The sequence below is a fragment of the Trachurus japonicus genome, chromosome 18, assembly GCF_045865225.1.
Source record: "Trachurus japonicus isolate A0001 chromosome 18, Traja_1.0".
NCBI classification, from domain to species: domain Eukaryota; kingdom Metazoa; phylum Chordata; class Actinopteri; order Carangiformes; family Carangidae; genus Trachurus; species Trachurus japonicus.
In genome coordinates this window covers 10,465,627-10,524,801 of record NC_140924.1, presented here as the reverse complement: position 1 = coordinate 10,524,801, position 59,175 = coordinate 10,465,627, and the positions used below count along the sequence as shown (strand labels likewise).

The 59,175-nt window shown below is 41.2% G+C and overlaps 2 protein-coding genes and 1 long non-coding RNA gene across 3 annotated transcripts; all 3 read left to right on the top strand.

The window, feature by feature from the left end:
• Window positions 1–8,917: 8,917 nt before the first annotated feature.
• On the top strand, window positions 8,918–12,077 carry LOC146968715 (uncharacterized). The gene is made up of 7 exons (XR_015038214.1): window positions 8,918–9,214; window positions 9,294–9,579; window positions 9,965–10,369; window positions 10,688–10,792; window positions 10,985–11,178; window positions 11,325–11,489; window positions 11,672–12,077. It is a non-coding gene; the product is annotated as an uncharacterized LOC146968715 (long non-coding RNA).
• Window positions 12,078–22,348: 10,271 nt separating this feature from the next.
• LOC146968714 (uncharacterized) lies at window positions 22,349–25,117 on the top strand. The gene is made up of 3 exons (XM_085760414.1): window positions 22,349–22,386; window positions 23,770–24,161; window positions 24,429–25,117. Exons 1-3 carry the CDS (start codon window positions 22,349–22,351, stop codon window positions 25,115–25,117), a joined length of 1,119 nt encoding a protein of 372 aa, XP_085616540.1.
• A 16,124-nt stretch (window positions 25,118–41,241) lies between these two features.
• On the top strand, window positions 41,242–41,978 carry LOC146968713 (uncharacterized). The gene has a single exon (XM_085760412.1). The coding sequence runs from the start codon at window positions 41,259–41,261 to the stop codon at window positions 41,976–41,978; it is 720 nt and encodes a 239-aa protein (XP_085616538.1). The 5' UTR covers window positions 41,242–41,258.
• Window positions 41,979–59,175: the final 17,197 nt, after the last annotated feature.

The window sequence follows — 59,175 nt, the reverse complement described above, 5'->3', positions numbered from 1 at the left end:
AATACTTAATGGTTGGGTTTGGAGTTTTGTGTCCAAAAATAAACGTTAGACTTAAACAAATGAAATCTTTGTCTTCATCATCACCTGTGGGCTTCTAGTCCTGTGTGGTGGTGGCTGTGTCTGCAGCGCCCCCTCCCCCTGCCTGTATTTTGGTCTTTTGCTTTGTTTTGTTGTGCACGTGGACGTTTCTGGGTGGAGAGCGAGAGAGTCTGTGTTTTCTCTCCAGCCAATGACGGAGCTCAGGTGAAGCTACGTGCAGCAGAGTAGGAGAGTTGCTAGCCGCACTAGCTGTCTCTGATGCTGCTCTCTCTCTCTCTCAGCAGCAGCAGTCAGGACCGCAAAGAAAAAGAAATACAGTCTGAGTGAAGCGCTGGGGCCGCGGACCGATTCCCGACCGTCACCGACAAAGCCTCAGGGGGTGTGGCGGTGTTATATGCTCGTATTATATGCTAGAAATAAGGTCCAGATTGTAAAAAACAGCAATTATCCTTTAAGAACTTTCATTTTTGGTTGAGTGTGGCGGCGCCTGCCAACGGAGGAAACTTTTTTACCAAAGGTAAAGTGAACAGAGCTCAGTCTGAGTCTGATTATTGAGAGAATAACATTAATGCTATCAATGTTATTAATGTTATTTATGTTTGTGTGGAGAATGTTTCTTCTAACCGGCTCCATGTTGGTCTTCAGTCTGATCAGTTCTGTGTCTTCACTTTCTGGTAAGTTGTTCTTGATCATTTATTAAAGCAGAAGTGAGTGATCCGGTCGTTTTCGCTAATGCTGCGTTCCAGGCAGGCTTTTGAAATCGGAAATTACATCTTCAAGTCACAACTTACGACTTTGTAGCGTTCCAGGCAACCCACTCGTGTTTTTCCGACCTGTTTTACCGGTGAAAGTCACTATAACGGCCACTCGTAACTTCCGACCGGTGAACTCGTACCAGATCGAACTGGTACAACTTCACGGTCGGAAAAATACGAGTTTCCTTGAACGCACCATAACAGTCCTCGTCCCTACGTCACCACATTCACGGCGTCCCTTGGCTGCACACACAGCCCTGCATGCCGTTCTCTCTCCTCATTGGATAAAAACTGTAGGATACGATAAATGTTTTCTCCTCGGCTCAGAGCAGAGCAGAGGGACTGAGAGACCCGTGTTTCGGTCCAAACACTCTATGTAAGTGATTGCTGTCGGAAGATATAACTATTTAAGACTTATATTAACACAAATATATCACTCACTTCTGCTTTAAGGGTGAAATGGTTAGATTTTGTACAGGAGCGGGGGACGTCCTAACACAGACATTTCAAGAGGTTACACGGGGTCCCTCTCAAAATGCCTCTGGCCAGTTATTCACACAACTAATGGAAGTAGTGAATAGTGTAGTAGTAGTGTAGTGAATTCCTATACTTTTCTTTCCTTCGATTAGGCCTACTGCTTGTCGTCCCTCGACGTCCCTCTGACCTGTGATGTTCCTACAAACGTCTCATCTGATGCTGTGCAGTGGAACAAAGACGACCTTGAAGATCCGTCGGTCAGGGAGCATGTGGAGCGTCACCTGAGCAACAACACCCTCTCTCTGATGATCAACAGCGTGAATCCAAACGACACAGGATTTTACAAGTGTTGTATCAACAGCTCTTGCACTGAGCCCATCAAGACTGTCTACCTGGATGTCTCAGGTGAGTCTTGGTGCAGCTACTTCCTGGTTGTTGATGTGATGATTGAACCACAGACTCTGCTCTGATGTTCACTGATCACAGACCTGACAGCTGATCCCTGATCTCTGATCATCTGCTTCTGCTCCACAGGAGTTGAGAAGGAGACAGGAGGACCTGGTGAAGGAAACACCATAGAACTGCAGGAATTGAAAGTCTTATTGCTTCTGCTTTTGCTGCTGGTTTTGTTTATTGGTTTTATTAAAAATAAAAAAAAGTAAGGGACAGGCAGAGCAGAAGTCAAACCAACCTCCTGCTGACGATGTAAATGAAACTCTGTGTCAGTCAACATACACGAGTCAGAATGAAGGGGAGGTCTGGGTCCTCCCTTCTTCAGTCTCTGGTGAAGAGAGCGACTAAAAACCACCTCAAACATCTGAGCTGTGGCTCCAGGCGTTTCTATTATTTTGTCCACTCCATGTATCCCAGTGGAAGTAGGCTCAGTAACAGAAACACCTCTCTGTACTGTATTATAAATCCACATATCAGTGGTTTCTATGTAGCTCTCACCTGAGAACCAGCTGTAGTACCAGTAGTAGTAGTTTGTTTATTCGATCTTGTGCACAAATTGTTTACAGTCGAGCATCAATCACAATCAGTCAACCTTATATAATACAATTCTTAGTTCGACTAGTTCAAAAATAGATAGAAAAAGTGTTGGCTGAAGCCATCCAGCTTATAAATGCCTACCCTTTAATTCAATTCAGTAACTGAAAGAAGCAAGTATCCAATAATTAACAAATGAAGCCAAAAAAGTAAATTATCCTTGGCTTAGTATCTGTGTAGTTTTAATTTTTACTAAGTCAGCAAACCTTAATACTCTCAATTTGATAAACAGATTATTGGTGTGGTGGTTGTATCCTGCATGGTTTACTATCCTTATGGCCCTTTTTTGCACAATGTAAATAGGTTGGAAGTTGGTTTTGTAGGTGTTTCCCCAGATCAGTATGACCGGTATGGTAATATGAGCATGTTATATAGTGTTTTTTGAGTCAACATACGTCTTGTTTTATACCTATTCTCCTTGCCAGTTTCAACCTCACGTTATTTATTTGGGGTTTCCAACTTAGATTTTGGTCAATAACGCCTTAAAAGTAGCAGGTATCACCATCAACCAACCTGTCAACAAACTAACGTGAACAGATAAACTTTAAACTTTTCAGTGCTGATTGATTGGCTACGACTCAGTGATTGTAACCAATCAGGAGCAGGCGACTACTTTGTATCCATTAAATTAATGAAATACAAGACAAAGTCAGTGTGAAGGTCTAAGAGGAAGTTGTTATGATGCTGTGTAAACTCAGTGTCTGCACTTTAAATGTTACATTGTGGTGTTTACTTGACACTTGGTTTAACTATGTACTGTGGTCATTGTTGACTTGTTTTGTCTTATATAAGTCTTGCTGGCAAGCGACTGTGTTCTTTTTATGAAAGATTAATTTCCTGCCTTGGCGGGACAATAAAGTTTTTCTAATTCTAATGTCTCTCTCTCTCTCTCTGCACAATTCAGAAAGCAATATGTGTGTTTTTAAATGAAAAGGTTTATCTATTTGTGTTATTATAAATTTAAGTATATTATAAACATTTACTTGTGTGATTGTTTTCCTTCCATCCTTTTCTCTAAATTGTAAACACAAAACCCAGTTTTCAAACTACATTCACAAAACCTCTGACTCTTCCTGCAAAACCAAACTGTTGTCTAAAAACAGATCAAACTGAGCTCAAAACCGAACACTGTTGTCAGATCAGACCCCGAGTCATTCAAAATGAAAAACACCACTGAACAGAAAAAAACACAACACAGTCCTCAACGCAGGCGTCCCCGGTTCGAATCCCGTGTCGGGCAGACCTTTCCTGCATGTCATTCCCCCCCTCTCTGCCTCCCCCTTTCCTGTCTATCTATACTGTGTGCTATCAAATAAAGGCAAAAACGCCAAAAAAAAACACACGTCATACTCTGTCTCTGCCTCTCTGATTGTTTCTATCCATAGTGAAACTTCAACAACCAGATGAAAGACACACACATCTCATCAGGGAAGGTGCTGAGTCAATTATGGTATCATGAGAAAAAGGATGAATGACTTGCAGCACTGCAGGACTTCTTGCAAAATAAATAATTGACATTTTGAGCTGAATATGCTCTTCGTCAGACAACAAAGTGGTGTGAGAGGCCATCTTACTGTAAAACATGACAGATAGTGTTAGTTCTGATAAATGGTCAGCAGGGGGCGCTCTACACCTGCAGCTCACTCACTCTATTCATGCACCTGGAAAGTACCTGCAACGTTTCCTCTTGTTCTTGTTGTGAATGGACAGTGTTAAGTCTTGGTGACTCCTTTTGGGTTTCTGACATTATAAAGAAATTGAGGGTCCATTCATATTAAATTGGAATACCATTTTCTCTGGAGTTTTGGGATTAAACGAGCTGCACTGCAAAAACTCAAAATCTTACCAAGAATATTTGTCTTATTTTAAGTAAAAATGTCATTTGTAGTCAAGACAAATCTCATTATACTTAAAACAAGACTCATCACATTAAAAAGGAGCTTGTTTTTAGACACTTTTTCCTTCTTTCAAGCATATTTTCACTTGAAATATGTAGAGAAATCTGATAGTGGAGCAAGTTTTTCTTTCTTATTACAAGCACAAAAAACTTGTTCTCACTGGCAGATTTTTCTGCAGATTTCAAGTGAAAATTTGTTTGAAACAAGTAAAAATTATCTTAAAACAAGTTAATCTTTAGGTGATGGGTCTTATTTAAATGGAAAGAGATTAGTTTAGACTAGAAATGAGACATTGTGACAAGAAATAAGACAAATATTCTTGGAAAGATTTTGAGTTTTGCTTCAGTCAAATTGAAAACACAGCAGTGGCTCTGACGCAATTTATGCATGGTGAGTCCATCTCCTTTGTTAATGTTACAGTGCAGTAAGTAATGAGTTGTGTATAGTTGTAATGGAAATCAATTATGAATGAAAGGTGGCCTAACCTGCTTGTTTAAAATGTCAAGATGCCAAAAATAAAGCGACTGATCTGACTTGATGTAAAGCCACTGGATGGACAGTTGATCTTTCTCCCTTTATAAAACACACAGCTCTGACCGGAAGTGACGGTCTGGTGGGCGTCCCTTCGGTTGCCGACGTGACGTGACCAATCGGGAAGAGAGCCAGCGGGAAACAAACAGCTCGGGTCTCCTGGCTGCCAGGAACAACAAAGAAATTGAGTAAAATGTCTGAGGTGGAGTTTCTGAGAGGATTTGTTACCGAGAGACTCGCCGCCGCCTCCCAGGAAATCTTAGCGGCCGTGGACAGAGTCGTAGCCGGATACGAGGCGGAGGCTTCGGGCTTCAGACAGGAGATCGAGCGGCAGAGGAACCTGCTGGATGTTCTCCTGCAGCCTCGAGTCGTCCTCAACAAAACCGGTTGGTGATTCAGTTTTACATCATTTCACCTCAAAGTTGTGGTTTGTAGAGAAAGAGGACACGTTGTACTACATTTATCTTGGTAAAATGAGCCGCTGTTTGCGCCCGATCTAGAGTAAATACGGTAGGCTCAGTCCTTGAGCAAAGTGAAGGTCCTAAAAGATACATAAAGCCTATGTGATTTTGCTGATATTTGTTATTTACGAAAATTGAGCGTTTTCCTCGTGTTTAATCAGGTGCAAGTTTTATTTTACTGATTGTTTCTCAGACGAATCGTCTGATAATTACTTCATATGTTAGTTCATCATTGTCTTTGCAAATTCTCCCTGTTAAACTGCCTCTGTATATAGTATAATATAGTAGCCTATAATGGGAATGAATGACTCAGTGAAATGTCTGGTTAGAGGAAAACATGCAACTTTGACATTCTCTGACTTGGCATTTGAACACATTCATTTACAAATTCAGGGATATCTATCTGTGTCAAATTGGTGCAAGCCTTTTACCACAAACTTAGTCACTGCTAACTAACGATATGGCTTAAAGGCTGTATCAGCGATCCTGTGCAAAAACACAATTTTTCACTTACAGGAGATCTTTCCTCACAAACGATTAACAGCTGGTCTCATTAGTGAGCAGAAAGAAACTCCGGTCACTGTAGGCCACCTAGTGGCCATGTGGGCTCACAGGAAGATATACAAACTGTGCCAACCTACCCGTCCCCCCCCAAACCACAACAAACGTGTTCCAACCAATCAGAGGGCAGGAGTGGGTTCTGCGCCAGTTACGTGCTCGTGCACGACAAGCGGATACTGAGCAGACGAACAAAATTGACAGTCAACAGGTGCGTTCACACCGGGTTAGTTGGTCGATTATCCTCAAACAATGGCAGAAGCTAAAGCAAAGAAGAGACGCACGGACGAGTACATGACAAGAAAGAGAGACCGGGATCGCAATTATGCCAAAACCCGAATAAACATCGGCAAGGCACACCGACGGTGGAGAGAATTGAAGGAGCTGCAAGGTTTCGACTCTGACACCGAGGTCGCCTTGTTTCTTCTGGACAGGTGAGTAGAGCTAGTGCTAACTCAGTTGGATGTGAATAGTAAATTGTCATTCCGAGAAAAATTGAGGGAAGTTCGTCTAACGTTATAGTTTTGTAAGGGTATTTTTCAGAAGTAATCAATGTCGGTCAAAATGCAACGGTAGAGAGATAACGTTAGCCGTTAGCGAGTTAGCGACCCGGCGGCTGGCAAGCTAACGCTAGTGAGTTTGCTAATTCTGTCAGTTGTACCGGTATTCATGTAAATACAAATTTCACGGTCGAAGAATGTATAATCGCATGATAACCCGAAGGTCTCACAACTGGGGGACCTGGAAAAATATTTAGCAATACAGTACTAGAAATGCTAATTCTGAAGCAATGTTAAGCCCTGTTTAATGTAGGAGGTTATTGTGAAAATCAGAGACATTTCCGTTCGTTTGCACCCCTCGTTTAGACGCAAACGGAGAATTCGCCTCTGAAAACGATTATTTATAAGATTAAAAAACGGGAGTTTTAAACAGCTGGCAGCTAACGTTACAGCTAACAGTAGCAACAAAGCTAACATCAGGACGTCATTTTGTAAAAAAGACCCGTTGTTGGACACGACATGAAACAACTCCAGTTAGCTCAATCATGTTGTAAGTTAACTATCCGCTGGAAAAAAAAGTTTTTTCATTGACCGTTTAACTGTTATGGAGTTGCTGAGCCGTTAGCCGTTAGCAGTTGACGTTAGCCGTTTGCAGCTAACCGCTAACAGCCAATGAACGATAACCATGACTAATTACTAAAACGTGCACACAGAAATAATAACGTTTGTTCAGTAATTGGTTGTATAGACTTTACAGACATCAAAGTAGTCTTGACGGTAATAGTGACGTGAAACATGTGATACTGTATAGCTAAACTCCGGTCAGGAGGTTTTTGTACGTTAAACAACAAGGACTGTCGGGATTCTGATTGGCTAACGTGGGCCTGAGCTTCTCGTTACGTTGACACCTACATGTTTGACATGCTCTTGGGGACATGTACACAGGGGTTAATGTAAACGAAAACGAGGGCTCATAGTGGCAGGTAGTGACAAAGGTTGCAGAAATGTATTTATTTCATTATATTTATGCTATATTGGACCAGAGGCCTAGAACAGCAGGTTGTGATTTTGTTTGCTTGGTTTTCTTTGTAGATTTGTTTGTTTTTCATCATAATTATCTTTGTGCCTCAGCTATCAGAAAGACATGCCTACCTCAACTCCATTCAGAGGAAGACTGTCCCCCCCTCAACTGTCAAGTATCGATTCCCAGTCTGGAGGGTGAGGCTATCCCTGTCATTGTATTTTTTTTTTGTTTGTTCAAAGTGTAAATGTGTAAAATTTCATATTGAAGTGACCAATTTTCTTTTCTTCTTTTTTTTGGTTAGTGGTAGAGATGATTTTGCGATCGAAGGAGTTGAAGACCTGGAAAGGACCTTGACTGCGGTGGAAGAAGGCAGGTGTGTGTACCAGTATTCATTGATCAATTAATAAGCTTATTTTCTGACTGCAATTGTATTGTAGCCTACATTGTTGTCTACCTCTTTTGGCCTCATGTAATCTGTTATGTTTTAGCCTACCAGTATATTGTACTTAAATTCATCAGACAGTGTTACTGTATTTGCTCAATGACTGTGTTATTCAATTAATTTTATTTCTATTTTCTCAAGCCATGAAGCTGGGGGACTTGACAGTAGAACTTTGTCTGCATTTGGACATTTGGAAGCCAGGTATGCACAATATAATGTTGTGGAATATATCAAAGTACACAAATATGCACCGAGCGGATGATTGTTGACTGCGGATGTTGTCGGACAACAATCAGTCAATCCTGGGGTCCGTTTCACAAAGCTCTCTCTCTCTCTCTCTCTTATTTTTTTTCGTAGTAGATCAATCCACTTCTGGATTATTTCCAGGTGATTGATGACTACACGCACATCCCCGTCACGTTATAATGGAGACAAACTTGAACATATCAAACACAACATCATCATGAATCATGTTATCTTTGTTCCATTGATGAGGGCTTTTCATCTCCCCGTAACTCAGGGTCAAGTTACTCAGAGTTGAATGCTGCCATGTGAAAACTGTTATCACCTGCTCTGAAACCCAAAACTCTGAGTTTCCTATCTCAGAGTAGATCAACTCAGAGTTCAGGATTAGACTCAGAGTTTGTTGAACCTGCTTTGTGAAACGGACCCCTGGTTACAAGCTGTACCATGTAATGACAGATGTTCACAGGACACAAATCCTGCACAGCCTGACATCATTGTTTTTTCCCAGCATGACATCCATAGATCTCAATGAGAACCAGGTCACTGCTGCCACAGTCAACGTGGATGCCTTCAATGACCTTAGAAATGCCTCGTAAGTAATTGTTAGTTGTTGTTATGTATTGTGTTGTGTGACCTTTCGCTATCAAAGGCATATCACAGATGACTTCTTTCCACTTTGTCATGTAGCATAGAGTGGGAGGACTCAGACCCTACTTACTATCCAGACAATGAAGACTCATTTCTGGACGAGGACGAATCAGATGACAGTGATGACAGTGCTGACAGTGACTACAAGCCACGTATTTGTTTAAGGTACACAAGAAGCAATATTTCAGGCATCACTTCAGTATTTCTTTAATTTGCCGTTGCACATTATGCTTTCTCTTATGTTTTTTTGTGAGTAGGACTGGTGCTGCCCTGGAGTCGAACATAAACATGGACGGTCTCCCAGAGAGAAGCTTGGAAGACACCCTGTATGACTGTGATGGCATGGAGGAAGTGGAGGAGGAAGAGTCCTCAGATGTTCCACAAATAAGTGCAGTTGTTTGTGAAGATGTAATTGGAGTCCCAGCTTCAATAATCTACCACAGCAGCTTACAACAACTCGTCCAGCACTTACAACTACCAGTGTATGCATGCACAAAGACAAATCACCACACCAATCGTCTTTGTGGTGCACCTAAGCCATTTGAGGTGGTCATCCAAGCGAAGGGCACAGCTGCGGTAGTTGAATGGGTATGTTTATGATGTTTGTGGATATATTTACTTGGGTATAGATGTGAAAGTCACTCAATAGTGATATTTTGTGTTTCAGATATGTTCACGTGGTCACACTGTGTGGAGGTGGTCCTCCCAGCCTACATTAAAATATGGGATGCATGCCGGAGACTTCCTTCTGTCAACAAATATTTTGTTGTCAGGAAACAATTACACCAAAGTGGCCTTACTATTCAAATTTATGAACATGAAAATCGTGAACAGGACAACTTTTCACCGTATTCAGGACCACTACTGCGTTGACTCCATCAAAGAGTTCTGGGAGACACACAGGGAGAAAATTATCAGCAAGCTTCAGTCAGAGCCAAGTGTTGTGGGCCTGGGTAAGTCCTGCTTTGAAATAACAATCAATAATAATATCAATAATGATAACAGTTAATTCCTCATTTTCAGAGTTCTTTGTAGCTGCACGGTCAACTAGAACTTAACTTGCATAAGTGCTGGTACATGTTGCTAGGATAGAGTAGACGAGTGTCAGGGAAACGGCTGTATTATGCTCTGGCCAAGCTGACAATCACATCACACACAAATGCTGGATCACACGTATGGTTACAAGGTAAATGAGCATCGCATATTCTTTTGTGGGGTTTTTTGTACACAGGTTAGGAGAGGCATAGGCTATTAGATCAAACCAAACCTCACCAGACAAGCAAGAACCTAGGCCCCCGATCCACTTCCTTACATTGTGCCTTTTCAATATTTCAACAGGCGATGGTCGAATGGATAGCCCAGGATTTTGTGCCCAGTACTGCACCTACTCTATAATGGAAAATCAAACCAAACAGATCATAGCCATTGAAAATATTGACAAGAGGGAGACCAACCGAAACTCAGTGGTTATGGAGAAGGAGGGATTTATCAGAGCTTGTGATCGTCTTTGCCAGGAGGTCACACTAACCGAGGTCTGCACTGATGCCAGTACTCAGATTTCAGCACTTTTCAGTAAGTAGTAATGATCACCTTTTACAATGACTTGAATAAGGGTAAGTGTGAGTGTCTTACAATCATTCCTACATTACAGATCCAAAGACAGGCAGGTTCAAGGATAAGGGCATCCACCACTCCCTTGATGTGTGGCATGGCTCAAAAAACCTCTCCAGGAGACTGACAACGGTGAGATGGTCCTTTCTCTTTCCTGCGATGTTTTAGGATGCTGTCAGTCTCAAGATTTATACAGCCTTGATGATGAAATCATCTTGGTGTCATGATGGATGATCCACTACCATTGTCAGACCATGTAGCCTAAGTCCACTAGCCCAGCTGCTCCTTTCTCATATTTGTGTTATATCTTATAGTTCTTCTAGCCTGAGGAATGGAAAGCAGTAATTATTTAGTTATAGTGTATATATAGTTGTATCTCAGCTTTACTCGTGTTTCCCAAAAGCGCCTGCCAAATGACTGCAAGCCAATTGGTCATGTTTTTCTTTACAGTTAGCCCAGCAGAAGGGCTGTTCCATAATCAATCAGTGGTCAAGGGACATTTGCAATCACTTCTGGCATTGCTGCAGGACTGCTGAAAATTATGATGAATTCTTTGTAAGTACAACAACTGGCTAAATGGTTTATATAAACTTGGCAAACAAGTAGCATGTGAATGGAGGTTTATGTGAATGTAAATGTAGCCAAAAACTTGACTGTCTGTCACAATGCCATGTAATATTTTCTGACATGTACTGCACAGCTTGTTCAGATGCCACATAAGTAGTTCTGCCTTTATTTATATTTCAGGATATGTGGGTTGGCCTGCTCCACCATGTCACTGGGGTCCACTCATGGGCACTTGGCAGCTGCCACCATGGTCCACTCGATGACCAAAGGGACAAAGAGTGGATTGAGTCCAATTCAGTTGCCCACCAGAGACTGAGGGAGCTGGTTCTGGATGCCCGATGGCTCAAGGACATTACAAAGTACTTGCGTTTCAGGTATATAAGCTGTTGTGTTTATGATGTTAAAAATATGTACCAAAAGTAACAAGACTGGTCCGCACTGCATACTTAGGTTTTGTTGTCTAATTGCGTCCTTGTATCCAACTTGGAAACATTTCTCAACTTCATTTTTCTTTTCCCAGATCGACAGGTGACCTTGAGTCGTTTCACAATCATATATTAATGTATGCCAGCAAGCGGTTCAGTTTTACTCATGCTGTGTACAGTGCACGGATCCATCTGGCCGCCCTTGACTACAACCATCATGTTCAAAGGGCGCCCAGGACAAAAAAGGACGGCTCTCTCCAGTAAGTATACTATGCATGTTGACGGCTCACAAAGGGAATTGCAGCAAGTGATTATTAGCTGGTGCAACACCCGAGAGGTCTTGGCTTAGTGTCATTTCAAATCTGTGCTTTATGACTTCATGGATCTCTTTCAAAGATTAGTATGTCCTTCTACCCCTCCAACCCCGCCTTCCTTATTACAGATTCACCAAGCTCTACAACAAAAGATCTCGCAGATGGCGGCTGTACACCCTGAAGACTCACAAGACGTATGATTACATCCCTGAGCTTCAAGGCCACATCCTGCTGAAGAAGCTGACAGCCGTTGGCGGGGTGCCCCTCACGAGAAAGAACAGGCCTGGAGACACAAGATCACTTGGACCCCTCTCTGGTGTGCCGGCACCCTCAACTGAAGAGCTTTTGAGGACTGAGCGCAGCAGAGGAGTAGGTGAGGCTTCACTTATCTTGGCCGTTTCAACCATTTTATAATATGTATTTATTTGTACCTGTTACATAAGCCACCACACACTGTCATTTGCTTGTGGTTAGAGCAACCAAAGTGGGTAACCATGATTTTAAAAGTTGTTGTTGTTGTTGTTGTTTTCACAGGTCACCCAGGGCCACAAGAGTGAGAGAGTGATCCTGCTCTTGCCTTCCACACCAGTAGCACTCAGCAGTCTTGTCACATTACATTAGGCTACCCTAGTGGGTACCCCCAGGGATGGGGCTACCCTCGTGGGTAGCTTCATCCCTGTAGGTGTTTTTCTTTCTTTTCTTTTATCCCTGCATAAAACAACAAGGTTCATTGTGTTAATGTACCCCCCACAAGTGAAGTTCATAAGCATTTATACTACCTTCAATATTTTTAAACAGTATTGTGCACTTTATGTTAATTTTCTACTTGTGAGGCTCATTGTATCCCTTCTGCAGTATTAGTGCCAAAAACGTCCACTAGGGGTCACTTTTTCCTCTTAATTTGACCATAACTTTAACTGTATTGCAGCACATGGCATGATTTTTGCTGACAAACCTTATTTTTACACACAATTTGAAAATATGATTTTGAAATTTTCAAAAGGTCAATATTACACTGTCTGCAAATTTACTACCCTTTAGCGGTATTAGTGGCTGTTTTTGGCAACTAACTTTGACTGCTGTAAAAATATATCAGAAATATTTTTTTTCAATTTTTTTGCATAAACTTGTTAATCAACTTCAGTCTTGATCAAAACTACTAAATATTTTTTTTTAATCAAAATTTTAACCCTTTGAATGCCAATTAAAAAAATGAAGTCACTGATATGGGAAAAAATACACACAAATTGAGCTATTTTCAATATAAAAAGTGATTGGACAAAGAATTATCACAGTCTTGGACATGTCTTAGATTAGTAACATCAATGACTTTTATGCATATTTAGTTTTCGTGCAGCAACAGATTTTTTGATCAAGACTGAAGTTGATTAACAGATTTAGGCAAAAAAAATTGAAAAAAATATTTATCTAATCTATTTTTACAGCAGTCAAAGTTAGTTGCCAAAAACAGCCACCAATACCGCTAAAGGAAGTTTTTTTTTAACACTGTATGTATACCCATAAGGAAACTGTAGCAGAAACTTGTTAGGTATTATGCATTGTTAGATGCAATGCATTATCCACTGTGCAGTGTGTACCTCCCGTTTTTTAGGTGACGGTGGCACCTGTGTTCACAATATGAGCACTTTCTGTGAAGTTCATAAGCATAAATACTATTTTTATTATTTGAATAATCACTGCAAGCTGTCCTGCTATAAACTACAAAAAATAAATAAATGTGTATTGCTTGCAACAGCTCCTCTTTGCATCTATGTAATTGATGACTTGAGAAAATGCTGGGTAGGGTAGCTATTCCTACAGTAACTAGTACTGGAATGTTGTAGAGCCTGGGATGTAGCACATTAACTCACTTGGTTTAAAAGAAAGACACTTTTTACTTTGCTCTTGCAGGATTTGCAGTTTGTGATTGAACACTTACACATGTGCCATTTAAAGAAGTGAAGATTCAAATGGAACTGGGAAAAATTATGTTTATGAATACAATACAATAATGTAACAGGAAAAAGTAGAACTATTTTTTTAAAACTATTTACAAATATACAAATATTTACTACAGGCGACTTGGTATATATCCGGTATACTGGCCGTGAGGGTCAGGATACCCGTCCCTGACTCTCCAAACACAGCAGCTGGGGATGACAATTCTGTGCCCCTGGCCAAGGGCCCCATATTGCCACACCACATACTGCCTGTAGGCTGCATATCGGAACTGCCGGTTGCTCTCTCCGGGATCTGGAAGATCCTGTGTGGCCCGGATGTCATTCCAGATCCTCCTGGACAGTCTCAGCACCCCCTCATCTAAAATGTAAAGTTCCATGTGGGGAAGGTGCGCAATGCAAGAATTTGGAGGCTGCCCGCAGCACTTCCTCTCCAAATCCGTCGGCATCTCCCGGCAATTTTGACAGACGCACCATGGCAGCACAGTTGACACTGGAGGGGTTGGTGGAGGTGTGGCCATCAGTAGGTCGAACATTGTGGATGGGTCCCTGGCCAGACAGCGCTGGAGCAGCAGGCGACAGTCCTGCAGACTGAGGCACTGAATTCTCTCCTAAAATAAGTTTACAGTAGTTAGTACTGCCTTTGTAAGTCACACAGAATGTAGGACTGAGCTAGAATAGTGCTGCTATTCACATTGGTGATGTGGACTGGACAGGTTTGGTGAATTTTTATTGAGGTAACAGGAAGTGTAACAACTTGGGTTAGGTAACATACTTGCTCTGTTGCAACTCTTTGAGCTCGCAGCATCCATGTCCGCTCCAGGTCTTCATTTTCAAGTGGTAGAGAAGCAGCTGCACCACGTCCCTGCCGTCTTCCTCGGCCTCTGCCTCTCCCTCCATTTCCATTACTGTCAAGAATAAACAGTAGACAGCATTATGTCTATCTATATATTCTCTATCTATCTATCTGTCTGTCTGTCTGTCTATTCATGTTCACATCTATGTGAACATGAATATACACACACTATATATAAGTAATGTCACAGATAAAGAGTGCTGTTGTACTGTATATCAGCACGGGTGTGATTCGGTCGCAGATCAGTCTGATATAACGTTACAGTACAACAGCACGACCTCGAGTGTGATATTGCATTTTTATATGTATTCATATTCACACATATAGTAGGCTGTGTGTGTGTGTTTGAGTGTGTGAGTGATAGAACAGAACAGATAAATAGTACAGCACGGTATGTACATTATATTGAGAGAATAATGTAAACAAACAACGGAAATACGGTAACCGAGACGCTCACGACAGGTGGGGAATCCTTCGTGCAGCCACAGAGAGCAGACTGACAGGCTGCTTGCGTGGAAGCCGCAGTTAGTCAAACAACGGTCGAGTAACGGCTACAATGTTATAACGGGGGAAACAGTAACTTATTTGACTTCTCGTTACTGAAAAAAGTAGCGCCGTTAGTGACGCCGTTTGTATATTAGTCCATGGCATACTGGTTATGGTAAACCTTAGCTACTAATCATTTTATAAGTATATATTTTATAAGTGTTGGAGGAAACCAACAGAAGAGCGAGTTGTCAGCTGCCAGTTGTTGTCAACTGATTTGTCAGCTGTCCGTTATTGTCATTTGTCAGTCCGTTGTTGTCAGCTGTCATAAGCTGTCAGTTTTCAGTTGTCAGCTAGGTAGCCTACCGTTAGCTTTTACGGACTGTGATAGCATTTTTTTTTTTTTTTAGATTCATGAACATACAATGAATGGACTTACCCAGCTGAGTGAGCCATAATTTCCCTCGGAGGTTCCGCAAGAAATGCGCGTTCACGTTTCAAACTGGTGAAGGAGGGTCGAGAGAGGGCTCTGTTCTGTTTTGAGAACGTTTCAACTGTAAACAAAGGTGACGTCATATCGCTGATACAGCCTTTAACGACAAGTTCTACAAAAGAGTAACAATTATATTGTAGTAGTCATAAGGGCCACTGCTGCACCATGGGTTGTGGTGTACGCGGAAAATATGATATCCAAACAAATGTTAATTTTCAACAAAAACCTGGTTTATTTGACCAGAAAAGCGAGCGAATAAAGAATAAAGAAAATTCCTCTGAGCCTCTCACACTCCGGTAAAAACCCATTTTCCCACCCAGGTGCATGCTGCCTGGTCCCTTACTGTAAGCCTGGTGCCCCTAACATGCCAAAATGAAACAAAAACACAAATTATAGCTGCTGCGCAGCGATGGGTCGGGTCCGGGCTACTTTTGGGCAAATTTAGGCAATTCTGAGCAACAAACAGGAGAATAGGAAGACAGGACAGTTGACCTTATAATGTTCAATTTGCATTAGTTGAGGATTGAAACCACAACCTCGGGAACCAAAGACCGTTGTCTATCGCACTGAGCTACTTGACAAGTGGCATTCAACAGTGGCTTCACAAATTGAGTAAGCCATTCACTGTCGTGTAGGCAGATTTGAAACCACAGTAAAAAGAAAAATCAGTTTTTGAGGTAAAATAATGATATGTATTTGTCAAACATCTACTATGAGTCTAAGATGTTAAGAGCTTTCGCACATGGTCCAGTCCAAGCTATTTGGATCATCATCGTCATCATCTCCCTTGCTGGGTCTCGAACTCACAATCTCTGACACCAAGAACCAGCTCCTAACTCGCTGAGCTAATTGGCTGGTAGTGAGACCTGCTGTGTAGCTTCATTTATCCACTCAGGTGAGTCAGTGCCCGGGCAGCTGTTGTCAAGGCAGATTTCAAAAAGTATCTAAACAAAAATCTGTTAATACATAAATTGCATTTAGACAGCAAAACAGCTTGAGGACATGTGACATCTTGATCTGTCATCATCATCCTTGTTGGGTCTCGAACTTACAATCTCTGACACCAAGAACCAGCTCCTAACTCGCTGAGCTAATTAGCTTGTAGTGAGACCTGCTGTGTAGCTTCATTTATCCACTCAGGTGAGCCAGTGCCCGGGCAGCTGTTGTGATGAAATGGTCAAAATGTCAATAATTCAGTCATCTAAACAAAAATCTGATAATACATAAATTGCATCTTGACAGCATGGAAATGTTGGTGATTTGTTTTTAATGATACGTGTTTTGCTTCATAAGAGAAAATATGATGTTTATAAATTCCACTCTCACATTGGCTGCAGTTGTTTCCATGAGAGCAGAATTCAAAATGTTCTAGAAAATTCAGTTTTTGAATTAAAATTCTGATATTTGCTAAACTTCATCAACCATGACTCCAGAATATTCTCATTTTTTTTCAGGAAGTTTGAAAATGTATTTAGCAAGAATTTGATGGTATGTTTACAGTACCGTTTACAGTCAAACGTTTTCATGCACTGTAGGCTCAATTTCAAAAATCCGAGAAACAAGTTTTGTGGAGGACGGTCTGGAGATGCTCTGTAGCAAGTTTGGTGACAATTGAGCAAAAATTGTGGGAGGAGATACATTTTAAAAGTTTTACAGTTATTGAAAAAAACAGAGTGATGGACTTCATAATTTGTAATGAGTTTAAGTGGACAAAAGTTTCAGCAGTATTGAGGCGACATTGTGGTGAAGTTTCAACACTGTAGCATCTACCATTGGTTTGGTAGGAATTTTTAAAGTTTTTAAATTTAAACGCTTATTGTGCCCCCCCTAGGAGGGGGGGGCACATGTCCTTGGAGTTGAGTGCATCTGGCATGGGACTGAACCTTTGTGCAAAGTTTGGTGAGTTTTCGCCCATGGGAAGTATGACTTCCTTGGAAGAAGAAGAAAGAAAGAAAGAAGAAGAAGAAGAAGAAGAAGAATTCCTAGGAATACAATAGTGTCCCGGCAGCTTAGCTGCCCGGACCCTAATAATACACAATAAAACACCTATATTAAAAAATAATAATAAACAGAATACTAACAGAAATCTAATCATAATGAAATCAAATAATTTGATTCAGAATAATCAAATCTAAATATTAACTAAAATAAATATTGTTTTATATATAATACCAAATTAGTTTTAGGACCTTGTTGCTCGGTAGTAGGCTGTTCCCTCTGACCAGGCACAAACTTACTGTCAGATATTAAAGTATACAGATTTCCTAAAGAAACAAACCAGTGCAACGCTTGGATTGCAGCACTCTGATGGGAAAACTGGACACGGACGGCAAACTGTATAGAGCCTGCAGCATCCATTTCGTTACCAGAAAGTAAAAAACACTGCTAATAATGTAACGGCATAATTCAGTAATAACTTATGACGCGCCGCATCAGGGCCGAGCTGCCTGCTTAGACTGTGCTAGCCTGCACTAACGTTAGCATAACAACCGTTAACTGACAAGACAGCTATTACTGAGCATTGCACACAAGCTTTGTCTCTATTATCTAATTAACGGTGACCAGGCTTCTTATATTTCCAGGATTGTCATTTGTACAAGTTACCGTAACACTGTTGCTAACTGGCGCTAGCTAATGATGAGATACCCGGAGGTAGTAAATGAGCTAACCGGACTGAAAATCCAGCTGTTCAAAAATAATTGGTGCAAGCTAGTGATAGTGTTAACTTGACAATCCCTGACAGACCTGAAGATCTGGTCACCGTGTTATTATTTGTCAGACTCAAGAAGTACTGGCTAGTCATTTCGTATCGTACATCCACGGGCTAGCTAACTAGCACTGTCACTGTAACCAGATGTTTTAACCGTTGAAACGGTCTATAGCCTGTTTTATACAAACATCAGCACAGTGGTGATTACTCTGTCCATGAGGAGGTAGTAGAAGTATAAGTTCTGTTACCTTGATGAAATTTTACTTGAGTAAAAGTAAAAGTACTAATGTAAAAATCCACTCAAGTAAAAGTAAAAAGTAGTTCCGAGACTTCCGGCCAATCAGAGGCTCATAGCAGGAGCAAAATTTCTTCAGCTCAGACTAGAGTCCACCATAGACTGTAAAAAGAATGGACGTAGCACCCGTGACGTCACCCATTGGTTTGGGGGAGTCTGTTTTTTTTTCTAAGCCCACAACCTGTTCACTGGACCCTATCCCTTCTGACCTCTGTAAGGAACTTTTCCCCTGTCTTAGTGGCCCTCTACTCTCCATCCTGAACACTTCCTTCGCTGAAGGGTGTGTCCCTCTATCCTATAAATCTGCCATCATTAAACCACTCCTCAAGAAACCCAACAGCGATCCACTGGTTCTTGCTAACTATCGTCCTGTCTCTACTCTCCCCTTTTTCTCTAAAATTCTTGAGAGAATTGTTGCCGATCAACTGACTGCCCACCTTTCTGCCAACAATCTCTTCAACAGCTTTCAATCTGGTTTTCGCTCCCGTCATTCTACTGAGACTGCCCTAACTAGAGTAGTTAATGACCTTCTCATTACCGCCGATTCTGGATCTGCTTCTCTTCTACTCCTTCTTGACTTAAGTTCGGCATTCGATACGGTAGATCACTGTATACTTCTACACCGACTGAAGCATTGTGTGGGTGTCCACGGGTTGGCACTCTCATGGTTCCAGTCCTATTTATCGAACAGAACCCAATGTGTTAGTTATAATAACTCTTTATCTGAATGTTCTGCAGTTGTTTCTGGTGTGCCCCAGGGGTCTGTCTTGGGCCCTCTGCTCTTTTGTATATACATGCTTCCTTTGGGTGGGATCATTGCTGAATACGGCATCCAGTTCCATTTTTATGCCGATGACATACAACTCTACATTCCACTGCAACCTAATGACCCCTCTCAAATTCAAAATCTTGAATCTTGTGTAGTCCGAATCAAGAGCTGGATGAGCGACAACTTTCTTTTGCTTAATACCGCCAAGACTGATCTCTTGGTGATCAAGCCCAATAATTATAAATACTTTTCTGAGGGTCTTGGTCTAAACATTGATGGTTGTTTTATTTCTGAAAATACTGTCATCAGAAACCTTGGTGTTACCTTTGACCCGACATTGACTTTCCAATCTCATATAAAAGAGATCACTAAAACAGCTTATTTTCATCTGCGAAACATTTCCAAAATCCGCCCTTCTCTGTCCTTGCGTAGCGCTGAGGTGGTTCTCCATGCCCTTGTATCCTCTCGACTTGACTATTGCAATGTCCTTTTTTCTGGCCTCCCCATCTCCACTACCAGGAGTCTCCAGATTGTCCAGAACTCAGCTGCTAGACTTTTAACTAAAACAAGTAAATTTTGTCATATAACTCCTGTTTTAGCATCGTTACATTGGCTGCCCATTCAGGCAAGAGCGGATTTTAAAGTTCTTCTTTTAACTTTTAAAGCCCTGAATGGTCTTGCACCGCTTTATCTTTCCCAGTTACTCACTCCCTACACTCCATCCCGTCCTCTTCGCTCCCTTGGTTTAAACTTCCTTGTCATTCCACCCATCAACAAAAAATCAGCTGGTGGGAGGGCCTTCTCTTACCGTGCTCCTCTTTTATGGAATGCTCTCCCACAAAACATCAGAAGTACCTCATCTATCACAATTTTTAAATCCCGTCTTAAAACACACCTTTTTACCCAATACTTTGAGTAAATTAACTTTTAGTATGTGTGTTTTACTATTGTGTTTTAACTGTCATTACTGTGCACATATTTTTATTTTTTATTGTTTTTTTATTGCTTTAACTGTTTTATTCTTTTCTCTGTGTTTTAACTGTTGTTGACTGTCAGTTGTAAATGCACTTTAACTGTTTCCTTTGGTGGTTTTCTGAATGTTTTAACTGTACTTGTTTTTACTGGGAAGTGTATTGAGACCATGTACCATGGTGATTTTGCACTTTAAATAATAAATTGATTGATTGATTGATTGTTTTGTGCCGCTACTACGGGGGTTTGAACTGCGCCGTGTTGGATTCTACTTGCCATATTTGGAGAGGTGTGGCCGTTAGCCGGCCGAGAACCCGCCCACTGGCCTCGAAGCAGCGGTCTCCGGTAGGGCTGCACAATTAATCGAATTTTAATCACGATCACGATTTTGGCTGCCACGATTAAATTAAGATGATCGTCACGATTATTAACATGTAAAAAAAACGGGCTGTGCTGCATATCAAATCAAGCGCTTTCTCAACCAATAGTCCGCCAACCACCAGGGGGCGAACGAGAGGTCAGGGCTCCATGAAGCTGCCTAACAAACAAGCGAGCGCATCCTCCCTTTTCATGTTGTTTACAGTCCAGAGTGTGTGTCCCAGCCGGTCTGCGCCTTCAAATGCTGCTGTACTGTGTCACCTTCTGCGCCCGGTGTTACGTCTCACTCATAGACTGTATGGATCTCACTCTGACGTGAGAGTGAGACGATGTCGGCAGCAGACGGTGACAGTAGACATGACGTGTGTCTGTGTCTGGTCAGTCAGCACCTCCAAAGGCTGTCTACTGTCGCCGTCTCGCTCTGGATCGGATCGAGGTCGGGCTGCGGGGTGGTCTCAAAGCTGGACCGAGACCCCGTCACCCCATGCGGCCGTTTTGGTGTTAATTACATACGCTGTGTAATTAAAACGTTCCGACCGTGATCATAACGGCCGGTAACGGCGATCTATGGCCGTTTTGGTGGCAGCACAGTTGAGCTAGGCCGACCTGCTGGACGCTGCCTGTGTGAAAACACTTGGTCTGTTCATTAAATGTTTTTAATTCGTTCTAAATTGCTGTTGAACCACCCGTGCTGTGCTTTGGTCCAAGCTAGACAGACTCTTGCCCACACATCTCTGTGTATCATTGATGGCAAAAAATTAAGTTTTACCTATACTTTGAAATTACATTTCAGAGCCTGTACTTTCTTACTTTTATTTGAGTAAAGGAGTTGAATCAGCAGCTACTTCTACCAGATTTATTTTTTATTTTTTGTTTTTTACACAAGTATCTGTACGCTACTGTACAGAATGACACCTCTGCACTCTGCAATGGCATTTATTTTTCGCTAGCCCTTTGTCTTGGGTAAATTTTATTTTAGGCTATTATTTATTTTTATTTTACGTTTTATTTTGAACTGAAAGCCTTGTTCCCATAGCCTATTGTTTGTTTCAAATAGAAAGTGCAATAAAAACATGTTTTATCTAACATAATGTATAATCGTGATTAATAATCGTGATTTCAATATCGACAAAAATAATCGTGATTATCATTTTGGCCATAATCGTGCAGCCCTAGTCTCCGGACCTGTCACTCAACGTTTCCGCGCCCTAATTGGCGAGAATTTTAAACCTAATAACTAGGGGTGTAACGATACACAAAAGTCACGGTTCGGTACATACCTCAGTTTGAGGTCTCGGTTCGGTTCATTTTCGGTACAGTAAGAGAACCAAATGCAAAACATAAATTTGCTTGTTGTTTATTAGGAATTTTTCTAAACCAAATTTACATGTTTTAGTCAAATGTAATTATTTTATTCACCTACTAATGTTATGTTGTAGGTACATTGTCCCTGGTACAAATAAACGTATAAACTTATTAAACTTAACTTATAAACTTACTAAACCATTATACAAAATATGAAAAATAAAATAATAGCCTACTGTTGTAAAGTGCTGCCTAATAAGTTCAATAAATTATTCTCAAATTAACAAAACATATAAAATAAGCCTTACAATGAATAAAATATTCACAAATAAACAAAACATACAAAATATGATTTTAAAAAAACTTCTCACACAACTTTTTTTTTTTTTTTTTTTTTTTTTTTTAAATGTAAAGTGCAGCAGCACTAACAGTTCAAGCCAGTGACGGACCAACAGGGCAATGTGGGCAAATGCCACAACGGCTGCCTGACGATGCAACCGTTCGGCCGCAAATAAATAAATAAATGAATGAATAACACGGATCATCACGATGGCACAGTGCGTAGTGTCAACACAGCAGCGACATGCGCCTGCTCTCAGCACATCTGCAGCAGATCCACAGGTGCTGGAGCCCGTGCACGACACAGAGACAGAGACAGACAGACAGAAGGAGGGACGGACGGACGGACGGAAGGACAGGCAGACAGACAGAGAGGAGATAGGAGCCACAGCCCCCACCTCCACTCCTCCTACAAGCAGGAAGGGTCTTCAAGCCTCTGTTTTCTCGCTAGCGGTAGCATTAGCGGTAGCATTAGCGGTAGCATTAGCGGTAGCATGACGTAAACGGGCTGCACGTGTAGCTGCAGGCGGACTGTAAACACACACAACTTCTGTACCGAAACTCCCCCGTTCTCAGCGCTGTGCCGAACCGAACACCCCATACCGAATCGGTTCAATACAAATACATGTACCGTTACACCCCTACTAATAACAGTAAAACGGTAGAGTTTAAAGAAATTCACCCCCCTCAGAGTGTGTGCGGGGTTAGAAACTATCGGTTGAGACCAAAAAAATGAAATATACCAGGCTGTATATGTTTTTTTAAGCTGTAAAGTCAGCGATTTTAACATGGGGCTCAATTGGAGTTGCTCCCTTCTGGAGCCAGCCCCGAGAGGAAGCCGAGGGGATTGCAGTTTTTTGAACGCGGAAGTGAGATTCACTTCTCAGACCGACAACTGCCCCCTTGGTGTCCACTGAGAAGATCATTGGGGTTCATTGGGTTGTCTCAATATACATGCAACTGAAAAAACCGAATAACTGACGAGGTCCGCCCCCTCATGCGGCGTCACCCGTTGCTTCAGCGGGTTAATACGCCCCCCTGTCCTGTTGACTTTTCTGTCACCTCGTAAAAAGCTGAATATAAACAACTTATAGGCTACTTAACTTATAAGCTTAATAATAAATTCTCAACTGCAGTTCCCGACCAGACGCACCAGTCTGGGCTGGATGCGCGCTGAGAATAGGATACGGGCTTCCTTTCTCTCTCTCTCTCTCTCTCTCTCTCTCTTTTTTTAAATAAAACACTCTTGCTGGTCGCGCTGTGTGAAATGCATTGAATCGGCGCTGATGTTGGGTTTTTTTCTTTACTTTGCCGGGTTTGGGCGGCTTCTCTGCTCCACTTGGTGCCGTCTCTACGGTTGTGGAGCATGCACACATGCATTGTCCAGTTATACTCCGACTAAGGCGTGTACATGACGGAGAAAATCGAATTCCAATCGCATTATCTGGGTGTCTTAATCGGAGTTCTCAACTCCGATTTCAGTCGGACTAAGGTGTTTACATGCACTTCAGTTGTCCAGTTATAGTCGGATTAAGGCAATAATTCGGTTTTTTCAAGTGTCATGTAAACGTACTGACTGTTGTTCATGATGTGTTTCATTGTTTCTGCAGGTGATCAGCACCTGCTGAAGATTGAAGCAGAGGATCCTCCTGAGTTGACCTCTAGTCTGGATCAGGAGAACCCAGAGAGTCTACATATTAAAGAAGAAAAGGAGGAACGATCGACCACTTTTGAGTTTCCCCTCACTTCTGTTCATGTGAAGAGTGAGGATGAGGAGGAGAAACCTCAGTCCCTACAACCTCATCAAAGACAAACTGAGGCTGAGCCTCCATCCAGCAGCTCAGCTGAACAGATAGAGGCCGATGGAGACGACTGTGGAGGATCTGAACCAGCCAGGAACTCAGATCAACCTGAAGATCTTCAACCAGATACAGATGATGAGGTCTCAGAGTCGTCCTGTGAGACTGAATACAGTGATGACTGGAGAGAAACCAGAGAACCTGAGTCAGGTTTGAACAGTGAAGCTGTTCATGTAAGTGATGAAGAATGTGACACTGGTAAGAAGTCTCACTGTAAGACGTCTCATCGCTGCTCAGAGTGTGGGAAAACTTTTAATGCACCCTCGATGTTGAAGATGCATGTGAGGATCCATACGGGAGAGAAACCATTTGACTGTGCTACCTGTGGTAAACAATTTAGTGAAAGAGGTTCTCTTCATAGACATATGAGACTCCATACAGGAGAGAAACCATTTGACTGTGCTACCTGTGGTAAAACATTTAGTAAAAGAAGTCATCTTAAACTCCACATGAGGATCCATACAGGAGAGAAACCATTTGACTGTGCTACCTGTGGTAAACAATTTAGTCGAAGAGGTCATCTTCATAGACATATGAGACTCCATACAGGAGAGAAACCATTTGACTGTGCTACCTGTGGTAAACAATTTAGTGAAAGAGGTTCTCTTCATAGACATATGAGACTCCATACAGGAGAGAAACCATTTGACTGTGCTACCTGTGGTAAAACATTTCGTCAAAGAAGTAATCTTAAAGGACACATGAGGATCCATACAGGAGAGAAACCATTTGACTGTGCTACCTGTGGTAAAACATTTCGTCAAAGAAGTAATCTTAAACTCCACATGAGGATCCATACAGGAGAGAAACCATTTGACTGTGCTACCTGTGGTAAACAATTTAGTGAAAGAGGTTCTCTTCATAGACATATGAGACTCCATACAGGAGAGAAACCATTTGGCTGTGCTACCTGTGGTAAACAATTTAGTGAAAGAGGTTCTCTTCATAGACATATGAGACTCCATACAGGAGAGAAACCATTTGATTGTCCTACCTGTGGTAAAACATTTAGTCAAAGAGCTCATCTTAAACTCCACATGAGGATCCATACAGGAGAGAAACCATTTGACTGTCCTACCTGTGGGAAACATTTTAGACATTCAATGACTTTTAAGGTGCACTTGAGACTCCACACACAGGAGAAGTTAAGTTAAAGATACTTTATTAATCCTTTGCAGGAAATGACAATGTTACCAGCAGCAGACGACAACACAAGGCCACACGCACACACACACACACACACACACACACACATCATCCACAAAAATACACAATAACAACAACATTGCACAACCCCTGCGGTAACAGGCAGCCGCACCACCAGAGAAACCATTTAGTTGAGCTATTTGTGGGAAAGGATTTACCCGGAAGACAAAACTTTTGGTTCACACAAGAGTCCATTCAAAAGTGAAGCCATTTGTAGCAGTGTTTGTGGGAAAACATTTATGGAGCTGGAGAATATGGCGACACACATGAAATCCCATAAAGGAGGGAAACTTTAGTTGTTGTCTTGAGCAGCACATTAAAGTCCATACAGAAGTGAAACCATTTTCTTGTAGTGTGTGTGGAGTACATGTAAGGCAGTAGGGAGAGTTAAGACACCTTAAATCATTTAGTTGCAGTTTTGTGATGAGACATTTTGTCAACAAGAAGATCTTTACGTGTTCACAAGAATCCATGAAGGAGAGTAAACGTACAGTTGAAGTTTTTGTGGCCGTCAATTCTCTGATGTTTCAGGCAAGAAGAGACGTATGAGTGTAAACTCAGGACTGTTACTGAAGGCAGCAGCAGTGTGTGTGAGGCTGCAGTTATTGAACTGTAACAGCTCATCACAACACAGTGAAAATTAATTTCATGTGTAAAATATTTTGTTAAAGTTTATGATTTTGATATGTAAGAAATGGATTGTTCATGAAATTAATGCTACAAATAAACAACTTCAGTAAGTGAGTCTGCAGATGTGTTGGTTGAGCTGAACTGTAACAGCTCATTCCAACACAACACAAATTTTCATTGTTTTTTTTATCAAAGTGAAGCAGATTCTGTAAAAAAAAAATCTCTTTCTGGTATAGTTGTATTTGGTGGAAACATCTTTTGTTTTTTGTTTGTAAAGCAATACTTAATGGTTGGGTTTGGAGTTTTGTGTCCAAAAATAAACGTTAGACTTAAACAAATGAAATCTTCGTCTTCATCATCACCTGTGGGCTTCTAGTCCTGTGTGGTGGTGGCTGTGTCTGCAGCGCCCCCTAGCCTGACTCTCGCCAGACCCTTGTAGTTCCGCAAAGCTACGCTGAGCTCCACACAAGGGTCTGGGACTGCTCCATAGCAGAGACGTTCTAATATGAGGAGACTGACCACTCTGCCCGTTTTGAATGGGGAAAGCTGCGACGCCAAAGATGGCGCATGTCCCGCCCCTTTTCACCAGCAGCCAATCACCTGCGTTGCCAGAGCTGAACTAGGCCAATCATGTTGTTGCACCAGCGCATGCGCACAAGTAGATTTACGACAGACAAACCTACCTGGTGGCAACAACAACACGGCTTTAGCACCGTGTGTACTGTATGTGGTCAGGTTGAACATTTACTCTAAGGTTTTCGGAAAAGTGCAGAGCCACCGGCGACCGGGAGCGGCTCCTCATCCTGGAGGAAAGCTGTTACATTTACCCGCGGAGTTTTAGAGATTTACTGCCGGCTTGTTAATTTGGCAGCCACATTGGTTGGTCTTAATGAAAAGTGAAGCTTCAGGTGTGTGCTGCTGAACGAAAGAGCTACCTCGGGGCTACGTATACAGAATTCACCTCATTCACATCAATAAGTGTTTTACAATGAACCGATTAGTCCACCTTTTCTTTAATTTAATTTTTGAATGTATACTTTTGTTCGTTTCATTTTTTAACCTAAACATTCAAACTGGGCCCCCTCCCTTGGGGCTAAGCGTTAGCCTCCTGTCCATGATAGCAGCAGCAGTCCACTCCAAAAAAATAAAAAACACAGTCCGGATGAAGCACTGGAGCCGTGGACCGATAGACACCGTCACCATTAATAACGAGAGCCTCTATTGTTTTATTGTACCGAGTACGAGAGGCTTGTTGTGAGCTGAGAAGCTGCTGTTAGCGGCGGATGCTAACCGAAGCTAGCGGTCTAGTCGAAGTTAGCATCGAGCTAGCTCAGCACAACGAACGCCCCTCATACTTGATACCGGTCGAGGCTTTAGTTGTCAGTGATGGTCGGTAATCAGTCCGTGGCTCCAGCGGTTCACTCGGACTGTATTTATTTATTTTAACCGACTGCTGCTGCTGAGACGACATGCTAGCACTCGATAGCATCCGAGACAGCTAACGTTAGTGGGGATTGTGGGAGGGGGAGCAGACACAGTCACCACACACAGAACTAGGAGCCCATAGGTGATGATTAAGACGGATTTCATGAAAGTCTAGCGTTTATTTTTGGGCAAAAATATCCAGACTCATACCGATATGTCTCCAGGTAGAGCAGGGCAGACCGGTGTAGGTATGCTCGGGGCGGGCTGCTGCTAGATCACGGACTCAGCCGTTACAGCCGTACAGTGACGGCAGTGTCGTAAATCCACGCGCATGCGCAGTTGAGTACTCCCTGTGGAAAAATAGCGATTTAAACGTCATTCTGCGGTAAAGTTTATGTTTTTTTGGTTTTTATTTGTATCTTATTTCACTGGCTAGCACGTCTGTATGTTTTTTCCGTCCTGCTATCACGTTAAAGGGTGGATTTGACCACCCCTCCATTCAATTAGATAGGCGTCTGGTCTTCTTGGGCTTTTCGAAGCGTCGCCAATATGGCCGCCGAGTGGCCTGACTTGCCTAGAAGGGCTTTGTCCATAGGCGATTCATTTCAGAAGGCGGGGCCTTGTAAAAAAATCTTGTATGTGATTGGATAAACCACTTGTCCGTTATCTTGAATGACGTGCTACTTCAGCCACTCACATCGTTCTCTGTTCATCTTTCAAATAATTAATATTCGATAGATTCGACAAAACAGTTGAAATAGCAGAATCAATGCCAACGCACGACTCCTCACTGCGAGCCGCCATTGTTGTTTGACTCAAACAGTCGCTTCAGCGCTACGTCACACCTCACAAAGTCCCGCCCGGCGATCCTGATTGGTTCATTATTTTTTGCTCCGGGGAAGAAGTTTGCATTGGCCTCGAGTCCAGACCCTTGTGTGAAGCTGAGCGTAGCGCCTCTGGTGGAGCTTTGTGGAACTACAAGGGTCTGGCGAGAGCCAGGCTAAGCGCCCCCTCCCCCTGCCTGTATTTTGGTATTTTGCTTTGTTTTGTTGTGCACATGGACGTTTCTGGGTGGAGAGCGAGAGAGTCTGTGTTTTCTCTCCAGCCAATGACGGAGCTCAGGTGAAGCTACGTGCAGCAGAGTAGGAGAGCTGCTAGCCGCACTAGCTGTCTCTGATGCTGCTCTCTCTCTCTCTCAGCACAGCAGTCTGTACCGCAAAGAAAAATAAATACAGTCTGAGTGAAGCGCTGGAGCCGCGGACCGATTCCCGACCGTCACCGACAAAGCCTCAGGGGGTGTGGCGGTGTTATATGCTCGTATTATATGCTAGAAATAAGGTCCAGATTGTAAAAAACGGCAATTATCCTTTAAGAACTTTCATTTTTGGTTGAGTGTGGCGGCGCCTGCCAACGGAGGAAACTTTTTACCAAAGGTAAAGTGAACAGAGCTCAGTCTGAGTCTGATTATTGAGAGAATAACATTAATGCTATCAATGTTATTAATGTTATTTATGTTAATGTGGAGAATGTTTCTTCTAACCGGCTCCATGTTGGTCTTCAGTCTGATCAGTTCTGTGTCTTCACTTTCTGGTAAGTTGTTCTTGATCATTTATTAAGTGTGAAATGGATAGATTTTGTACAGGAGCGGGGCACATCCTAACACGGACATTTCAAGAGGTTACACAGGGTCCCTCTCAAAATGCCTCTGGCCAGTTATTCACACAACTAATGGAAGTAGTGAATAGTGTAGTAGTAGTGTAGTCAATTCCTATACTTTTCTTTCCTTCGATTAGGCCTACTGCTTGTCATCCCTCGACGTCCCTCTGACCTGTGATGTTCCTACAAACGTCTCATCTGATGCTGTGCAGTGGAACAAAGACGACTTTGAAGATCCGTCGGTCAGGGAGCATGTGGAGCGTCACCTGAGCAACAACACCCTCTCTCTGATGATCAACAGCGTGAATCCAAACGACACAGGATTTTACAAGTGTTGTATCAACAGCTCTTGCACCAGACCCATCAAGACTGTCTACCTGGATGTCTCAGGTGAGTCTTGGTGCAGCTACTTCCTGGTTGTTGATGTGATGATTGAACCACAGACTCTGCTCTGATGTTCACTGATCACAGACCTGACAGCTGATCCCTGATCTCTGATCATCTGCTTCTGCTCCACAGGAGTTGAGAAGGAGACAGGAGGACCTGGTGAAGGAAACACCATAGAACTGCAGGAATTGAAAGTCTTATTGCTTCTGCTTTTGCTGCTGGTTTTGTTTATTGGTTTTATAAAAAAAAATGTAAGGGACAGGCAGAGCAGAAGTCAAACCAACCTCCTGCTGACGATGTAAATGAAACTCTGTGTCAGTCAACATACACGAGTCAGAATGAAGGGGAGGTCTGGGTCCTGCCTTCTTCAGTCTCTGGTGAAGAGAGCGACTAAAAACCACCTCAAACATCTGAGCTGTGGCTCCAGGTGTTTCTATTATTTTGTCCACTCCATGTATCCCAGTGGAAGTAGGCTCAGTAACAGAAACACCTCTCTGTACTGTATTATAAATCCACATATCAGTGGTTTCTATGTAGCTCTCACCTGAGAACCAGCTGTAGTACCAGTAGTAGTAGTTTGTTTATTCGATCTTGTGCACAAATTGTTTACAGTCGAGCATCAATCACAATCACTCAACCTTATATAATACAATCCTTAGTTCGACTAGTTCAAAAATAGATCGAAAAAGTGTTGGCTGAAGCCATCCAGCTTATAAATGCCTACCCTTTAATTCAATTCAGTAACTGAAAGAAGCAAGTATCCAATAATTAACAAATGAAGCCAAAAAAGTAAATTATCCTTTTTATCCTTAATAAGGAGCTTGTTTTTAGACACTTTTTCCTTCCTTTCAAGCATATTTTCACTTGAAATATGTAGAGAAATCTGATAGTGGAGCAAGTTTTTCTTTCTTATTACAAGCACAAAAAACTTGTTTTCACTGGCAGATTTTTCTGCAGATTTCAAGTGAAAATTTGTTTGAAACAAGTAAAAATGATCTTAAAACAAGTTAAAGCAGATATCAGTGGAATGTTTTTGTTAATATAAGTCCTAAATAGTCCTATTTTCCGTCAGCAATCACTTACATGAAGTATTTCAGCCTAAACACGAGTCTCTCCGTCACTCTGCTCTGCTGTAACCCGAGGAGAAAATTTTCCTTGTGGGATACAAGTGTTATCCAATGAGGGGAGAGAACGGCATGAAGGGCTGTGTGTGCAGCCAAGGGATGCGCGTGAATGTGGTGACGTAGCACGAGGACCAATTGATGCCTGACAAGGGCGGGGGCTGCTAACTCATGGTGCGTTCAAGGAAACTCGTACTTTGTGTTTTTCCTTCCTGTGAAGTCATACCAGTTCGATCTGGTACGAGTTCACGGGTCGGAAGTTACGAGTGGCCGTTATAGGGAACTTTCACAGACAACAGGACAGTAAAAACACGAGCTACGGGTTACCTGGAACGCTACCAAGTCGTAGTTGTGACTTGAAGCTGTAACTTACGGTTTCAAAAGCCTGCCTTGGACACAGCATTAGCCGAAACGGCCGTGCCGATGATATCTGCTTTAATCTTTAGGTGATGAGTCTTATTTAAATGGAAAGAGATTAGTTTAGACTAGAAATGAGACATTGTGACAAGAAATAAGACAAATATTTTTGGAAAGATTTTGAGTTTTGCTTAAGTCAAATTGAAAACAGCAGTCAGTGTGGCAGTGGCTCTGACGCAATTTATGCATGGCGAGTCCATCTCCTTTGTTAATGTTACAGTGCAGTAAGTAATGAGTTGTATAGTTGTAATGAAAATCAATTATGAATGAAAGGTGGCCTAACCTGCTTGTTTAAAATTTCAAGATGCCAAAAATAAAGCGACTGATCTGACTTGATGTAAAGCCACTCGATGGACAGTTGATTTTACTCCCTTTAAAACAAACAGCTCTAACCGGAAGTGACGTTTTAGTGGGCGTCCCTTCGGTTGCCGACGTGACGTGCCCAACCCGGAAGAGAGTCGAGCAGCGGGAAACAAACAGCTCGGGTCTCCTGGCTGCCAGGAACAACAAAGACTTTGAGTAAAATGTCTGAGGTGGAGTTTCTGAGAGGATTTGTTACCGAGAGACTCGCCGCCGCCTCCCAGGAAATCTTAGCGGCCGTGGACAGAGTCGTAGCCGGATACGAGGCGGAGGCTTCGGGCTTCAGACAGGAGATCGAGCGGCAGAGGAACCTGCTGGATGTTCTCCTGCAGCCTCGAGTCGTCCTCAACAAAACCGGTTGGTGATTCAGTTTTACATCATTTCACATCAAAGCTGTGGTTTGTAGAAAAAGAGGACACGTAGCGTACTACATTTATCTTGGTAAAATGAGCCGCTGTTTGATTTCCGTTGCGCCCGATCTAGAGTAAATAAACAGTCCCTCCAGCAGTGGCGGCTGGTGAAAAATATTCTAGGTGGGGCTGTTTGTCCCTGAAGTTTTTGGTGACCATCTTGATAAAAGAACCCCAAACCCATTTTTAGGGATAAACATTAATTATTTATTTGCCTTCATAAATCAGCAGTTTGACAGATGACAATGAACAAACAGTAGTCTTTCACTGGTGGCACACAGTGGACGTGAAATATATTAGCAAATACTCTTAATACAAAAATATGGTTATTAAAAGGCATGTGTATGATGTAACCTACAGCAGTGATTAATGTTAACTATAGACAAAGTGTGACAGGAACACTATAGGAGGAACATAACGTGATTAAGTTTGGTCTGACCTAGCTGATGTGAGATTTTCACTGCTGCATTATCAGGTTTGATGACGAGTCTAACTGTGAACGTACTGGTCACACCTGTAAACATAATGAACAGCGCGCTGCAGCCTGATGCTCCGCATCACAGACGTCCTGTCACAGCCTGGGTGATTAGTTTCCCCTGGTGTCACTCAGGAATAACAGTGTCCAGTCCAGTGTCCAGTCCAGTGTCCCAGAAGCTGGATGAACTAATAAAAACGCTCTTGGACGAGCTGTGAACGCACCGCGGACGAACCAACAGCATGTAGTCCAAAAGTTGTCTCCGAGCATCAAGAGGGAGCAGTCTCTGACGTGCCGGTTAACGGTGCTCCGGTCCTCCGGTGCTCCTCTCACACACTACGGCCTCCTGTCACATCATAGCAGCCTCCCGCCACCGGCCCACAGAGTTTTATCCACCTGTTGGTTGCATTTCCTCACCGTGAAACTGTGTTTTTCATCCAGCTGTGAAGCTCTGCTGCTAGTCCTGCCTAGTCCTGACTTCTGCCTAGCTTGGCTAACGTTAGCTGACAGCACCGTTCATGTGTCCCTTGAGAGTTCATGTTTTGTAATCCGTTCAGATAAATAGGTCTCTAACGCCAGTAACAGTCCGTGTGGTATCTGTCCTCACTGTTTTAAAAAAAAAGTAAATTATACGGGAAACAGAATTTGAAACTGATGAAAACCGTGTAGCCATCCTGCTACCGAGGACAGCTCCTCGGTTAATTTCCCCCTCGATTTCTGGTTGCCACGGGAGACCAAAATGTTTGGTTTGGGGCGATATTTTCTGCGCCCCAAAGGCATAAAATCCGACGACGCTGATTGGCTAAATTACCTGTTGCTCCGTATATTTTTTACTTAGCAACAGTCACTGATTGGCTGAGCCAGTACACTGCTCGGGCGACTTCTCCAGCGCCCCAGACCAAGTGGCAACCCTCCGTGACGTCACCCATTGGTTTGTGAAGGGCCGTTTGTGAAGCCCGGAGATTGGCTTTCAGGGCGCCGCCATTTTTGATTTTTGGAGCCAGAAGAAACCATATTTGGACGAGGGGGCGGAGCTAAGGAGGTCGAGGGGCGGGTCGGACCCGTGTCTCCGAGGCTGCTAGTTTACCCAGCAACACCGGCTAACTGCCGAGCGGCTACGCTGCTAACACCGTTAGCATCTACAACTCGAGGTAAACTTTATATTTAACGGTGAAAGTAATCTCAGAAGCTTATTAAATACATATCCATGTTTGAACTAGCCTTACATAGACCCCATGAGGAGTAATGTGTCACGTTATTGTAGCCGATGTTAGCATTAATAAGCTAATGTAAAGCTGTGAAACGTATTTTGATATTGTTTTAAATTGTTTTACAGAACCCAGAGACTAGTTTCTGTCTCAAACTGTAAAGCTGCAACACATTAAACTGTCATGGACTGAGACTGGTGGGTGACCGCTCCTGGACTTGATGTTACCTCACCTGCATCACCGATGATCGGCTGCTGGAGCTCCGACCTGTCGACCACGTTACAGCATTCACCCAGCTATTAGCTATTGTTTTACATTCCTATATATATGCACATATTTTTTGCAAGTTACCAACATGATGTTGTACTGGAAATTCAGCTAATATAATACAAGCTTGTCTTTTGACAGTATGGCTCACCTTTACATCATCCACAGCTCATAAAACGTTTTCAATGCTGTGAAATGCTGAAATTACTAGTGCAGTTTAAACATGAAATTGATTTATTTACTAAGATTTGCTTTACTGATTTTTAATGGGCCTTTACAATAACATTAACACCACGACACACTGCTGTAATCAATAATAAATTCAGGAAAAAACTTTCCAGGACTATTTCTATGAATGCTTTCACTACACACAAGAAAAATACAAATGTTTAATCTTGTTACCCTCCTTGAAATAATAAAGCATCCAGAGATGAATATCAGAGCTTGTGCTTTCCTGATGTGTCTTGTCAACTAATCTATGATACTGAAAACAATAATTCACCAAAGTGTCACATTACATTGACCATGAGGTTATGTTAAATATGTAAAAGAAATACTACAATTTAATCACAGTAACTTTCTTTATTATTACATTTTCAATGATAACAATCATCGACTGAATAAAACATTTGTATTAACTGGACTATGAAAATAGCTGCTTCCAAATCTTCACTGTCAATTTTAAGTTCATCCTAAAAAGTGTGAGGTCAAATGTGAACATGGAATAATAAACAAACAGTTGGTCTGTTCTCTCGTCAGAGGTTTTCTGGTTTCATCATCATCACAGCTCCATAACTTCACATGATGTCCTCCTTCTGTTGGCACCGGTCACTCAGCTCTCACAGTGGCTCCTTAGAATCACAGTAAAACACAAGAACTTAAATTAAAACATGGCAGGTGCATGACTGTCTGCTTCAATTAAAGACATTTGTGTGTGAATTTACAGCAGTAAATGACAAACCCCCACCTCTATATATTGTATTTATCAGTACAGTATGACACCAGCAAGATAGCAAGTTGATGGATAAACCTGGGGGGGTTGCAGCTTGTAGACCGATCCTACCGATCACTGTTCTGCCAACATGACGCCGTGGTCGTTAAATATTAACCCATAAGGACCCACGGTGACACGGGTGTCACACTGCCTTCAAGTGTCCTGGAAAGCCCCTTACACATATTTATGTTGAACTTTTAGCTCATGAAGTCCCTAAGTGACATCTACTCAACATCCTGGTGCAGTCACATGACTCTCTGTGAATCTCTCTATCCATGACAACATTTCCAAGATGGTGGCCAGCAGAGTTGGCACATTTCACAGAGGCCGCTACTTTTAAAAAGCTTGCTTTCTGTCAATAAAATAAGCCACCACCCATTTCACAATGCAAATCCTTTTATAACATGTCCCTTGTTGTATTTAACCTGTTCTGACCTCATTTTTTGAAGAAACTCATATAAAACAACTTAAGAAAATATTGCTGTGACATATACGTCACATCGGGCTAAGGCCTTAAAAAAGTCAGGAAAAATACCTTGTGACGCCTATGTCACAATGAGGAAAATGGGAAAGAACTGCTCAATTAAATTAGGTGATTCAGGTATTTTGAATTAATATACTCTATGTTGTTCAATTTAAAACATAATTTAAAAATGTTAACATAAAAATAATGTCAAATTCAATCAATATTTAATAAAATGATATATCAGTCCGGAAATTGAACCACAGATTTAGCAGAGACACTCGTCTCAGTAAATGAACAAGATTTTAGTATCCCATGCTGGTCCCATAATAATGTAATTATGCTTTTTTGCTGTATTTTCTGTAACAAAATAGGATACAGTGTTCAGGATGTACTGACGACCATCAGACGTGCAATAGATGTTGTATACAGAACAACAAATACAGCAAAGAAGAATGAGAGTTTACATAAGAAAATATTAGGAAACAAATAAGAAAAGTTAACACAGTCAAACAGTCATGAACCAGGTTTGAGACAAGGGTTCTGGACTGCTGTACTGATGGGAGAGAGGGTCCCATGTGGTGCATTGTGAGAGAAGGACGTTTTACCCAGCTCAGTTCTGACGAATGGAATATGACCCAACTATCAGTTCTGTGAGTGGGTACCAATGTTTTGTGATTTCATAGTTAACAGAGATGATAAATAAGGAGACAATAACTGTGACAGGGCTTTAAAAATGGATAAAAACCAATGCTGTTGTCCCCTTACTGTCAGAAATGACCAGCCGACATTTTGATAAAGAGTGCCGTGATGGGTATTATATGAATCATTGGAAATGAAATGTAAGGCTGAGTGGTAAACAGCATCTATAGGAATCAAAGTGGGACTAGCAGCTCTTCCATAGATGTCATCTCCATAGTCTAAAACAGAGAAAAAATAGTGTCTCCAATTTTTTTCCTGTGGTGAGTAGGAAAACGGTGCTTATTTCTGTATAGAAAGCCAAGTATTGTTCTTAGTTTAGCAATGAGGGTGGTGATATGGTGCTTAAAATTAAGACAACTGTCCATCCAGATGCCAAGGTATTTGTAGTTGGAAAGAAAATTGTGGTTGCACAGCTTTTAAGGCTTCAGTAACTGGTTAAAGCCTTCAATATGAGGCAATATTCGCATTTCTATAGTGTTTGCCCTTTTTTGTTGTGAAACTTGTCTTAAAAAGGTGTTAATAGTAACCAGCAAATTTGTAATTTTGATATATGTTATGGAAATGCAAATAAAAGGTCAAATTTGTGTTACAGAGCAAAAGAAAATGTTAAGCCCATTTATTTTCAAGTGAAAATTTAAGATACCAAAAACGCCCGATGTGACATATATGCAACATTCCAGATCTCTGACAATAGGTGGCGCTATTTAAAAAAAAACTTCAAAAATGTGTTCCATGCATTCCACTTGCTCTGTGTTTCACCCCACTTAATTTTCCTTCAAGGATAAATGGGTCTGGGTTCTTATGGGTTAAACCGGATTTATCCCGGTCCGGTAAAAGTCGGAGACGAGCTAACGGTTAGCATGGCTAACACGGGAGCTAACGGCGAGCTAACAGTGAGCTAACGTTAGCCGTGTGACTCGATTATTCACATTAACTATAAATTAACTTGTCTTGGACGGTGACAGTCTCATGTTCTCCGGTCAGAACACACAGGAGAACACACGGGAAAGTAATCAGTGGTCTTCTGGAATATACAACAAATTAAATATATTTTTTACACATTCAGAAAAAGAAAAAAATACTCACCGAACCGTGATATCAGCTCCCTCCGGGTCTGTTAGCACCGTCGGACAAGGTGAAACGAAAACTGGCTGAAATTAATTAACTGCCAGCACTGCACCTGTGCTGTCTATCATCCACACATATCGACAAAATATCAGAAATTAAATTAAAACTGACTGAACACAATACGCAAACGACGGGAGGTCCCCTCCGGTGTTAATCCTCGGTGTCTGATCCACTGTGTCTGACCTGTGACGTCTCAGTCATCAGGCTGTCAATCATATTCCGTGCTGGAAGGTGATTGGTCCGTTATACCAACCAGGAAGGACTAATATCTAAATAATTATAAAAAAAATTTCAGAAGGACCACCAGGTCATATTTAAGGATGATGAACTTTAGCTGTTTAGACCGTTATCAGTTGAGAAAAAAAATTATTGAGCGAGTATTTCATGATTGAAAATGAATGGGAGTGGATTGGAACCAGGGCTTTCTGCAGCCACCCCCTGCAGGATGCGGCTGGGATTGCACGTAAAGTCACTTCCGCATAGGCTTCACTTTTCAGACCGGAAGTCTACGTCCATTTTTTTTTACAGTCTATGCCCCAGACACAGAGCGATAGATATAACAGAGACAGTAAATGAACCTGTAGGCAAATTAGCCTCTAAATAATGGTTTTATTTTATATACAGCTCGATTTTAAGAATTCCTATCACATTCACAGGTACAATAAGAAAAAAATATTAATTTTAAATTATTATTTTGGAAAAAATTATAATAATTAAAAATCGCTTTTCATCAGGGGGGGCGGCGCCCGAGCGCCCTCTATTGACCAGCCGCCACTGCCCTCCAGGAATTCGCGATGTTGCGATCTTGCAATTTTGTACAATCACCGCAACTTTTCCGCAAATTGGACCAATTGTCGGTGCTTTCCGCGAGTTACACAGCAGAGAGTGCGAGTCTGGACGGAGCGGTGGTTGAAAGTGAGTCCACGGAGGAACAGCGTGGCTGGGCTGACGGCAAGAAACTTGATACAACGTGCACAAAGTGATAAGTAAAGGAACACAAGCTGAGTTGAACGTGTTGAGTGTGTGAGTTGTCCTGGTTGACCACCCGAGGCTGTGTCAACCGCGCAGCACTCGCCGAGGGGGAATCCAGTGAGTGCGCCACTGCAGGGCCGGAGCGGAGCAGCCGGCGGCCAGGTGCCCCTTCCCCCATCCTAAAGCCCTGGCCCTTGACTTGAGTAGCCACCCACCCCTTTTTATTCAAAGACTGGACTGTTTTAATGGCATTTTAAAACAGTTCTTTTACCACGATTTTTAAACAGACATTTTAATTAAAAGTAAAACAACTTTCAACTCTATGTAATTTTCCAGTGCCTTTCTTAACAAGTGGAAAATTGCTGGTATAACAGGACCTCATATTATTTTGTGACATTTCAAAATTTTCAATTTTCCTTTGATTTTTAATTATTCAGAACAAAACTGCAACTTCTTTTTTGCAACTTTCGCTGTCTCCCGCAATTTAATCGCAACATAAGCGCTTAAAACATCGCAACATGCACCGCAATTTTTTCAAAATGTGGCAGCAAAATCAGACATTTTAGGCCGCAACAATCACAAAAAAAGCCCGTGAAATCCTGGAGGGACTGAATAACGGTAGGCTCAGTCCTTGAGCAAAGTGAAGGTCCTGAAAGATACATAAAGCCTATGTGATTTTGCTGATATTTGTTATTTACGAAAATTGAGCGTTTTCCTCGTGTTTAATCAGGTGCAAGTTTTATTTTACTGATTGTTTCTCAGACGAATCGTCTGATAATTACTTCATATGTTAGTTCATCATTGTCTTTGCAAATTCTCCCTGTTAAACTGCCTCTGTATAGTAGCTATATAGTATAATATAGTAGCCTATAATGGGAATGAATGACTCAGTGAAACGTCTGGTTAGAGGAAAACATGCAACTTTGACATTCTCTGACTTGGCATTTGAACACATTCATTTACAAATTCAGGGATATCTATCTGTGTCAAATTGGTGCAAGCCTTTTACCACAAACTTAGTCACTGCTAACTAACGATATGGCTTAACGACAAGTTCTACAAAAGAGTAACAATTATATTGTAGTAGTCATAAGGGCCACTGCTGCAACATGGGTTGTGGTGTACGCGGAAAATATGATATCCAAACAAATGTTAATTTTCAACAAAAACCTGGTTTATTTGACCAGAAAAGCGAGCGAATAAAGAATAAAGAAAATTCCTCTGTGCCTCTCATGCTCCGGTAAAAACCCATTTTCCCACCCAGGTGCATGCTGCCTGGTCCCTTACTGTAAGCCTGGTGCCCCTAACATGCCAAAATGAAACAAAAACACAAATAATACACAATAAAATACCTATATTAAAAAATAATAATAAACAGAATACTAACAGAAATCTAATCATAATGAAATCAAATAATTTGATTCAGAATAATCAAATCTAAATATTAACTAAAATAAATATTGTTTTATATATAATACCAAATTAGTTTTAGGACCTTGTTGCTCGGTAGTAGGCTGTTCCCTCTGACCAGGCACAAACTTACTGTCATACAGATTTCCTAAAGAAACAAACCAGTGCAACGCTTGGATTGCAGCACTCTGACGGGAAAACTGGACACGGACGGCAAACTGTATAGAGCCTGCAGCATCCATTTCGTTACCAGAAAGTAAAAAACACTGCTAATAATGTAACGGCATAATTCAGTAATAACTTATGACGCGCCGCATCAGGGCCGAGCTGCCTGCTTAGACTGTGCTAGCCTGCACTAACGTTAGCATAACAACCGTTAACTGACAAGACAGCTATTACTGAGCATTGCACACAAGCTTTGTCTCTATTATCTAATTAACGGTGACCAGGCTTCTTATATTTCCAGGATTGTCATTTTTACAAGTTAACACTGTTGCTAACTGGCGCTAGCTAATGATGAGATACCCGGAGGTAGTAAATGAGCTAACCGGACTGAAAATCCAGCTGTTCAAAAATAATTGGTGCAAGCTAGCGATAGTGTTAACTTGACAATCCCTGACAGACCTGAAGATCTGGTCACCGTGTTATTATTTGTCAGACTCAAGAAGTACTGGCTAGTCATTTCGTATCGTACATCCACGGGCTAGCTAACTAGCGCTGTAACCGGATGTTTTAACCGTTGAAACGGTCTATAGCCTGTTTTATACAAACATCAGCACAGTGGTGATTAATCTGTCCATGAGGAGGTAGTAGAAGTATAAGTTCTGCTTCCTTGATGAAATTTTACTTGAGTAAAAGTAAAAGTACTAATGTAAAAATCCACTCAAGTAAAAGTAAAAAGTAGTTCCGAGACTTCCGGCCAATCAGAGGTTCATAGCAGGAGCAAAATTCCTTCAGCTCAGACTAGTGTCCACCATAGACTGTAAAAAGAATGGACGTAGCACCCGTGACGTCACCCATTGGTTTGGGGGAGTCTGTTTTGTGCCGCTACTACGGGGGTTTGAACTGCGCCATGTTGGATTTTACTTGCCATATTTGGAGAGGTGCGGCTGTTAGCCGGCCGAGAACCCGCCCACTGGCCTCGAAGCAGCGGTCTCCGGACCTGTCACTCAACGTTTCCGCGCCCTAATTGGCGAGAATTTTAAACCTAATAACAGTAAAACGGTAGAGTTTAAAGAAATTCACCCCCCTCAGAGTGTGTGTGGGGGTAGAAACTATTGGTCGAGACCAAAAAAATAAAATGTACCAGGCTGTAAATATGTTTTTTAAGCTGTAAAGTCGGCGATTTTAACATGGGGCTCAATTGGAGTTGCTCCCTTCTAGAGCCAGCCCCGAGAGGAAGCCGAGGGGATTGCAGTTTTTTGAACGCGGAAGTGAGATTCACTTCTCAGACCGACAACTGCCCTCTTGGTGTCCACTGAGAAGATCATTGGGGTTCATAGAGACACCAGTTATATGAGTGACAGTTTGAAGACACTGTTGTTCATGATGTGTTTCATTGTTTCTGCAGGTGATCAGCACCTGTTGAAGATTGAAGCAGAGGATCTTCCTGAGTTGACCTCTAGTCTGGATCAGGAGAACCCAGAGAGTCTACATATTAAAGAAGAAAAGGAGGAACGATCGACCACTTTTGAGTTTCCCCTCACTTCTGTCCATGTGAAGAGTGAGGATGAGGAGGAGAAACCTCAGTCCCTACAACCTCATCAAAGACAAACTGAGGCTGAGCCTCCATCCAGCAGCTCAGCTGAGCAGATAGAGGCCGATGGAGACGACTGTGGAGGATCTGAACCAGCCAGGAACTCAGATCAACATGTAGATCTTCAACCAGATCCAGATGATGAGGTCTCAGATTCGTCCTGTGAGACTGAATACATTGATGATGACTGGAGAGAAACCAGAGCACCTGAGTCAGGTTGTGATGAAGAATGTGACACTGGTAAGAAGTCTCACTGTAAGAAGTCTCATCGCTGCTCAGAGTGTGGGAAAGCTTTTAATGCACCCTCGATGTTGAAGAGACACATGAGGATCCATACAGGAAAGAAACCATTTGACTGTGCTACCTGTGGTAAACAATTCAGTCAAAGAGGTCATCTTCATAGACATATGAGACTCCATACAGGAGAGAAACCATTTGACTGTGCTACCTGTGGTAAAACATTTAATCAAAGAGGTACTCTTAAAGACCACATGAGACTCCATACAGGAGAGAAACCATTTGACTGTGCTACCTGTGGTAAACAATTTAGTGAAAGAGGTTCTCTTCATAGACATATGAGACTCCATACAGGAGAGAAACCATTTGATTGTGCTACCTGTGGTAAAGCATTTAGTCAAAGAGCTCATCTTAAACTCCACATGAGGATCCATACAGGAGAGAAACCATTTGACTGTGCTACCTGTGGTAAACAATTTAGTGAAAGAGGTTCTCTTCATAGACATATGAGACTCCATACAAGAGAGAAACCATTTGATTGTCCTACCTGTGGTAAAACATTTAGTCAAAGAGGTAATCTTAAAGGACACATGAGGATCCATACAAGAGAGAAACCATTTGAATGTCCTACCTGTGGTAAAACATTTAGTCAAAGAGGTAATCTTAAAGGACACATGAGGATCCATACAAGAGAGAAACCATTTGAATGTCCTACCTGTAGGAAACATTTTAGACATTCAAGGACTTTTAAGGTGCACTTGAGACTCCACACACAGGAGAAGTTAAGTTAAAGATACTTTATTAATCCTTTGCAGGAAATGACAATGTTACCAGCAGCAGACGACAACACAAGGCCACACACACACACACACACACACACACACACACACACACACACACATCATCCACAAAAATACACAATAACAACAACATTGCACAACCCCTGTGGTAACAGGCAGCCGCACCACCAGAGAAACCATTTAGTTGAGCTATTTGTGGGAAAGGATTTACCCAGAAGACAAAACCTTTGGTTCGAGAGTCCATTCAAAAGTGAAGCCATTTGGTTGCAGTGTTTGTGGGGAAACATTTATGGAGCTGGAGAATTTGGCGACACACATGAAATCCCATAAAGGAGGGAAACTTCAGTTGTTGTCTTGAGCAGCACATGAAAGTCCATACAAAAGTTAAACCTTGTAGTGTGTGTGGAGTACATGTAAGGCAGTAGGTAGTGTTAAGGCACCTTCAATCATTTAGTTGCAGTTTTGTGATGAGACATTTTGTCAACAGGAAGATCTTTACGTGTTCACAAGAATCCATGAAGGAGAGTAAACGACGTACAGTTGAAGTTTTTGTGGCCGTCATTTCTCTGATGTTTCTGGCAAGAAGAGACGTATGAGTGTATGTAAACTCAGGACTGTTACTGAAGGCAGCAGCAGTGTGTGTGAGGCTGCAGTTATTGAACTGTAACAGCAGCTCATCACAACACAGTGAAAATTAATTTCATGTGTAAAATATTTTGTTAAAGTTTATGATTTTGATATGTAAGAAATGGATTGTTCATGAAATTAATGCTACAAATAAATAACTTCAGTAAGTGAGTCTGCAGATGTGTTGGTTGAGCTGAACTGTAACAGCTCATTCCAACACAACACAAATTTTCATTGTTTTTTTTATCAAAGTGTAGCAAATTCTGTAAAAAAAAAAAAATCTCTTTCTGGTATAGTTGTATTTGGTGGAAACATCTTTTGTTTTTTGTTTGTAAAGCAATACTTAATGATTGGGTTTGGAGTTTTGTGTCCAAAAATAAACGTTAGACTTAAACAAATGAAATCTTCGTCTTCATCATCACCTGTGGGCTTCTAGTCCTGTGTGGTGGGGGCTGTGTCTGCAGCGCCCCCTCCCCCTGCCTGTATTTTGGTCTTTTGCTTTGTTTTGTTGTGCACGTGGACGTTTCTGGGTGGAGAGCGAGAGAGTCTGTGTTTTCTCTCCAGCCAATGACGGAGCTCAGGTGAAGCTACGTGCAGCAGAGTAGGAGAGCTGCTAGCCGCACTAGCTGTCTCTGATGCTGCTCTCTCTCTCTCTCAGCAGCAGCAGTCAGGACTGCAAAGAAAAAGAAATACAGTCTGAGTGAAGCGTTGGAGCCGCGGACCGATTCCCGACCGTCACCGACAAAGCCTCAGGGGGTGGGGTGGTGTTATATGCTCTTATTATATGTTACAAATAAGGTCCAGATTGTAAAAAACGGCAATTATCCTTTAAGAACTTTAATTTTTGGTTGAGCTTGGCGGTGCCTGCCTACGATGGAAACTTTTTTTAAGTGAACAGAGCTCAGTCTGAGTCTGATTATTGAGAGAATAACGTTAATGCTATGAATGTTATTAATGTTATTTATGTTTGTGTGGAGGATGTTTCTTCTAACCGGCTCCATGTTGGTCTTCAGTCTGATCAGTTCTGTGTCTTCACTTTCTGATAAGTTGTTCTTGATCATTTATTAAGGGTGAAATGGTTAGATTTTGTACAGGAGCGGGGCACATCCTAACACAGACATTTCAAGAGGTTACACAGGGTCCCTCTCAAAATGCCTCTGGCCAGTTATTCACACAACTAATGGAAGTAGTGAATAGTGTAGTAGTAGTGTAGTGAATTCCTATACTTTTCTTTCCTTCGATTAGGCCTACTGCTTGTCACCAAATCCAAGCTCAAATTTGAACGAACGAGGAAGAGGAGCTTGGTGAAGCTTCCGCTACAAAACGAGCTTGAAATATAGACTTATTTAATTTTTTTCGGGACAATTTCACATTTCGGGGCTTCAATACAAGACGGACATTACATACGAGCAGCATGGAGGTATTTGGATGTTTTTTGGTGTGTCTTTTTGTTACGAAGACAGTTGGTATCTATTTGCAACCGTTATATGGACATGCACTGCTACGCCGAGACCCCCTGTAACTCAGAGAAGCCACGGAGGACTCTGAAACTTCTCCCAGCCCTTAGTTGACGTGAGGGTTAGTAGATGCAATTTGAATTTTGGGTGAACTATCCCTTTAACTATGTACTGTGGTCATTGTTGACTTGTTTTGTCTTATATAAGTCTTGCTGGCAAGCGTCTGTGTTCTTTTTATGAAAGATGAATTTCCTGCCTTGGCGGGACAATAAAGTTTTTCTAATTCTAATTCTAATGTATCTCTGTTCTCTGCGTTTGGCACAACTCGTTTTCACAAGTAACCCACTGTTATTCAAAATTCTAAAGTTAGTTTCCCTGATATGCACACTAACTCATCACATGGGTAAACACCTGTCACACAGTTTTACAATTAGCAATCAGAGCTTTAGCATACTGTAAAAGGGCAGCATAACAGGCAGTGATGGACTGACACCAAAAAGAGAGAAACCAAACAGAGAGAGAGGCCACACATAACACAAACACACACACATACATACGTATATGTAGCAGTGATCATAATGATGATGAGAAAAGAAAATGCATTGATCACCAAAATTGCATGTTGATTGAAGGATTCTAAAATAGACTAGAACAAAGTCTTTGACTACAATGAGTGCTGCTCTACTAGGTGAGCTACATGTTAGTCTCAGCTCATCAAAATTATGTGATCAGTCTTTCAAAATTGTCCGGCCGTAAACCAGCTGACCCCGACCGACTCTTCTTCTTTTTTTGTGGTCACATCAGCACGGCTGCATCGTCACACACCCACCTTTTACACTGAGCACATCAGTGTTCAACTGGTTCTTATAGATGTCTAGTCTTATGATGGTTTGTGTGTGTCATTTGAGACTAAAATAGCATTTTGAGAATAAATAACATTGTTCTGAATGTAAAGTTTTATTTTGCAGGAGAAGTGAGGGGTTTTGCCCATTGTGTGTGTGTTTTTGGATTTGTGTGTAGAGTATGAGGCATGCTTTCAGAAAATGTGTGTAAACAATCGAGAAAAAGTGTAATGTAACAGCTATGTTTTGATATGCTGATGTTTTCTTCTTAATTGGACAATAATTGTGAATCAATAAATCAATACCAGCTGTGTAATGTATTCTGAGGATAACAATAATAAAGAAAAAAAATTGAAAAAAAGAAAAATGTATAATAAACATTATATTCTCACAAAAAAAAGAATCACATTACAAATACAAAAGTGCAATCAGAACTGTACAATTATTCATTTACAGCGTCATGTCGAAGTACTGGGTCAGGCCGCCTCGTACTCTTACTCTCTGCCTCTCTGATTGTTTCTGTCTGTAGTGAAACGTCAACAACCACCAGGGCTCCTTGAACTGACTTATAGGCTACTGGTTTCTTAAAATTGAATGAAAGACACTCACATCTCCTTAGGGAAGCGCAGGTGCTGAGTCAATTATGGTATCTTGAGAAAAAGGATGAATGACTTGCAGCACTGCAGGACTTCTTGCAAAATAAATAATTTACATTTCGAGCTGAATATGCTCTTCGTCAGACAACAAAGTGGTGTGAGAGGCCATCTTACTGTAAAACATGACAGATAGTGTTAGTTCTGATAAATGGTCAGCAGGGGGCGCTCTAGACCTGCAGCTCACTCTATTCATTTTTTTTTTTAGCACTGAAAATACAAACTCTCAATGAGGATAACAACAACAGCAATACACATGAAGAACAGGCAAGGTGTAGAGTGCAAACATAACAGTAGGGGAATCATGAAACAAAAAAAAGGTAAATAATAAATAAATCAAGGCAGATGAATAAAGTACAATTTCCCAGGCATACACGTTCAACATAAAAACATAGCAGCAAAAGATCAATTAAATTTAAATATAGTTTAGAAGAGAAGGAGACGAGAAATATTTAGACTTAATTTTTTTTGCACATTTGCTGTTTGTCTTTTTAAGGGATGAAAAGAATAACTTAAACTCATTAATGAAACAAGAAAAGGAAGGTTTAGAGTTCCTCCATTTTGCACAATGGATATGATATTTACCCAAGAGTATAATAACATTAATAGTGTCAGAAACAGACACGGTTAGATGATCCACTACACAAATAAAATTGCCTGGCCTTGCATTGTTTTCCTCTGTGTTAAGCCAAGTGGTCACTCCTGTGTGTCCTCACTGTGTCTAGTCTCACATTAGGAACAAATATTCAGCATTTATTATACCAGTCAGTTTAGTGTTTAGTCCTTAGTATAAACTGTGACTGAAAGGTGAGTTTTATTTATTCATGTGAATGAGGATCTACAGTTTGTTTCTCTCATAAGTCGTACAGTGTCCTGCAGAGTCAACACCAGCAGGGGAAACAACTGACTGAAGTGGTTATTTTTCTTTAATTAACAGTTGTATTAGTTTCTGATTTGCAAACAGTCAAATTTTAACTTATGAATGTTGTGTTCTTCCGTAATGAATGTCAGCAGACGAGACTTTTACCTACATTTATTATACAACAGGACTCACAACATGGAACTCCTCACTAAACTTATCTGTTAAGCTGCTGCTCTGCTCTTAATGTGTCCTTCAAAAAAAAAAGCACATGTAAAACATATTGGATTCCACCACAGTGATTGGTAAAAATATTTTTCAAAACGCTAAATTCACAATTCCTGTCAGAGAGAGACGTTTGCGCCTGTGCAGTCTTCCCTTTTAAAAAAACATTTAAAAGCCTAAGCAGGAAATAACGGTTGGGAGTCAAAATTGTATTTCTTTATTCGATTGAATTGTGTCATGAGAAAAATATACGACCTTAACCTACAAAAAAAATCTGCAGTTTATCGTAAAACCGCAACGGAGAATGTATTTTATGTGAAGACGCTAGAGGTCTGGTTATTTTATTTTTCTTATTCATGATCTCTGAAACGTGTTGTCTGCTCCTGTTGATTTTTTGACACAGATATAATATTTGCCTGACTAGTTTGTAAATGCGTTTCTTTAAAATAAAGGGGAAAAAACGTTACTTCCTGCTTCTGCTTGGGCTCTATACACCTATACACACATATTTTACAGACTATGATACACACATCACTTGTCTAAGAGCTCCCCCCACTGTTCAAACAAAATAACTACTACGACTAATTTCTCAACAAATCAGTGTTTGTATTAGGTAACTCAAGAATATTTACCACTAGATACATATTTGTTATATAGTACGTAAGTGTTTGATTCCATGTGATGTTTTCAGAGTGGGATTTGGCCTATTGATATGTTGACAACTCAATCTCTGTTCAGATGTTTCACTCAACACAAGGTGGTTTAAAAAAGAAAAAGTGATCTGGATTCAAATAATTTGTAGAACAAATTAGGCTACAGAAATATCCATAACCATCATCAGACCTGCAAACTCCGGAGAGTAAAAAAGGTGACAAGGTCCAAAAAATCAAACCAACGTCAACGTGCACGCTTTTAGCCTAAAGCTGAGAATATCAGGTATTGTTCCCCCTCCATTAAACAAAGTGCAGTGAAAAAGTATTTGCCCCCTTCCTGATTTCTTACTTTTTTTTTTTGCAGATTTGTCACACAATGTTTTTATTTATTTGTGTAATATTTTGGTAGGGCAGCCATCTTGGAAAAGTTTTCACCACTGTTCCAAGCTTTCTTCATTAGTGGATAAAGGCTCTCACCGTGGTTCAATCACTGCAGTCCCAAAGCTTTAGAAATATCTTTGTAACCCTTTCCAGACAGGTAGATGTCAATAATTAGTTTTTTCACCTGTTCTTGAATTTCTTTAGATGATGTGTTGCTATTTGAGAACTTTCAGCCTACTTCACTTTGTCAGATAGGTTCTATTTAAGTGATTTCTTGATTCAGCTGGTCTGGCAGTGATCAGGCCTGGATGTGAAGAGTGAAACTGAACTCAGCTTTCCAAAAAAAAAAAAAAAAAAGGTTTATCACTGTTAGTTCACGATTTAACAAGAGGGGGCTTTACTTTTTCACATAGAAAATGCAGTTTGCAAAAGGTGTGGTGGAGTTTCTGTAGCACTGCTTTGTACACAAACGTCAAGTTGATAAAGTTGTTATTTGGGCCGAGTAGGAACTTTTCCTCCCCTGATAATCTTGAATTAAACTTTTTCACCCTGAACTGTGGAACTCTGGATAATCAGGATGGTCAGCTTTAATCAGTAAATGTGTCTCTGAACCGTAAGATTGTCCTTCAGTCAGTACGGACACGTCAGTCCAGACTGAAACATCTCAGCAGCCGTTGGACGGACTGAGATGAAACCACACAGAAACCTTTTTGAGTTCAGGAGGAGAAACAGCAGAGGTTTCACATGAAATTTGACAACACACATAGAGACGACACCGTTCAGTGATGTAGAAAGTACAAAGGTTTGATACTGAGCTACATTCACAGTGTGATGTCCTTTTGTCCTTTTGTCAAACTCAACCCACAGTGATCTACAAATTCAAGCCTTAATAAAACAGGTGAGATCTATTACAACCCAACTACACTGTTTCCATGAGTAAGTAAACCTCCTGTTGTTGCTGTGCATTGTGGGAAATCATCACTGTCAGTCTTGGATCAATGGTTGTTGATAGTTGAGCTGAATCTCAGCGACTCTGACTCCTTTAAACAGAACATCATGTTTACAGTTCATATAATGAGACAACGGTTAAATATGACAGAGGACAGTGTGTATAGTGTTAGTTCTGATAGATGGTCAGCAGGGGGCGCTCTAAACCTAAAGCTTTTGAAGTCTTGGTAACTGAGCCTTTGACATTCAGACTTTGACACACAGAAGAGTCAGAACAACTTCACTCTGAAAAATAAAGATTTATTTACAGGATATTTACATTAAAGACTTACAGGAAAGTTTATTGTGACCGTTTCATCAACTCTCTCACTCTCACATAGCCTGACAAGCCAGACTATATCATTAAAATGTATATATAATATCAATATATTTGCTGCCGCTATAGTGCGTCTAGATTTCTAGGCTAACTCTCACAGGCACTGAAAGCCAAAAACGTCAGAAAATATAAAGTGCAAAGCTTCAGAACAAGTGATGAATTTCCTGATTAAATGGAAACATGATTTACAGTAGTATCACCTGTAGATGCTGCTGATGCTGAGGTTCAACACTAAAACAATATGTGTCTAATTTAGTACAGAAGATGATATAATGTATTTTGTATCAATCATGTCTCCAACAGTAGCTGATCCAGAGACAGGCCTGGATTCTGTCTCTTGGTTCTTTGACTCAGGTTCTGTTGATACGACAGAGGACGGTGGTTCAGACAGAGTCCTGTTAGATCTGATGGACTGAATCTTTTAGAGAGACTCTGAGTCTCTGCAGCTGTGTTGGTGTTTTCTCTCTTAAACTAGAATAAACAAAGCCAGAGAACAAAGAACAGACAGAGAATCATCAAAACTGCTTCTGCCACCTGCTGACCTGGTCTCTCTGGTTCTGATCTCTGGTTCTGGTTCTGGTTCTGGTTCACCAACAGCTTCTGTAAAAGACATAGAAACACTTGTTGGTCCTTCAGGTCCAAAGTTCAGATGTGGACTATTTGTGTTTGAAGCTCCTGATGTTTGTTTCCATGTGCAGTTTATTCTATGTTGTGTTCATTAATGACAGTCTTAGTAAATAATCTAGAGCTGAGCAGACAAACTCCATCAGGTCTAGTTCAGCAGCAGAGTCTGAACAACACTGGTGGTAACCTCCATCACCAGAGACTCTACTGACTTCTACTGACTTGTAAAGACAGAAACTTGTAGCTGCCATGCTTATCACTGTTGTATTGGTTCTCTGTAAAATAAAATAAATAAATAAATAAAAAAAACTTGCATGCAAATGCAAATATGTCGACCTTTTATTCAGTTTTCCTTTTGGCCCTTATCCCAACTCCTCCTTCTATGTAACCACAGCTACTTGATCATCTAGATTAGCAAACCAAAGTAGGCTATGTGTGCCTACAACTCTCCCTCTCTCGTTTCCTTAACTGTTCTGACATGTTTTTGTCCTCTTAAGTCATATTGTTATCAGATCATTTTTGAATCGCATCATATCGTGAATAGGAGTGAATTGTATCGCATTGTATCGACGGGAGCTGCAGTGTATTGTTAATGTATGGTATCAGTGGCAGCTATTGAGATGCTTATCGAATCGGCCTCAGTGGTGAAGATATAGGCTACATCCCTACTCTGGACCAATCACGAAGCCATTCAGTAACTCAGAGGACCTGTTTCCACAAGTTCATTTAATACATGGACGCAAGTTTAAAATTCTAATTAGTTGATTTAGAGCAACCTTTATTTTATAAGTCGTGAGGGTTCATTCGATTTTTTCACACTCACTTTTTTTGATCTTGTATAATGATTTGATGACGCTTTTATAATTTGTTTTTCTTTCATTCATTTAGACACATTTGAAATAGCATTCAATCATTTATTAATAACAAAAGTGTATATAAAAGATAATAGGCCTACATCATAGGCCTAATTGGACCCACATGTCGAAATTTGAATGTAATGACAAACCAATATGTTTATAACAAATGTTATGCTTCTGATAGGTAAATTTCACATCCATAAAATGAAGTTTTCCAAGTCCTTTTCAAACTTTGATATCTTTATAGGATAGTAGGAGTTCACGGGTATATATATATATAGCCTATATATATATATATATATATATATATATAGGCTATATATATATATTTCTTTATTTCAGACTCTGGGTCCATAGCAAAAAGAACACAACACAAGACACAATACAGCACAACAACAGACAACACAACACAGACAATAAGAAAAGCTAAAACATAGAAATAGAAATTTACACCACTGATATCAAAAATAGAATTACTATAAAGTTAAAAAGTAATGTTGGGCTACTTCAATACTTCAATATAAAAGTAGCTACATGATTAAAATTATTCGTGATTTTAATATGCAGTATCACTGAGCAAGTTCTGGTTATTATAGTAGAACATGCATTTACCCTGAGGGAGGGAGCCGCCTGAGCCAAATGGCGGCAGTGAGGTGTGGCTGTGACATTAGGCAGGTGTGTTATGGCTTCTTGTTCCTGAGTAAAGCAAACACCCTCAGCTACAAAAGACAGAAGTCTCTTTTGTAGCTAGATAGTACAGCTAAGTTACTACAATAACAAACAACGTTTCGCTTATCAGTGAATATCCTTAGGCTACATCTTTACCAAAATGTTTCCCTTTGTTGTTTATCTCAGGATAATTTCGTCATGCAGTCAGTGCAAATTTCCACAAAGCAGGGACTGGGAGGGACTAGTAGCCTATGAAGGACGAGCCTACCTGCGCATGTTTCTCATAAATGACAAAACCATAAACCAAGGCTACATTTTACACTTTCATCTGAAGGAGACTCTGAGGACATTGTAGACTACAGAAACAACAGACATCAACAGTGGTAAATACCCTACCTTTATTATAGTTTGACTGAAAAGTAGGCTAAGAGATTCTGAATTTAAATAAAACTTTCGATTTATTCAGCCTATTTTAAATCTTAAAGAATAAACATAATATGGAGACATGATTATCGAGCCTATATAGTTCTGTGCCTCTGTTGTTGGTCAGTCTGTCTTTTTCGCAGAAAGTTTTAACTCCTTAAATTAAGCTAAATATTGTTTTTACATAGGCTATGTGTTGATACGCACTAAAGAATAGTGGGGGAAGATTCTTACCTTTCTGTTCACCGCATAAAAGCCGTAAAGACTTGCTTTACCTGGTTTATGAAACTTTAACTTTGTTCTTGAAAAAAACAAAAAACAAAAACATGACGTAGCCTACAAATCCATACGATTACGATGAGACCATCAACAATAATTTGTGCATACAAATATCTTGTCCTCTCCGCAATGGAGAGGTCCCCCCGGAGTTTCCACAACACCAGCCTGATTCTGTTTACTGTAAAACGAACACATAAAAGGCCATTGAAATTTCCACCTGCTGAGACAAGTTGTGGTTTTGTATTGCAAAGCCTGTTTGCATTGTGAATATTCCGTGGAAATTAAATCCACAGTACAGAAGAGCAACGGACTGCCTTTGTTTCCGTATTCGCCCCGAGTAGCACTATCTGAACTTCCGCAGGTTAGAATGATGAGGTGCACGGCGCAAGTCACAGAAACAGAAGAAACGGACTTCTATCACATTTACAGATCGTTTGTTTTTATGTATGTTTTTATTATAACACTAAAGTCAATAAGTAAGCAATTTTGTAAAATGTTATGATGATAATATTTCAGATGAAAACACATGGATTAATGATGCAGGTATAACCAAAATAACTTTGTATAATCATCATGTTGCCAAGTGTTTCACAAAATGTTTTTGTTCTTTGATAATATTATCATATAGTCACACTGTGCTGCAGTACTTTTAACAGTACTTTTTTTTTGTCTAAGTGGCAGAGAACCAGTATGGAGGTCTTAAACAAACAAAACAACACCTGGTAAGAATTATTATTATTATTATTAGGGCCACGGGCAATCGCACCGGGCACTGGTCCCAACAGCTATGAAATAGCTGCAGGGACCAGTGCCCGGGCGAAGCCCGGGCACTACTGTTATTGTGTGGATTTTTTCCTAGTTATTATTATTATTTTTCCACTTCCGGCCAGATTTCGATGTGCTACTAGTCCTGCAACTCGAAGAGTTGCAGGACATATTATATATCAAAACGTGCGTCTTGATCGGGATCGCTGTGCTATTACTTTTCTCAACAGTTTACGAATTTTTCGCGACGTAGTCGCGAAAAAACTGCGCAAAAATTTTGCATGTAAGTCAATGGGACGGGCGGAAAAAAAAGAGCGAAAAAGACCAATCATTGGAGTTTAACAAACGTCTACTGCTCAGGCATACTTTCACCTAGAGACTCCATTTAAACTTTAAACAGTAGACACAAGTCTTGTGTATTGTCGTATTACTCCACGTTTTGATAGGTCATATAGTTTTTGACCAATCCCTGATCAATGACCATGATCATTTTTGGAGAAATTATGAGTTTATAATGGGTGTGTATTGCATGGAATGTTCGTGTCAGAGTGCGTGACATCATCGGTTAGAGTGGGAGAGAGTGAAGAAACATTCTGTATTTTTTCTGGATAAATTGCCACCACGGCCACAATTTACACTCTACAGACATAATTTTTTCAGAATTTGTAAGACAAACTTGTTATCTCTCATGTCATGTGCTCAAAATATCAGAGAGACTTACAGAACTTACAGAATCAGCCTCTGAGTGCGGCCACGTCTGTCCCTGCTCCTCATTGAGTCCAATACAAATATTTTCTGAGAGGAGCAGAACGGCCTGATGTTTTAAAACTGCCAGCGTCGCCAAAATATTTACTGTAGAAACACCAAATCGTACCGAAATTTTCAGTAAGTCCTTAGAGCAACGTTGATCTGTGTTTTGTTCTGATAGGAGTTACCGTTTTGTCATGCTAAGCCTAATTGTGAGGCCGGTTTAGAGGCAGAAAATGGCTGTTTTTCTCCACGTTTCTGTCTGTCTCAGCCTGCGGGGGCCCCTATCGCCGTGGTAACCTCTTTGATCCTCAGGCCAGAGCTCGTTAACTTCATAAACAATCCACCTGGCGCTCGTTTAAATGTTTATAAACACAGACACAGCTAAATCAGACTGACACAGGATGCAGCTACTAACTAACTATGTGTCAAGTCAGTCACACACACACACACAGACTCTAGAGCCAGCTTCATGTGATTACAGTCACACACACACACACACACACACACACACACACACACACACACACACACACACACACACACACACACACAGTTAACCTAATGTGGTTACAGCTCCTCCACATCAGTGCTTATAGAAAGATGATCATGTGTCTGTCTGATCAGCTCTGTCTTGACCTTAAGATCGTGGGTTTGATTCCCATGTTGACAGAGATGGCACAACCCGCAGTAGCTCCCGTGGCCCATTCAAAATTTCCCGAGAGGAAATTTTCTAGTTATTATTATTATTATTATTATTATTATTATTATTATTATTATATAATGTTCAATAAAGTTTAAACGACAATATACTTGGAAAGAGTTATAAATGTCGGCTGCAGTGGTAGTGTACAGAGCAAACACTTATAGCAACATGATACAAATATGATTTCAGTGCGATTATTCTTATTCAGAGCCAATTGTGTCCTTTCAGGCCAGCAGATCTGCAGAAGCAGATCATGCGCCTCAGTGAAAAAAAAGGTTGGGCACACAGATCTTTGCCTCACACCACCTTAAAAAAGCTTTCTATCTTCTGTATTTTCTACCTCCTACATCAAACTCTTGTCTGGCATGTGTTGCAGGTCCAGCGTACCCGAAGTCTGTGTCAGACTTTGTTTCCACAAATAAAGAGAAGAGAATCCCTTTGAAGAAGCCAGCATCTGCTACAATGATAATCAGAGGCCTGAAGGACACCATTTACAGAGAGAGTGAGGCCGAGGTGAGTGGGTGGGGAAAGTTTTACCTCCCCGAGACAGTGAAGATGGAGGTTATAGGTGTAGTGGAGGGCACCTCTTGTCCATGTGAGGAGCTTGTTGTGATGACCTGTAATGACAAAAAGATCTACGCATACGATGGAGAGGAGCTGCATCTGGTGGCTTCAAACCTGCAGGAGCTCGTTGATGACAGAATAGAGTATCCGTCATCAACGAGCTACTACCATGGGGAGGCCTTCAAAGATATGGTGAGAAGTTACTGTCATTAGCTGGAAACTACAAGGTTTATGATTATTGGCCACCTGTGACATTAATATTGTAACTTTTGCATGTAGACAAAGGAAGACTGGGACGAGGTGAGGAGCGGCCCTGTGGGGAGGAGGCTCGATGAAGAGCATCGTAAACTGGTGGCATCAATGAAGCCCAGACTCATGGAGAATCACAGACGTATCAAAGAGCGGTGGCAGGTGGGTCTTTATCTTTGATTCAGGGATAAGATTCAGAGAGACAGAATGAAACACAGGATAGGGCTGTCTGACACGGGATTCGAACCGGAGCCACCTGCAGTGAGGACTACAGCCACAACACATGGGGTGGGTGCTCTACCAACTGAGTTGAGCTTCTTGACCGATGCTCCAGGACAAAGTCGAGCAGACAATCCACAAGCTGTCAGGCCCCTGAATCAGAATATGCCAGGAGCATCTCTTTAATGCTTTTGCCCTTTGCGCTTCATGAACTTTCAATTTGCACTTTATGAAATGTTTTTCTAACTTTGTGTATATTTTAAATTAGCTATTTATATTTATTTAACCCTTTATTATATTTATTACATTTATATTTACTATATTTACTCGAGGGACAGCACAGTCTGGGGGGTGTAGTCAGAATTTCATTTCACTGCTTGTTGTAAGTTTACTGTATAACTATGCATGTGACAATCGGCATAAAAATTCCTTTATCCCTGTGGCGATAGCCCTCATGAATTCTCCTTCTTAAACGTACCCACTGTATGAGTATTTATTTATTTATCTACTGTGTGACATGTACTATTTTGTAATGTGTAGGGTGTGCAACGGACTGCCTTTGTTTCCGTATTCGCCCGAGCAGCACTATCTGAACTTCCGCAGGTTAGAATGATAACAGCTGGCGCATGTCACAGAAATAGAACTACTGAATAATGAAACTGACTTCTATCACATTTACAGATCGTTTGTTTTTAGCCTATGTTTTTATTATAACACTACAAAGTCAATAAGTAAGCAATTTTGTAAAATGTTATGAATATTTCAGATGAAAACACATTATTTATTTATTTATTTAAATAATTGCTTTGATTTCATTTCATTTCATAAGTTATTAAGTTTTATAAATATTTTTATTGATGACTGCTGGTATAACTAAAATAATCTTTGTACAATCATCATGTTGCCAAGTGTTTCACAAAATGTTTTTGTTCTTTGATAATATTATCATGTAGTTACACTGTATGACCAGCTGCAGTACTTTTAACAGTACTTTTTTTGTCTAAGTGGCAGAGAACCAGTATGGAGGTCTTAAACAAACAAAACAACCCCTGGTAAGAATGAATTTATTATTATTATTATTATTATTATTATTATGTTCATTAAAGTTTAAATGACAAGATACTTGGGAAGGGTTGAGTAGGAGGGAGTTAGATTGTCGGCTGCAGTGGTAGTGTACAGAGCAAACACATATAGCATAGCAACATGATACAAATATGATTTGAGTGTGATTATTCTTATTCAGAGCCATGTCACAATTGTGTCACCTTTCAGGTCATCAGATCCGCAGAAGCAGAAGCAAATCAGTGGTAAAAAAGATTGGGCACACAGATCTTTGCCTCACACCACCTTAAAAAAGCTTTCTATTCTCTGTATTTTCTACCTCCTACATCAAACTCTTGTCTGGCATGTGTTGCAGGTCCAGCGTACCCGAAGTCTGTGCCAGACTCTGTTCCCCCCAAAAAAGAGGAGAGAATCCCTTTAGGGGAGTCAGCATCTGCTACACTCATATTCAGAGACGTGAAGGACACAATTTACAGAGAGAGTGAGGATGAGGTGAAAGGGTGGGGAAAGTTTTACCTCCCCGAGACAGTGGAGATGGAGGTTATAGGTGTAGTGGAGGGCACCTCTTGTCCATGTGAGGAGCTTGTTGTGATGACCTGTAATGACAAAAAGATCTACGCATACGATGGAGAGGAGCTGCATCTGGTGGCTTCAAGCCTGAAGGAGCTGCGTGATAACGGAATAGAGTATCCGTCATCAACGAGCTACTACCATGGGGAGGCCTTCAAAGATATGGTGAGAAGTTACTGTCATTAGCTGGGAACTACAAGGTTTATGATTATTGGCCACCTGTGACATTAATATTGAAACTTTTGCATGTAGACAAAGGAAGACTGGGACGAGGTGAGGAGCGGCCCTGTGGGGAGGAAGCTAGATGAAGAGCATCGTGAACTGGTGGCATCAATGAAGCCCAGCCTCATGGAGAATCACAGACGTATCAAAGAGCGGTGGCAGGTGGGTCTTTATCTTTGATTCAGGGATAAGATTCAGAGAGACAGAATGAAACACAGGATAGGGCTGTCTGACACGGGATTCGAACCGGAGCCACCTGCAGTGAGGACTACAGCCACAACACATGGGGTGGGTGCTCTACCAACTGAGCTGAGCTTCTTGACCGATGCTCCAGGACAAAGTCGAGCAGACAATCCACAAGCTGTCAGGCCCCTGAATCAGAATATGCCAGGAGCATCTCTTTAATGCTTTTGCCCTTTGCGCTTTATGAACTTTCAATTTGCACTTTATGAAATTTTTTTCGAACTTTGTGTATATTTTAAATTAGCTATTTATATTTATTTAATCCTTTATTATATTTATTACATTTATATTTACTATATTTACTCGAGGGACAGCACAGTCTGGGGGGTGTAGTCAGAATTTCATTTCACTGCTTGTTGTAAGTTTACTGTATAACTATGCATGTGACAATCGGCATAAAAATTCCTTTATCCCTGTGGCGATAGCCCTCATGAATTCTCCTTCTTAAACGTACCCACTGTATGAGTATTTATTTATTTATCTACTGTGTGACATGTACTATTTTGTAATGTGTTGTTTATTTTTATCCTATTTTATTCTTTTTCTGCATGCGCGTCGAGTGTCGTGTATGTGTTGACCACTGCCTCACAGATAATTGCCCCTTTGGGGATAATAAAGACTGTTTGAACTTTGAACTTTGAACAAATAAAGAATCTTGAATCTTGAATCTTGATGAATCAAACCCATTTGCATAGCAGTGCATCCGGACAGTCAGTGCTGGTGTCCCACAATCTAGAATGCATGCAAGGAAACCTGTCGCTGTCTGAGCTAAAAACTTTCCTCGGGCTTTATTTCCTCGCTGGTGTTATCCGATGTACTGGTGTACTGATGAGTGATTAGCCACACCATACTTCAACAGGTCCGTGTCATGCAACAGGTTTCAACTCATCTGGCTAAACCACCCCCCCCCCCCCCCCTCCCCCCGCTCCCATCTGGAGATTACACTAACAAGCTGCATAAGGTCTGTTCAATCCTAGCCTATGTAGTCTCTAAATTCAGAGAGCTATATCAACCACATGCTAATATTTGTATTGATAAAGGCATGCTTTTGTGGCATGGGTGCCTAGCCTTTAGAGTCTACAATCGACCGAAACCTGTAAAATACGGTATCAAATCATACATAATGTGTGATTCTAAGACTGAGTACTGCTTCAACATGAAGCCTTATTGTGGAGAGCCAGCAGTTGTGGGAGACACAGTTGTTTCCCTTCTTGATCGTTTAGCCGGTCATGGCTATAGGTTATACATGGACAACTTTTACAACAGTGTTGCACTGTGTGAGCGACTGCTTCATTTGAACACTCATGTCTGTGGGACACTTAGAAAAAACAGGGGGGAACCACCAGTTATTCTAGACATTTCTATTTCGGACCTGGGAATTGGGGAAACCACTGTCTGCCACAATGAGAAAGTAATGGTTTTGACCAAAAAATGTCAAAATGGTCACACGTCTCCACCAGAACAAAATGAAAAGGTTGAGGTATGGCAGAGAGGCCAGAAAGAGAAAGTTCCACAGCAGAAGCCAGCCTGTTGTTGCTTACAATAGGTCAATGAACAGGGTTGACAAATTGGACCAGAACCTTGTCTATTACCCATTCATTCAGAAGTCAGCAAAGTGGACAAAGAAATTTGTCACCTATCTTTTTGAGATGTTTGTTCAACGCATTCATTAGCTACAAAGCTAAGAACCCCCAGGGAAACTGCAGCACTTTTCTCTCATTTATTATACTGTAAGTGTTGTCAAGTCATGGACCAGTCTGGCACACGGTGAGGGTGAGGAAGGAACAGGGGGAGCAGGTTAGGAAGCAGGAGGGGAAGCAAAAGAGGATGTAGGAGAAGTAGGAGAGGATGCAGAAGGAGGAGAAGTAGGAGAGCAGGCATCACTGATGCACAGTACTCTAGGGCCCCTTATGACAGACCTTCAGAGCAGGCTGGATGCCAACTTTTCAGGCCATCAGTTTGTACAGT

Coding starts and splice junctions, on each gene's coding strand:
- LOC146968713 (XM_085760412.1), top strand. CDS start 41,259: ATGTTGAAGAGACACATGAGGATCCATACAGGAAAGAAACCATTTGAC.
- LOC146968714 (XM_085760414.1), top strand. CDS start 22,349: ATGCGCCTGCTCTCAGCACATCTGCAGCAGATCCACAG. Junction 22,387..23,769: donor CATCTGCAGCAGATCCACAG/GTGCTGGAGCCC, acceptor GTTGACCTCTAG/TCTGGATCAGGAGAACCCAG. Junction 24,162..24,428: donor TGATGAAGAATGTGACACTG/GTAAGAAGTCTC, acceptor GGATCCATACAG/GAGAGAAACCATTTGACTGT.